The 72089-nt window shown below is 34.9% G+C and overlaps 2 protein-coding genes across 2 annotated transcripts; both read left to right on the top strand.

Moving 5' to 3' along the window:
- The first annotated feature begins 45231 nt into the window (after positions 1-45231).
- LOC138935789 (uncharacterized) lies at positions 45232-50153 on the top strand. The gene is made up of 7 exons (XM_070300621.1): positions 45232-45256; positions 45320-45556; positions 45827-45880; positions 45969-46227; positions 47265-49081; positions 49196-49324; positions 49405-50153. Exons 1-7 carry the CDS (start codon positions 45232-45234, stop codon positions 50151-50153), a joined length of 3270 nt encoding a protein of 1089 aa, XP_070156722.1.
- Positions 50154-60803: 10650 nt separating this feature from the next.
- Positions 60804-61715, top strand: LOC138935788 (uncharacterized). The gene has a single exon (XM_070300620.1). The coding sequence runs from the start codon at positions 60804-60806 to the stop codon at positions 61713-61715; it is 912 nt and encodes a 303-aa protein (XP_070156721.1).
- The last annotated feature ends 10374 nt before the right edge of the window (positions 61716-72089 follow it).

The raw sequence follows: 72089 nt of genomic DNA, 5'->3' as shown, positions 1-72089 counted from the left end.
ATAGCGAAGCGCGGTGGTATCTTACCAATTTTACCATTATTGGGAGTTCTCGGTTTGTTGGCTGGCGAAGCAGCGGGAATCGCGAAGGCGGTGAACGATAGCAAGGCGACGCAACATCAGCTCGAAGAAATGCAGCGTCATAATCGCGCCATGGAAAGTCACGGACTTTATCTCGCTCTATACAAGCGTGAACGAGGGTTCTCGACAGCAGCCAAGAAAAAAAAAATGTCAAAATAAAAATGCCTGCCGGTGTAACAACCAATGTACAATTGGAACAGCTTGCAAGACGTATGCGTATACAATTTTTTAGAGGTGTTTTCATGCGCAATAATTTACCGATAAACGGTGTACGACGAAATGAGAGCGGTATCGTCAATTTGGATGACGTCGATGGTTCCGGTACTCATTGGGTTGCGTATGCAAAGAGGGGAGTATAGTATATTTCGATAGTTTTGGAAATCTGCGACCGCCCAAGGAATTAGTGCGATATTTTGGACAGAATGTTGCAAATATAGAATACAATCACACGGCCTATCAAAATTATAATCAAAGTATTTGTGGACAATTGTGTCTTGGATTTCTTCAAACGGTCGATGATCGATATAAATTTAAAGCCTGACAATTCACCGCGACTCAGTATTCGTTTGACAGTTTTCCAGCATGTCACTTACACTTACGTTGACCGGCAAGAGTAGCGCGCTTGCTGTAAGTTACTTTCCGGCTATAGATTTAGATTAGACGATGGCGATTACGAGCTTGGTTTAACGGACTTTGAAACGTATCATACGATATCGAACGTGAATTCTTGGAATAATAAATTTTATCTTGATAACGACGATAAGGAAATTACGATTCCCGAGGGATCGTACGAATTACACGCTATAAACGAATATCTCCGACATGCAATTTTACGACATCGACGCGTAGTTGATTCCAACGATATTGTTGATGACGAAGAACACAATGAATATCCAATAACGCTTCGCGCTAATCATAATACGCTAAAAAGTGAAATCAAATGTGTCTATAGAATAAATTTTAGTAAACCGGGCAACGTTGGATCGTTGTTGGGATTCTCGTCGAATCGTATATTACAGCCTCGGAAATGGCACGAATCGGATGTACCAATAAATATTATTAGCGTAAATATTATTCGTATAGAATGCAGCGTAACCACTGGCTCGTACAGCAATGACAAGCGCGTACACACGATACATGAATTTTCACCGAGCGTGCCGTCAGGATATAAAATATCGGAAACGCCAGCACAGATCATTTATCTACCGACCGTCGCACGGAGCATTACTGATTTAACGATATGCATTGTTGATCAAGAAGGACATTTGCTCGATTTTCGAGGAGAGGAAATTACCGTAAGATTGCATATACGGCGGCGGCAAAAATAAAGCCTTTGACAAATGAAATGCTTGTGTTGAATGGAAGCACGGAGCACGCGAGAGACAATATCTTTGCGAGGGACAATATTTTTGCGAGAAGGCGAGTGACTGCTGTATCGTTTGACAATAATCAGATATCTGGTTACGCTAAAAAGAAGCTCAGCGCGTTGAATCGCGAGTTTTTAAAATCATTGGGATTCGTCGTACGAAATACATAACAATATGATTGACATCTTGAATATCGGAGATGAGCCGATCTTTGACGATCGTATTATCAAGATTGAGACTCATACATACAATCCATACGCCAACACAACGCTTGGATATAGCGACGAGATACGGATACCGATACAGCATCAAGATTTGTACACGTTACCATGTCAACGTTTTCTATACGTCGAAGAAAAGTTGATGGTGCGTAAAGTAGCTGAAGAGGGAAGAGTGGTATTGGGAAACAATTGTGTCGCGTTTATGTTTGATGAACTTCGATATGAACTCGACGGTGTGGAGATTGACCGCAGCAGAAACGTTGGAATAACTTCCACGATTAAAAACTATATCTCTCTAACAACCGAGAAAGGTAAAATCTTGGGGAATGCTGCGTGGAATATGTCACATAATGCTGTTGAATCTTATTTCAATTTTTGCGTGCCGCTAAATATACTATTGGGTTTTTGCGAAGATTATAAGCGAATTGTGATCAATGCTCGTCACGAATTAATTCTGATACGTTCGCGCAACGACAACAATTGCATATTTGGACATGCTTCGACTGAAGCTGATATCGAATTATTCAAGATACAATGGCGTATGCCACATGTAATATTGAGCGAGATCAATAAACTATCCTTGCTGCACGCGTTGGAAAGCGAGCGATACTTGAATATCAGTTTTCGCTCTTGGGATCTATACGAATTTCCTCTATTGCATAATACGACCAAGCATTCGTGGACCGTGAAAGCCGCCTCTCAGCTGGAGAAGCCGCGATACGTGATCTTTGCGCTGCAGACTGGTAGAAAAAATGCTGTGTCAAAAGATATTACTACATTCGACGACTGCAAATTGACCAACGTTAAACTCTATCTAAACTCGGAATTTTATCCCTACGATGATTTGAATTTTGATTTCGATAAAAATAGAGAGAGAGATTCGCCCTCTTGTTCGATATGTACTCTCGTTTTCGCAAATCTTATTACGGGTGTGATAATGATGATGTTCTATTAAACATTTCAAAATTTCTACATTGCGGTCCTCTCGCAGTTATCGATTGCTCGCGACAAAACGAGTCTGTCAAAAACTCCACCGTGGACGTGAGATTAGAGTTTGAGTGCAAGGAGGATATACCGACAAATACTACTGCCTATTGTCTCATCTTATACGATCGCGTTGTCGAATATTGCCCATTGACCAACGTAGTTCGTAAAATTACCTAAATCAGCAAATATCCCCTCCAATGTCAAAATATATAAAGATTGAGATTTTTTGGCGATCGGCAACAGTCGTACATCGTTCTTGCAATCGTACGGTAATATTATCAGCATGATCGCTCCAACGTTTGTGGATCTGCAGGGATTCATTATCGGGAGAAACTTTGTCGTGAAGGAAGTAGCGATATTGAGAAATGGATCTGTTCTCTCTCATTACTTTTTTGCAAGTCCCGTACCATGGCGTGCGCTTACAAAATCTGAGAGATGTCATGCTTCATGGCTAATCGGACATCACCATGGACTTCAATGGGAGGATGGAAACATTCCATACAGCTTCGCTAGGCGTTTGATTACGAGAGCTGTGATGGGTGCGACGGAAGAGGAAGATGGAGCATCTCCTATCGTGTACGTTAAAGGAAGCGAAAAACGAGAATGGCTGGTCGATATACTTGACGATGATGCGAGAAACGACGTTATTATTGAGACCTTGGATGCAGATTGTGAAGATATCACTTCGTTAAATAAGCTAGATGTTACTAATACTATGCGCTGTGAAAAACATTTGAAAAATTGCGCTTTACAAAATGTATTTAAAATATTCAATTGGTGGACGAATCATCATAAAGATTCACCCAAACATTATTTAAAATAAACTACTGTTAAAATATATTTTATTCTCTCTTATTCTTCCCTTTTCCTCTTTCATATCCCAGTATGCGAGTATTAAATTTCAATACGTGACGTTAGATAGCGGCGTCAGCCACCTTATCAGGCTACGGATGTTACATTTCAGTACATGCACATAGACTTTAAATATTTGAATGGTGTATAAATAATTATTTTGTCGTTTAATTGTCGTTCGTTAGCCGTTCAATAGTCGTTTATAGTCATTCGATTGCCGTTCGATAGCTGTTCGATAGCCGTTCAATAGTCGTTCAAAACCGTTCGATAGTCGTTCAAAGCCGTTCAAAGCCGTTCGATAGCCGTTCAAAGCCGTTCGATAGCCGTTCAATGACCATTCGATAGTTGTTCAAAGCCGTTCAAAAGCCGTTCAATGGTCGTTCAAAGCCATTCGATAGCCGTTCAATGGCCGTTCGATAGCCGTTCAATGGCCGTTCGATAGTCGTTCAAAGCCGTTCAAAAGCCGTTCAATGGTCGTTCGATAGTCGTTCAAAGCCGTTAAAAAGCCGTTCAATAGCTGTTCGATAGCCGTTCAATAGCCGTTCGATAGCCGTTCATAGCCGTTCGATTGCCGTTCGATAGTGGTTTACATATTATAATATATTATTCATATTTAAAAGGCTTTAGATATTTGCTCGTGAAAACATGCTAACTTTTGTTTTCTTATCAAGAGTTGAGAGTAAGCGTTCTTCGTAAGTGATACATCTCCTACTATAAAATGTTTGAGACAATGTCTATCCCGTTATGTTCGTCACAAAGTGTTTGACAGTCAGAAGTGAGTGACATTTAACTTAAAGAACGACGAATAAAAATGTTTCGTCTTAATCTGGTAAGTAGTGTTCAGTGTTTTGGCACGTGTATGCGACATTATGTGTGATTTGTATTAATTAATAATATATTTCAGTTCGTGCAAATTGATGTCATCCACCGCCGATACATGCGGTGGATGAGAGGAAATTTGCGTTGGGCGCACGCAAGCTTATGGGGTGACACTCGCGAAGCCCGCGAGTGTGCATGCGTGCACCCAACGCAATACGAGGACATTTTTTATTTACGGCCTCTTTTCGGCTTGGAGCCGTATGAAGAAGAGGAGAATTGGGAGCCGGAGGAAGAGGAAGAGGAAGAGGTGTCAGATGAGGAAGAAAATTTAGAGGAAGAGGTGGAGGAGGAGGATTGGGAGGAAGAGCTTGCGGCTCCAGGAGGATAATGTAAGTATCTATTTAAAAAAATATTATATTAATATAAATTTAATTTTTAATATTTAATATTTTTCTGTTTCAGAAGGAGCGCCGCCTATATATATATATATATATATATATATATATATATATATATATATATATATATGCATGCCTCGCGCTATCTCTCTTTCTCCCGCGAACGTCATCCTTTTCCAACACCAATACCACACCTACTCGCGGCATCGTACCTTCGCGTTCCCTCTTCCCCGCGGCCCCCGCACCTACCGTTCCGCCGCGGTCCCCCTTCCCCTCTCCGCGGCTCCCGCGCCTACCGTTCCGCCGCGGTCCCCCTTCCCCCTCTCCGCGGACCCCGCGCCAACCGTTCCGCCGCGGACCCCGCACCTACCGTTCCGCCGCGGTCCCCCTTCCCCTCTTCGCGGCCCCCGCACCTACCGTTCCGCCGCGATCCCCCTTCACCCCTCCGCGGACCACGCGGCTACCGTTCCGCCGCGGTCCCCTCCCCCTCTCCGCGGACCCCGCGCCTACCATTGCGCCGCGGTCACCCCCGCGTGACGTCATTCCTACCCCATGACGTCATTCCCACCCCCGTGATGTCATACCCCCGTGACGTCATACTCACCCCCATGACTTTATTCCCCCCCCCCCGCCGTCATTCCCACCCCGTGACGTCATACCCCCCCCGTGACGTCATTCCCACCCCGTGACGTAACCCCCCCGTGACGTCAACCCCCCCCCCCCCGCGGCGGTTTCCCCTCACCCCTCACTTCCCCTCAGAGGACCATGGCTTAGAACCGACCTAGATACACTACTCTTGTCGGACACCCTGTATAATATTATTTCCAAGTATTTTATTTTGTATATTTTCTATTAACAATTCGTACAACATACGATTAAATTGACTTTTTTCGATTACTTATTTTGGTAAAAATATATTTAATGATATAAAATATTAATCTTTATTAACAATACTTTAAATATCTAGTTTCTAAACATAAATAAAATTAACTTAAATAATATAAAAAATAATAATACAAAATTAATAAATGGATAAACAATATAAAATATTTAAAGTAATAGTACGTATTTAAAAAAGATATATGTATTTTTTTAAATGAATTTATTTTTCTAAATATATGTGAATTTAAATAATTTCATCTATCTATATTAAGATGTTAAAAATAATATAAATTAATTATTATTGTTATATATCAATTATTTATAAAATAATTAAAAGATGAAATAAGGCAAAATGAAAACAAAACATGATATTATTAATATAAATTTTAATAAAAAGTAGTTGTTTCTATTTTTTAATACATTTTTTTAGTTATTTATCATACATATTATTTACAGTTAGAATTAAAAAATATTATAATAAAATTGCCAAATGTATGGAGAATATATTATGCTGTAATTTGCGATTCATGACTACACCTACAAACATTTCGTATAAGTTTAATTGATTTCTTGAATCAATTTAACCATAGTTAACATTGGAATATATTTGTAGAGATAGTGCAATCGTTTCTTTTTTATATATATATTTTTTTGTATATATAAAGTTCTAATAATAAGTGTGCAGTTCACGCTCATTACGCGACTAACATTTGGAGGATATATTCATTTAATTATACAAAATAAAACATTGTAAACATATCAAAATATTAATTAAAATACTTATTTTTGAAAAAATAATGTAGCACGAAGTTACATTAAAACAAGAAAATAATATTGTGCTTTTTTTCTTTCAAATTGTAAAATTCAATAGAAGAGAATTTATCATTTCTATTACCATATCATAAATTTTTACATATTCCTCTGATTAAAAATGTCGTAGTAAATTATCTTTTATATAGTTTAATGAACATTATAATGTTTGATGAAAAATGTAAAAATATATATTTAAAATCGTAAATGCATATACGCACGAAAAACTATGTATCCTTCATTTGTTATCAATGCACATATAATTTTATTTAATAATTAATCATCTTATTTATATAATACGAAAAGTTCACGTATAGGCGCGACTTATATTTGAAGGGTATACTTTTAAAAACATAAATATTGCACACAGAGTTATGTTCTAATTAAAAAAAAAATATATATATATATTTTTATATAATATCTAATATTTTTGCAGAACCTTCTAATATAATCAATGCTTATTATGTAAATAATTTTGATAATAATTTAAACTGCATAATATGAATAAGGAAAAAGCAGTTCACGTCGTTATGCGCGACTAATATCTGAAAGGCAATTAGAAATTACTATTTCATAAATGTGTAAATTATTAAACAATAAATAAAATATAATTACTAATAAAATAATAAATTAAAAATTTTAATAAAAATTACTTGCAGATACTATCAATGCTTATTATATATGCAGTCTTCTCCATAACAATGTTTATAAATTTTTTTTTTACATTTGACTATATTTCTATAAAATTTCTATACAACGTATGTATATATACATATATAATTCCTTTTTAATAAATTATATTAATGTAGATATCTAAATATAAATATATATTAAATCTCTTTTTAACAATAAAATATATCATAAATATAATAATTTGAAAAAAAAATAGATATATATATATCGTATTTTATTTTACATATATCTATATTGAATATAAAATGAGGTGTGGACAAGCAACATATTTATCATTTAAAATAATTTCTGAGTCTTTGCAATCATCATACTGTACCCATTTCTTATTTTTTCTATAACATAGTGCAATATAATGCCCAATCTCCTCATTTGTATGTCTTGTATTTACAGGTGATTTATAATTTACTATGCCCACTAAAGAATGTTCTTCCGCCATAAAAGAGAACTTTATTTTTTTTTGGAATATCGTCCAATCTGACATTGAGTGACCCCTCATCTTTTGAGTAAATCTCGAATATAAGAAAGTATCCTAAAAATAACACAGTCATTAACAATTTTATTTTTTTTAATAATTATATATTTTATACAATTGCACAGAATAGTAAGTATGATCATTTTATATTTATTTAAAATAATATAAAATATTTTAAGCGTAATAGAGTATTGCATATAATAGAGTAGTGCATATTGAGAATAACAGCACATAACCTGTCTATGTTATGTCGTCGCGGACCCTATATGACTCGCTCTTATATTATATAAATTAACTAAAAGAATTTGTTGCTCGCATGTTTTTGGTATTAAAATAATCTGTGGACAATATACTATCGAAATATATGAGAAACTGAATTTGTTGCACGTCTTAAAGTATTAAAAATCGATACTTTGTCGTCGCGGACCCTATACGACCCGCTTTCCTAATATATAAATTAACTAAAAAAATTTGTTGCTCGTGTTCAAGAAAGTAAGCGTTTTATAAACTATATTATTAATTTTGTTTCTCGAACGTTCTAAAGCGAGACGTTACGTGCGAAGTCTTGTTTTCATTCCGTTTTTGCGGTTCTTCGTATCGTTCGATTCTGACAAACACCTCGTTGTCGATAGCCGATTGGCTCTCGGAATCGAACGATCGAAATTCCTCCCTTTTTGTAGTACCCGTATCAACCAGGAATATTGTACGTGGATCGCAGAGAAGGTTTTTCGTTAAGACACTTCGTCGCAAGCCTTCACCGGGAGCACACCGAACGCCTCACGCTCATAAAGTTATAATTAAACGATAATTCGCGTGTCCGCTCATATCTTGCTGTCGCGTGCGATTACCTAAGACGGTCCGGGAGTTGGTGTCGAAAGGAATAAATACTGTTCAACAAACTAAACCCGGACAAATCAATTACGTCCTATCTCTCCGATCGGCGAAACAAATAAATTCTGTTAATGTGGACGTGTAAATCGAAGGCGCGGCTACAGCTCGCATGTTTTTGGTACTAAAATAATCTGTGGACGATGTACTATCGAAATATATAAGAAACTGAATTTGTTGCTCGTCTTAAAGTATTAAAAATCAATACTTTGTCGCCGCGGACCCTATACGACCCGCTTTCCTAATATATAAATTAACTAAAAGAATTTGTTGCTCGCATGTTTTTGGTATTAAAATAATCTGTGGACAATATACTATCGAAATATATAAGAAACTGAATTTGTTGCTCGTCTTAAAGTATTGAAAATCGATACTTTGTCGTCGTGGTCCCTATATGACGCGCTCTTATATTATATAAATTAACTAAAAGAATTTGTTGCTCGCATGTTTTTGGTACTAAAATAATCTGTGGACGATGTACTATCGAAATATATAAGAAACTGAATTTGTTGCTCGTCTTAAAGTATTAAAAATCGATACTTTGTCGCCGCGGACCCTATACGACCCGCTTTCCTAATATATAAATTAACTAAAAGAATTTGTTGCTCGCATGTTTTTGATATTAAAATAATCTGTGGACGATGTACTATCGAGATATATAAGAGACTGAATTTGTTGCTCTTTGCAGGATATATATGATCATCTTTTATCGATTTATATCTCGAAATTTTATTTTTGTTAATTTCAAACAGTTTGCATATATGTATATATGTAAAAAGACATAGTAGTGTCTTACGCTAATATGTAGTATATATGTTTCTTAAAAAGAGAAGCCTTTTCATGTCATCGTGCCGAAATGTTCGGCAACGCTTTGTATCAGCCGATCAGTCTTCTCGCGATCGTAGCAGTGAAAACATCGTGATTTTCGAGTTTTCGTTGAATTAGTGACGCGCGAGAGTGATTTTTTTATTAGTTTTAGTTTAGTTAATAACTGTTTAGTTAATAACTATTTTATTAATAACTAGTTTAGTTAATATATCTATTAGTTTTAGTTTATTTAATATATAACTTTTTATTTTATAATATATGCGCAATACAAGTGCCGGGCAGTGTTCTCGCGATCGTAGCATTGAAATCATCGTGATTTTCGAGTTTTCGTTGAATTATTGACGCGCGAGAGTGATTTTTCTATTAGTTTTAGTTTAGTTAATATATAACTTTTTATTCGTTATTTATAATATTACATTTTGAAAATGCGTGGAAGACCGACAGTAATAAATAAAGATCTTTTAGTTGAGATCTTAATGAAATACAAAGACCAAATTGTGGAGGAAAATTAGAAGATTATTTCAAAACGCAATGCAATTTGGATAACAATAGCAAAAGAATTTGGAAATCGCTTAACACCAAATTCATTATATGCATTTGTAACGTGTAACAGATACAAAATAAGAGAAAAATTAACTGGACAGCCCGCTGTGTCTCCTCATTAACAAATGGTGGACATCGATTATGATATGCAACAACGAATTTCAAACGTATCAAGCATTGCTTTTGAAACAATAGGCGAATCAACATTAAACGAATCTAATGAGTCTTTAATTAATAAAGATATATCATGTTTCACAATTACAATGGCGAAAACGGATTTTACTTCCATGATTATTTATAAAACGTATAGACGAAAAGATAAGGATCGACCTGCTTCTACACGAGAATATACAGTATTGCAACCTGGAACATGGCAGCAGGTATTTAGTGAAAAAATTTGGGAAAGTACAAAGTTATCTTGCGGTTTTAATTTTAAACGAGTTAAACTAACACGCGATGGAGAATCGGGATATGCTTACGGTACATGTAAATGTGGATCGTTAATAAAGTGTGTTATAGATAATACAGATGAAATAACTACAAAATTAAAATGTAAGTTTATTAAAGGAGAAGGATGTTGCGGGAAATGATATTTAAGAAATCCCATTAGACAAACTATTGTTCAAAATTTACAAGGAGCTAGTGTAATGAAGTATAGAGCGGAAATGGCAGATAATTTAATGCAAAGTTGTGATAACATAGAGCCTCCGCATTTATTCAGTGCAAATGTTTTGCGAGTTGCTAAATATGACGTTACGCAGGCAAATTATTTTCATAAAGATCCAATAAAAGCATTAGAAATTATGCAATTAGGACCATTACAGAATATTATTCATAACGTAGGATTGAGTCCATTTTTTGTGCATTATTGGTCAAATTATCAGTTAGATGTATATAGAACATATACATCCAATGAAATAGCATGCATTTACATTGACGCAACTGGTAGTATTATTAAAAAAATTAAAAGACCTGACAAATCAAAGACGGACACATATTTTTATATAACTGTGTTGTTAATTCGGAAAAAAGTGGACTTTTTCCAGTATAACAGATGTTATCAGAAAGACATAATACAAATATTATTCAATATTGGTTAATGGAGTGGACACGATCTGGGGCACCACCACCACGTGAAGTTGTGTGCGATTTTTCACGCGCATTATTAACAGCAGCCGTGCGAAGTTTTACCAATTATTTTACGCTTGACGAATATGCGGATGCATGCAAAGAAAATAATTTACCTGCTTGCTATATACGTATCGATGTAGCACATTTTATTAAAAAATATGCAAATTTTTTGAAAGATTCGCGTCCTCGTATAAAACAATTTTATTTATCAATATTAGGACAATTTATTTTATGTCGAGATATAGATATTGCAGAAGATTTATTAAAAGGAATTTTAATTATTGCTCGGAGCGAAACAGAAGGTGAGACAAGGGAAAATAAAAAAACAATATGTGAAGAATATAAACTAAAAATGAAAGATTTTCTTACAAAAGATTTTCCTGAAGAGTTAAATACAGAAAGTTTAAAAGATTATAATGATGTGCAGGACAAAGAAGAAAATAATTTCAATAAATGGAGTCATTGGGCAAAAAACATCGACGATAAAGTTAAGATTTTATTAGTTGATAATGAAGGAGACAGGGAAAATGCACATTACATCCCTAAATTAGCTGATTATCTTATGAGAGATGTAAAATTATTGCCTTTATGGTCTTGCATATGCCGAGATTGATTTGGATTTGGTCGAGTACCAGCCAGCAGTGCAAGCGTAGAAAGCGATTTGAATATAATAAAAAACATTATGTTAAAAACTGAAAAAACTCCTATGCGTGCAGAATTTGTAATGAAGCACGAATTTCATGAGTGGTCGTATAAAAATGGTAAATGCAAATAGTCAACAGGTTATGTTACAAGGTACAGTAGAATTAGAAAAAGATATTCATTATAATAAAGAAGATAATGAGATCGTTGGGCAAAATAATGTAAGAAGCGAAAAAAAATGCCCAGCTTGTGAAAATGGACATGAACCGACCGGTGGACACACGTGTTATGTATGCAAAAAGTATGTACACGCTTTGGATGGATGTTCTATGCCGATAGGGGAAGAAGGATATGGACAACAGCGGATATGTAGTGATTGCCAACAAATTAATAATGTTCAAGATATAATTACAACGAAAGAAATTGAAAATTGGCGTGGCTTGGCAACAGCGGATATTAAATCTAAAGGGAGATATTTACAAAAGGAGAGTATACGAAATGAATTTTTATTAAAAACTAATATATGTAAGATACCAATAATGAAAAATGGTAATTATCTTTAAAATCAGTTCACATTGGAAAAAAAAAATATTCATTAACAAATACTTGTGCATTTGATAGCATTTTACAATTATTTATTGCTGCTTATTTTGACACAGAAAGCATTAAAGATTTTATATCCACTGAAACAGATTTTAAATTTTTTGAGTTAATTAAAGAAGTAATATCTTATGGTATTAAAAAATCATTTTATAGATTACGCGTGGAAATCTTAAGGCAAATATTTTCAGGTAATACTTTACCAAATAATTGTATTTTAATAGATTGTCAAGTAACTGTTGGTTTTTTGTGTAGAAAATTATTCACACAGTATCCAACATTCCGGGAAACATCAAAATGTTCGAATTGTTGCACAGAAAGATTGAAAGTGCTTCCATTGATCAATGTTGATTTCAATACATTAATACGCAAGGACTTTGTGCAATTAGAAAAGGATATTATTATATTGCCACAACGATGCAATCAAACAAACTGTGATGGTCTCGAAATTACATCCATTTCACATACAGGTATTAATTTTTATTTATTAATTTTATTATTATCATTAATTATATAATAATAATTATTTTGCATAATTTGTTAAAGTTTATGCACAATTACATATTTTGTTTCTTCAAAAATTATAGAAATATCATACTTACTATTCTGGCAATTGTACGCAAAATACATCTTTTCTTATGATTCCTATTAACTGTACATTTAACGTTCATTCTTCCGTATTTCATATTTGTTACATAATATTTATGATAATTACAAAAAAATAATATATATTGTGACATTTTTCACATAATGTGGTTCAGCCATGTACATACAAAACGAAATGATTCTTTTAAAAGATCAACCGAAATCTTCTTAGACAAAGCATCTCATGCAGTGTTGCCAGAGAAACGCAACGCGCCAAATTGTGATAGACGGGATAACGCACCAATCGAAAAATGGCGTACATATGAGCTCGGCGTTTCGGATAGCAGAAAAAGACAGATATATGGTTTTCTATCCCTTTCCTGCCAAGCTGGCAACAAAGATGATGGGCAACGATACTCGCTGCTTGATACGCGTGAAAGCTTTAAATGTTTTTTTACAGCCTTTTTATATTATATACTTATATCAAAGTTGTAAGAAAAAATGGATTGTTATATTAAAGCAATAGTTTTAAATAATTATAATATTAAATAATATTATATAAAATTATATTATTTTTATTTAAGTATACTGCAAAAATATTCGCATAAGATAATCGAAGAGTAAATATTTTATTAAACTAATTAATTTAATAACTCGATTTAATTAATTTTTTTTAAATATTTCATAATTCATATCAATATATTTTTTAAAATAAAAAATATTAAATATTTATCTATATAGCACTTTTTGATCATCTTAGCTTAATTATTTTTTCATACGCAGAATAAAAAAGAATTGTTTGAATTGAATGATATAGTATATTAAGAAATGATTTTCATATTTTTTAATTTTATAATAAGTTTTATGAATAAGAAGTTATTAATTTTTATAAAAAATTATGTTAATATTAAATCATGAGAGAGAGAGAGAGAAAAAAGAAAGGAATAATAGAAAATGTAATTAAAAATTAAATAAAATAAAACACTAAAATAATGAATAAGTTAATAAAATAATGAATGACAGAAGTTATAAATTAAAATTAAATTAATATTTAAAGTTAATAATTTAAAAAATTATTTTTTCATTGGTTATATGCATACAAAATTTTAAAAATACAAAATTATCTTTTATACCATATCGCTTCAAAAGATTCTTGTCATTCATTCTGTGTATGAAAAAATACTAAGCAAAGATTACTCAAAAACATTTACTATAGAGATAGATATTTAATATTTTATGTAAAAAAATATATAGGTATGAAATATAAAATTGATAATTATTCATAATCCCTGGTAATTAGGCACAATTATCGCAATTAGCCGTTACAGATATATATAATAAATACACGAAGAGAAATTTCTTAGGTTACCAAACATTAATTTTGACATTATTTATTTAACTAATTGTCTTCATATTATGCTTAGTTCTCAAAACATATTCACTGTCTCTGATTTTTCTGAAATCCTTAAAACTGCCACATACTATATAATGGCAGCTATCTCGGAACAATATTATTTTATATATTATGTATTTTATATATTATTATTCAATAGATTTAATATGAAATAACTGAATCTGTTGGAATGTAATTTTCGAAATTAAATAATAGCTATTATCATTATTAAAAAGGTTACAAATATTTCAACTGTAACAATAAATGTCAAAAATATTATTATGTCCTGAAAACCACGAATTTACGTAATAAATGGCACATTTCAGGACATCTTTGTATTTTTGCCTCTGATAAATATTAAACGCTACTGTTTACAATTAGAATTATTAATTTCTTTTTCCTAAACGTATTTCTATTAATGAGGAGCGATTTTGTACAATTGTAGTGTGATTTACACAAAATAAAAGAAAGTTCCTGAAAACCGCCCATTTATATAAAATCATATAGCTATAAAAGAGCATATTTCTGGACATCATTATATTTTTATCTTGAATAAATATTAAACGCTATTTCGTATAATTAAAATTGTTAAATTCTCTTTCCTAAATGTATTCCTATTAATGGGAAGCAATTTTGTACGATTATAGCGTAATATATACGAAATAAAGAAAGGTCCGGAAAACTGCCCATCCATACATAATTAAATTGGCTAAAGAAAATACGGCATATAAAAACAAAAGAAAGGTACCATTGGGTTTATATTAATGCTCTGCATAATATGAGATAATAAAATCAGATAGTATTAGGTGTACAACTTTGCTTCCGTCGTTTTTTTTTCGAAATCATTCCCATGTCTTTGAGGCGTTTTAAAATTGCTTGTTGAGTCACTCCCAATGATCGTGCCAATTCTTTTTGACTTTGATTCGAGTCTTCATTAAGTAATGCCTCCAATTCTGCATCTTCGAAAACCTTCTCTCTTCCACCGCTATGCCGGTCGTCTTCGACGTGAAAATCACCGTTCTTGAAGCGTTGGAACCGCTCACGACATGTTCTTTCACTAATAGCGGCTTCACCATAAGTATTTGAGAGCATTCGATGAGCCTCAGCCGCAGATTTCTTCATATTGAAGCAGAAAATTAAAACCTCCCGCAAATGACGAGAATTTGGCTCGTAAACTGACATTTTCAATCGAGAATAACTTTATGATGCAGACATAAATCGACTAATGTTTCTATGGGGTTATGTTGACAGATGTCCAAGTTTATTGCATGACGTCTATGATCTATTTATTTCGACCACTACTTACCGCTAAAGCCATCTGTAGGAAAATGGCGGAAGCAAAGCTGTACACCTAATATAAAAATGTCCCGAAAACTGCCTCTGGACATACACACACACACGCGCGCGCGCGCGCGCACACACGCACACGCACACACACACACACATGTAATCTTTATGACAATTTATTATTATTTATAGTTATATTTAGTAATTTATAAATGAGAAAAGAAAATTTGATATATTTTATCCTTTTATATTATCAAACATTTGCATATTTATATAAGCTTGCCTATATTTATAGAAAATAAACTTTTTCTAAAGCAAAAGTTTAGAAATTTAAGTTTTGTCGTAAAATATTATATTTATGAATAATGATTTTATGTATCGAATTAATTTTAATCAATATGAAAATAATTTTTTTATTCGGTTAGAGTATATGCGTTTATAAAGATGCGCATTTGTTTTTATTATTACGCGATATTTGTAGCATGCATGTATGTAAGTATATATGTATGTATCGGAGAATTAATCGACTATACCATGCACACATACATGTAGGCAGGCGATCATATCAGTGCGCGGCAGATACTCAATCGTGTTGTATATACGCGTAACAAGAGATTACCGCAAAAGTACGCTCAACTGTTATAACGCGTTGAATTAAAAAAACGAGTGTTATGTTTTTGTAGTGTGGTTTTAATAGTGTGTCCCTCCACATACTGGGACGAAAATATAATTTTCGAGAGACGCTTGTCCGCAGACTTTCTTTAAAAGAAATAAGGGTCAAAAAGTTATTTATACACCATAATTTTAGAAGGAATTCTTTTAATGTATACTATATACTAATATGTTGTAGATATTATTTAATTTTATTTCCGTGCAGTCTACACAAAAATATAAATATGATAATATATTATATAAAAATATAATATTCCAAATTTCTTTTTTTTAAATTATATCTTTAAAGCAATTCCTAAGTAGAAAACAACATAAAGACTTTGGTATAAAAAATTGATCTTCAAATTGAATTTAGAATGACTGTATACACATAAACATACACATTATATATATAAATAGCTGTAAAACGATATATCGATTGATAATTCACATCAGTCACTAAATATTAGTGAGCATAAAGTATTGCTATGGAGAAAGATATAACTATTTTTCTTACTTTGGCACGTGTACAGACACTTGCTTAGTTATACTCATATCTTTTTTCTCTCTTTGCTCATTCTTCTCTATCCATCTCTTTCTAATCCGAGCATACTATATGTATGTTATATATTATCTATATGTGTGTATATGTTTGTGTATATGTAATAGTAACTTAAAATTTATTAAAATATTATTAATTTTCTGCTTATTTGTATATTTCACTGAAAATTGATTATATTTATTTTGCAATAGTAGTTGTGTCACAGTAGTTAATTAGCCAAAGGTGATCAATTCGTGAGCTGGTTCTTGAAAGAAATATTTCCTATCAAATGCGTTTTGCATGTGCGCTTTGGTTGAAGAATATATCTCAGAAGCGATCAATTCGTGAACTGGTTGTCGAAAGAAATATTTCCCATCAAAAACGTTTTGCATGTGCGCTCTGCCTATTAAAAAAAAAATAATATTTTATTCCAGAGGCGATTTTTAATCGTGAACTGGTTGTTTTAAGAAATATTTCACACTAGATGCGATTTTAATATGTCCTCTAATTATTAAAAAAATAACATTTTATTCCAGAGGCGATTTTTAATGGTGAACTGGTTGTTTTAAGAAATATTTCACACTAGAAGCGATTTTAATGTGTCCTTTGATTATTAAAAAAATAACATTTTGTCCCAGAGGCGATTTTTATTCGTGTGTTGGTTGGTTTAAAAAATATTTTATTCCAGAAGCGGTTTGCATGTGCGCTCTGGTTATTAAAAATATATTTTATCCCAGAGACGATTTTTATTCGTGTGCTAGTTGATTTAAAAAAATATTTTATTCCAGAAGCGGTTTGCATGTGCGCTCTGGTTATTAAAAATATATTTTATCCCAGAGGCGATTTTTATTTGTATGCTGGTTGGTTTAAAAAATATTTCATATCATATGCGGTTTGTGCATGAATATTCTTGTTATTAAAAAATAGTTATTCCAGAAGAAATGTAAAGAAACTTCCGTTTTTGAAAGACTAAGAGTGCAATATCTGGTATTCCTTCATATGATTGCAACCAATCATATATAGTAATAAAAGCTTACAAATTATTGGAAGGAATTATTATTATAATTCCTAGCGATGTATTTTTTTCTTTTTTTAATGGCACCAAATTTCACGTATATAATAGTCTATCAGATTGTGTATATACACGTTAATAGCTAAAGAGAGAAAATATATACATCTTCGTTATTAGGAGGCAATCCTTATGAGAAAAAATATTCCAAGGATGTAAAGATCTTTACATGCTCGAGTATGAGGAAACGGTTTCGTAATATTATAGGAAGCAATAAAGTGCTGCCTTTTTCAAGATGATAAGAAATTATGATTAAAAAAATCTATCCTGATACTCGTAACAATATTGGTCAGAAAAAAAATTCCTCAATCTCGTTTGCAAATTATAATTGCAGATATAAAACTAATAAATAAAATATTTTAGTTGCATTCTCACAAAAATTGCCGATAAAGGAGCCCTTTCTATATTATAAATATCCAAAATATTGTAAAAATATATTATTCTGTTGCGATCGAGACAAACAATGTATTATAAATCTTTATTACAAATATATAAACAATTTATGTATACGAACAAACCACACAAGACATAATATAATATATATTTGTATAAATAATACATTATTGTTATTATATATCCATTGATTATATCGATTAAAAAAAATGAGCTGCATTGCATAGATCGCAACTTATAGAAAGTTACATGATAATATCCAGATTATATGTATATATATCATACACATACATCTGTATACGTCTATGTACATATTATACACACACACACACATATATATATATATATATATATATATATATATACATATATATATATACATATATGTATATATATATATATATACACAGCCAAATATTATTCCTCTTGGAAAATATATGGGAAGACACATATAAACAATATGACCCGTATGAACAATATGAAATTGTGTTCAAATATGTGATAAAGGCAGACACGTCTATATTATACTGTTATCTATACGCTTAGATACGCTTAGATACGCGTGTGAGGCGATAGAGCAGTAGAAATACACGATGTTGTCTATGGGTCGCTGGTGTGGTGCGCGGTTATATGCGTAGTTGATATGCTAGTTCGCAGTTCTTAACCCAAAGTTGTAGGTAGAAAAATGAATGTGTTGTTTATCATAAAAGTATAATTTTTTTTGTTTCTCCATTTACTTCTTACAATTATGATGATTCTCCTTATTGTAATTTCGATTGCACATTTGGTGGTTGTTATTTAGTAGCACCTTGCGTGCCCTTCCTTCTCGTCTCTTTGTTTGTGTCGCCGCGTCGATGCCGGTTTTGTGAGGGCTCGTCTGCGTGGCAATGCTCAATTTTATGGGTGTCCTTCGCAGGGGCAAAATAAGCGGTGGAGGGTACCACGGGATCGGAGGCGTGGTACACCGTGGTCGTCCAATATCTGGCGTGATCGGTCGGTCCCTCTTGATTCCCGAGCCGGAATGCCCGGTAATGGATTTCGGCGGGCTAGCGCCGAATAGCGCCTAAAGCCGGACCTTGGTCTTCTTCTGCTTCGGTAGCGGGTCTCCTGGAGCCGGTGGTTCGTCCCTGGCAGATGGTGGACTGGCGCCATGGGTCAGGTCTATTGTGCCCAGAGTATGCAGGGCTTGGTGGATCTGGCGATTGTATGCCGGTTGTTCTCGGCGACCGAGAGCCGGATGCTGGAGGCGACTGAGCGCCGGAGGCTGGAGGCGACCGAGCAACGGCTCTTCTCCGTTTAGTCGAAGTGAAGTGCAGCGGCGTTGGGCGAGTCTTGCGCCGGAGGACGATTTCGGCCAATGTGGGCAGCGTGCTGGCGCTCTCTATTCGTGGCGTCTTGACTGATGGTGCGGCGACTGGCGCTGTATTGTTGACTAACGTTTAAAGCGACTTGCGCTTAGAAAGTAGGCGACTGGCGCCAAGACTTTCTCTGTGTCCTTTCACCGCAGGGGGTCTGACCTATATTCTGGCCGGGCGGCTTTCCACTTCCAGGTTGGCCCGGGCGCCCTGTGCCGCCTAGCGGTGCCGCCCGTAACTACGCGCGGACGCGCTATATGCGCGCCGGACTGCTTTCCGCTTCCATGTTGGCCCGAGCGCCTTGCGCCGACTAGCGGCGTCTCCCGCACTACGCGCGGATGGGCGAGCGCTTGCGAGAAACGCTAATATTTCGCGAATATCGCACTGCCGTAATTTTGTGGTTGCCGTAGGCCGCCACATTGTCTAATTTCAACATATTGAATACAATGCGAAGTTGCTTTTAATAACACGCATAAATCATGCATAAATATTAGTATCAGTAACGGCAAAACCAAAATTGTCGGTATTATCGATAATTGTTTCGATAATACTGAGAATTTTAGTTTTGTTTAGATGAGGGCGCTAACCCGTCGGAGTTCGCTCGTCGCTTTTGGATTCCTTTAATGAGAAAACTCAGGATCGGGAACTGGTAACGCTCGCCGGATCGCCTTATATACCGGTGGCCGGCCTCCCACTCACGCGAGTCGGTGTGTGATAGAGTGGCCTCACGATGGGGCCGATAAACGGGTGTGAGAACTTAGGGGCGCCATAGGCGCCGAGCCTCCGAATGCGCGCGGTGGATCGGCCCGCGAGGCCGTTAGTAACGGTATCATTACAACTATTTATTTTCATGTGATCATATTCTCTATGCGAATTTCTTTCCATTGATGTAATACTTTTCTCACTTAATTTAGTTGGTGTATTAATTAATTATAAGTATTACTTTGTCCATTTTGCATTTTATTTGTTATTTCTTTATTTGCTTTATAGCCATGCTAAGGCATTAATAAATAAATCAATCAATCAATCTCTCTCTCTCTCTCTTTCTTACAACAATAAAACAAGAAGGAAAAATTGAAAAGGGAATGTGAAGGGAAAACTCTATATTATGCCCCAAGGATACGATGTTATATCTCTCGTTGTCTCGTTGCAGTAAAAGTAAAGATGATCCGGAACGATGTGCAAAAGTGGTCAACAACGGCATATTAAATTTGTAACGGCAGGGCCGTAACTATAGGCCGTGAAAATACAGAAGATATATATATACATATATATATATATATATATATATATATATATATATATGATTACTTTAATGGAATACTGTAAATAAAAATTTGTATGAAAATATTCATATTAAATATATATTTATCATTACTTTAACATTAAGGGGATGGTGATCTCGTTTTAGAAACAAAATCACAACATAATCTCAAAAATGTTGAGTTTAATTGAAATAAATAAAATAGTATATATTAAAATAATGAGGACTCCGTAGTTGCAAATTTAAATAATTATCTATAATAAATGCCAAGCAATAATTCCCCCCCCCTTTTTCTCTCTCTTTAAAAATATATTTTTTTTCTAATAATTAAACAAAATATGTAGTTATTTTGTTTATCACATTATTTTTTTTTAAATATACAGGTAAATCTTTTATCTGATTATATATTTAAATTTGCAACCACAAAGTTTTCATTATTTTAATATTAAAAATTTACCTTTTTATTTATTTTATATATATAACTAAAACTTACATTTTTGAGATTATGTTAGGATTTTTTTTTCTGAAACAAAATCTCATTCTCTTAATTATTTATTTTAATTTAATATTGGATAAACATATAACAGGATAACGTCTTGTTAATTGAATATACATTGCAGGATAACTTGTATGATGTCAAAATATTTTAAAAAACATATCTCGGATTTGGGTGATCGTCAGTTCCGCCGTCGTATAAAAAATGAAACGGAAAAAGTGCTGAGATATGTTTTTGAGGATATAAAAAATGATGATGATACGGATGAAGAAACAAGAAAAGGTATAATTTTTACAATATTATTATATTGAAAAATTATATGTATTATGAAACAATTTATTTCATCCTACAGAAGACGTGTTGTTTTAAAAAGAAAATTATATGAAAATTATTTGTATTATTAACTAAGAATCTGTAATTATCATTTTTGTTACTAAGTACAAATGTTTTATAATCATTTAATAGAAATAAATGTATTAATTATTTTATAATCGCTAAATTTAACATTTAAAAAAAATTGATTGTTAAATAAATAAATTTAAATTAATTGTAAAATCCAGATTAATTGAATATTATATTATCATGGCATACATATAATTTCATCTCTATAACATTCCCAATGAAAATGAACAAACATAAGAAGCATATAATAAGCAAATAATAAGAAGCACAGATTATTAGATATTTAAGTCATATGAATTAAATGTAAAATTTGATTTAAAATAAACAATTAATACATTTTCATTTTTCAATAAAAGAGTAACACGATTATTAATGTTTTTCTTCAATTATTTAAAACAGAATAAAAATTTATTCAAATAAATATTATTTTATACATTCATAATTATTGTAGCAGAAAATATTAATTCTAAATGTTATAAATAGGCAGACAATATATAAAACATTTTAATGTTTTATTACATAAGTATTATAGGTATCTTAAATATTCCGGGAAGTTCATATGTTTTCAATATTAAAAATATTTTTGTCAAAATATTGTAAATATCATATAATATATGTATCATTTTAGCACAATATTTTCATACAAGAAATATAATGTAGAGAAGCAATATTAATTTAAGTGTTTAATTTTAAAATACTTATAAAAAAATATTCCTATGATATATATAAATATATCCCAGCAAAAACAGAACATTGCAACAACATTATGGCAATGTTGCAACATTGTAGCAACATTGCAGCAATATTGCAACATTGCCACAATGTTGCTGCAATGTTCTGTGTTTGCTGGGATATAATGTTTGGAAATATTCCCACAATATCATGTATAATATTTATGTAATATTTTTTAAATATTGTAATTTGTACTACATTATGCGCTATTATGGATGCTAAGGAATTCATTAATTGTAATCCATTATTATATATTTTTAGAATTACTCGGTTTTGCCTCGTACGAAGAACAATATATTGTTACGACTGAATCATTACATAGATCATGCTCTTCCTCTAGAGAGAATCCACTTGATAGACGTTTACAGCATCAGAATCAATATGATAATGAATTTGAAGAAGTGCTAGATAAATTTGATGAAGAAAACTGTCATATTGATATAAATTGTCTGGATTCGGATAGTGATCCAATTGATTCAGATATTGAATGGTTTGACAATACAGATGATACAACAGTAGTGACATCATATCTTCCTAAATATGAAGGTGTGATGAATGATACGGAGTGTTCCATAGAAGAAAATGAAAATAAAGAAATCAATAATACTAAAGAATTTTTAAGAAATTGGAAATTGAGAAATAATATTTCTCATACAGCTGTGACTGAGTTGTTATGTCATTTAAAATTGCATTCTTGTTTTCAAACTTTACCAACACAATCAAAAACATTAATGAATACTCCTCGCAACAAAGTAAATGTTATACCCATGACACCAGGTGGATACATGCACATAGGTTTGCATAAAGGCATAACAGAAACAATTTTAAATCAAAACAAAGAATTATTTCTTAATGGGATCGATATATCAATTTTTATAGATGGTATTCCACTTTTCAAATCAGGTGTATCATTATGGCCTATTGTAGGTTCTGTAAAAAATACCCGTCATATTTTTCTTATTGGAGCTTATTACGGTCCTGAAAAGCCGTATGATAGTAATCTTTATCTAAGTGCTACTGTAAATGATATTAAAGATGTATGTCAAAATGGTATAATAATTGAAGGATTATATTATAACTGTCGAATTGATTCTGTTATAGCTGATGCACCAACAAAATCATATATTTTAAATGTCAAAGGTCACTGCGCATATTATAGTTGTACTAAATGTCATATAAAAGGCGAATATACTCATAGGCGCGTTTATATGTTAAATAGTCATGAACAATTACGAGAGAAATGATGTTGAATTTAAAAATAAAACTGATCCTAATTATCATTTAGGACATAGTATTTTAACAGACATTCCGAATTTTGATATTGTTAATCAAATTCTTTTAGAATACATGCACTTAATATGCGTCGGTGTTATGCGCAAACTTTTATATTTATGGTTAAGTAAATCAAAACAACCATATTCTTTAAATGCGCAAAGTATACAACGTTTATCCGTTTTGTTAGAAAACATTGCAGCGTTTGTCCCTAATGAATTTTCACGCAAAACTCGATCGTTACAATTAATTAAATATTTCAAAGCAACCGAATATAGATTATTGCTTTTATATACCGGTCCTGTTGTTTTAAAAAAAATTTTAGATAAAAATATATTTAACCATTTCTTGACTTTACACGTATCTATACGAATTCTATGTAGTAATGATTGTAATCAGTACATCGAATGCAGGTCAACTCTTAGAAAAATTTGTTGCTGCAATGCCACATTTGTATCATGAATGTTTTGTATCGCATAATATGCATGGATTGATACATGTTATACAAGATGTTAAAACATTTGGACCATTAGACAATTACAGTGCCTTTAAATATGAAAATTTTTTACAGCATCTAAAACGAATAGTCAAAAAGTATACGCAACCTTTACAACAATTGTATAATCGGTATCATGAAATGAAATCTGATATAAAAAGGACTGATTTTCGTACAACTGAACTTGTAATCGTTAGCGAATCGCAAATTGGTTATTGTATTTTGCCCAATGGAAAAAGAGGACCTTCGTATACAGAAGCTATTTCAAATAATTATCGTTTTCGAGTGCATACTATCAATGATAATTGCTGTTTATTGACAAATGAAGAAATTGTAAAAATAACAAAATTTTCTTACGACTTTAAGAAGGAAGAATCAATCATTTGTGGGAAAAGATACGAGCGAAAAGAAAATTTATTTACAATTCCATGTGAATCTTCTTTATTTCAAATTTATGTCGTTTCTCAGTTTTCGCAAGAAAAAATGTGGTCATTGGATAAAATTAAAAATAAAATGTTTGTATTGCCGTATGAAAACAAATTCGTTGTATTACCATTGCTGCATAATGAATATAATACAGACAAACTTATTTTGCAAGTTCGTTAATACAATATATATATGTGTGTGTGTGTGTGCGTGCGTGCGTGTGTAGTGTGGTGTGTGTGTGTTTATAAAATTTGTATATTAGTATTCAAATAAAAATATTGGAATATTTATTTAATAGCATATTATTATTTATTGTAATCTATACATTTGAAAAATATTAGGAGAAAATTTTAATAATATTATAGAATATTTTATAATGATATCTCAGGAACATTATATGAATCTCAAATTGTTGACCAGAATAATATTCTAAGAACATTTTCATAATATTCCACTGATATTAAAATAATATATGAAAGATATTATGTAAAGTAGACATATAACATCAACAGAATAATCTCATGATATTAAAAAATATTATATAATATTTTCGGAATATTATAATTATATTATTTTAATTTTTAATAATATTCATATAATATTCTAGGAATATTGTGTGCTTATAGGGATTGGACACGTTGCAATCGCACACTGTGATATTAGACACATAAAGTTGCGCACCGTTCGATTAGACACATTTCAATTGCGCACGGTTCGTTTAGACACATGTTATTTGCGCACCGTTCAATTGGACACGTTGCTTTTGGACACAACACATATTTTTGTATAATTTAAAATACATACACACGCATGTATGCATGTATAATTTTGAAATTTTTTGACATTTATTATTAATTTCATTTGGTAAATAAACGTTTGTTACTGTTCGTTTACACACAGTTCGTTTGCACACAGTTCTTTTGCGCATAGTTTTTTTGCACACATTTCTTTTACACACAGTTCTTTTACGCACAGTTCTTTCGCGCACATTTCTTTTGCGCACATTTCTTTCGGGCACAGTTCTTTCGCGCATAGTTCTTTCGCGCACAGTTCTTTCGCGCACAGTTCTTTCGCGCACAGTTCTTTCGCGCACATTTCTTTCGCCCACAGTTCTTTCGCGCACAGTTCTTTCGCGCATATTTCTTTCGCCCACAGTTCTTTCGCGCACATTTCTTTCGCGCACATTTCTTTTGCGCACAGTTCTTTCGCGCACATTTCTTTTGCGCACATTTCTTTTACGCACATTTCTTTTGCGCACATTTCTTTTACGCACATTTCTTTTGCGCACATTTCGATCAAGCGCGTGTGTATCGCATCTGAATATTCATACATTCTGACTGTTGATATATTTAAGAAAAGGACTTCCGTTGCGGCCTTGGTCGAGTACGGACGTGTTCACTTGACGCGTGTGTCCTTTGGACCTTATTTTTGAATTCTATTCGCCTCTTTTAAAGAGGAATTCCTTCTGTAGCATTCTATCAGTAACTCGCATCTAAATAAAATTTCTGATACCAACTCACAACTTGATCTCTACAACATTAGCAATATTTATATCGACTTGGCCGTGTGGGCCTGTGTATCTCAGGCCCAGTGCTATTCACAAGAAAAAGAAGAAGAACATAAACACCCATAGCTTTGAATAAGCATAACTAGTGATTGGCGTATAGATAATTCCTATGGAAGTCTGACAGCCAAAAGAGAAGAAGAAGAAGATTTAAGAAAAGGCTGTTACAACTGTGATTTCTTGCTGTCAGATTTGCTGTAATCGCTCATAATTAGAAAAAGAAGATGAAAAAGCCTATAATTATAAACATATTTCTACTTTTTATATGGTACGTGCTGTCCATAAATAATAATTAATAATTTTATTATACCATTTTGTATCTTTGCCTTGGACATAGTTATTTTGACAGATTTCCTAACCTCTCGTAATGACACAGCGTAATAATTAATTTTTTATTTTTAAAGAGTCAAACTTGACTGTAAATTCTCCAAATCTTTTTTTCCGGTCGGTGTCATTGCACACGTAACAGACACGACGTAATGTAATCAGGAAGTAAGAAAACATATCAGTTAAATATAAAGTTAAATTAATTGTAATTTTCATCTGAGATAAATTCTTCTTTGAGCTTCAATTAGATACATCACAATTTCAGTAAGTATTGTGTATTCAAATACTTCGAAATAAGACAAGAATGCAGTTTAATGATATTCCTAGCAATAGTCCAAGGAGTAATAGATCTTTCTTATTTTCGGTGATGAATCATATTTTTGTTATAGATAGCATATCATGGTATTTTGTGCAATATCTCCATCAGTTCCTTAAAAGAATTCTGTGTATGAAATTCTAATATATTATGCTATTTGTTAACATGTTTTAACGCCTATTTCAGATATAAGAGAACTGAGAGCCATGTATGCTATACATCCATAGTAATTTGCACAACAGATCTGTCATCGAGCACTAAAAAAGAATTCATTAACAAAATACGAGATTCTTTTAAGCGAGAGTTTATTAAAATTTTCTCCGCTATTAGAATCTTGTGAAATGTTATGAAAATATCGATATCTCCATCAGTGTTGTGAAAGAAGTCATTTACAATACAAGTTGCTGTTTCCGTAGCCTTAGGGTAATCTGCTATTTAATAAACTGTACGTACGTATACTATAATATAATATAATAATATAATATACTCATGAGATTTGATAATATTTCTGCTAAAGTTATTCTGTATATGAAATTCTAATATATTATGCTATTTATTAATATTTTTAAACGCCTATTTCAGATATAACAGAATTGAGAGCCACATATCCTACGCATATATAGTAATTTGCACAGCAGATCTGTCATGGAGCACTAGAAAAGAATTGATTAACAAAGCACAAGATTCTTTTAAGCGAGAGTTTACTATAATTTTCTCCGCTATTAGAATCCTGTGAAATGTTATGAAAATATCAACAATCATCTATTTACATTTTTGTGAAATTAATCTTATATTCTCAAAGCATGTTTGTACAATGACATTTATTGTCCATTATAAGCAATCAAAACAAAACTCTACAAAAAGCTACATCATACTGTATATATATATATATATATATATATATATATATATATATATATATATATATATATATAATATAGTAAAAGCGTAAATTTAGTAAGTGTATGTATTTACTAGCCAATGTATGCATTTACGATAGGATTTCAGCAAAAGTATCACCTAAATATAAAAATGTCTATTTCTGATAAATGTATTCATTTACTAGACAATGTATACATTTGCTACAATACATTATAGTAGAAAATGTATGCTTCTACTGGTAAAAGTTTAAATTCCGTTGCTTATGAATACATTTACTTTTATCAAATTAGTACACATGTATTGTAGCACACACACACACACACACACACACACACACACACACACACACACACACACACACACATATATATATATATATATATATATGAATATATACACATATATACACGACATGGGATTAAAAGTTTGCTCACAACAAAACACTAATAAATAAAATAAAAATACAAACGTTGTATATATAGAAATATACATGTTATATATGATTATTGTAAAATTAAAACACGTTTCTTGTTTGATTATAATTTGTATCTTTATTGAACATTATAACATTATGAAAATAAAATAACATTGCAGCGCATTATACGTTTATACACATATATATATATATATATATATGTGTGTGTGTATGTATGTCAAAGGGCTATTTTGACGAAATTTAAAAAATGAATATTTTATTGCATACATAAGAGTACATTTACTCTCTAACGCATACATTACTTTTATTTTTAACATAAAATATACTAGTACATATGTATGAGAAATAAATTACCAATTGGCTAGTACAACGACAGTACAAAACTATTTACAATAATATATCATATGATTAATATGACGACACTATTATTTTTTATGAAACGATTATTTTAACGACATTCTATATATCAACTATTTTAAAATACACAAGTAAATTTCAAACACAATAAACGAGTAAAAAAGAATTAATGAAAAAAATATAAAGAATTAACAAGACAAAATTACTTTTGATGAAAATTACTTTTAAGTCGATTTTAATTTTAATTATTATAAAACTATATTATAAAAAACGACATCCGACGATTGGAAAGAGATAAACTCTGAACTAGTAAAGCCATTTCAGTTATAAAGAATAAACTTCATTATTGCTTCAACAAATATTGAATAATATAAGTTCATAGATAAATGTTGATCATTCCATTATAGATTACAAAATTATATGTACAGAGACTTAAATATTTAACTCTAGTTTAAAAGATTTTTCGTGCTTTGTAATGGATTACTTATTTATGTGCAATAATATACATATATGAAAGAGAGATACACATATATAGTACATATAATAATATACAAAAACAACATGCTCTTTATAAAAGTGTGATATGTTAAAGCACTGTCTTCCATGATTTATTCAATAACTGAAAATCAATATACAAATGTCATTTCAATATTCTAATATCAATAATCAACAATACAAAGTTATTATAATTTCAACTATTAGTGACAATTAATGAATTAGCATTCCACTACATATAACAAAATTCTATTAGCGGAGACTATAATATTAAAGTCCCGTTCGAAAAATTCTCGTGCTTTGTAATGGATTTCTTCTTGGTATTTGACATACGCTAGATCTGTGCGTGCTTTGCCAATTAATATTCATTTATTACTGTTGCCTGTTGAAATCAAAATAAACATATATAATATTAATAGACAGCAAGACATTAAGATTTTCTTCTTTGTAAAGGAATCATACTTATATATGCAATTATCATCATCATGATTTTGTTTTTCCTTAAATTCAATTTAGTCTCTTCTTTTAAATTCAATAAGTAAAAACATACAAAACATACTTTTTCATAATGTAGTTACAAAATTATCTCAATAATATTCACTCCATAGACAAATTTATTATTTCCAATGTACAAATTTCACTATAAATAAAAAAGATCAAATATATAAGCAATATACAAATGTCATTTCAATCTTCTAATACTATCACCAATACAAAGTTCTTATTATTTCAATTATCAATATAAATGAGTGTTGATCACTCCACTACAGGTCACAAGATACTATTAGCGGAGATCATAATATTGAACTCTCGCTTAAAAGATTTTCATGCTTTATAACGGATTCCTTTTTAACATTCGGTGCACGCTGGATTTGTGTGTGGTTTGCAAATTAATATCCATTATAGTTACCTGCTAAAATCAAAATAAATGATAAGATATGATATTAATACATACGAATTTAAAACATTTTCCTTTGTATAATAATCTTACCTGTATAATTGTTATTACCACAATTCAATCCTTTTTCAATTTAATAGAAAACATACAATATTTATATTATTATTTCATAATGTAGTTGCACAATCCCAGTATCGCTGATGTACTTCATTATTGCTTCAACAGATATTGCAAGTTGATGAATAAGCGTTGATCATTCCATTACAGATCACAAGATTCTATTAGCGGAGACTATAATATTGAACTCTCGCTTAAAAGATTCTCGTGCTTTGTAATAGATTGCTTCTTGATATTCAATGCAAGCTGGATCTATGTGTGGTTTGCAAATTATTTTATACATTATTGTCGTCTGTTAAAATCAAAATAAACATGATGTAATATTAATAGATATGACTTTAAACCCAGACAGCACAAGGATGTCCTTAGGACGTCCAAAGGGCATCCAGGACATACATGTAGGATATCCTCAGGATATCCCATTGTAATCCTCGGATCTCCTCTGGATGTCCTGAGGAAGAGTAAATGATAGCCGTATATTAACCTCTGGAGAATCCAGGGAGATCCTGTGGAACATCCTAAGGATTTTTATAGGATATGTTAGGGATATTTTTCGTATGTTTCAAGGAGCAAATTTTAAAATTTAAATATAAATTAAAATTATGTTTTGTTGTTTACTGCCAATATTAAAAATCTAATATTAAAAATAGTTCACCGTTCTTTAATATTTGAGGCTTTCGTGCTGTACATGAATATTTTAGGTTTGGCTCCCGGGTTTGAGTTGTGTAATATTTTCTAAACAATCCAATATCTGAATTCCCTATGTTGGGATTGCATCAGAAATTGAACTGATAAAAAATAATTACATTTGTAATTTCCTGTCAGTTGCTCTTTGCAAGCTTTATATAATTCTCATGACCAAATCTCAAATACGAGTTCGCGTGTCGCATAGCGGTAAACCAACGAACTAGCGGTTGAATACTATTATTTGTAAAATTTTTGGAATATTGCGAACAGTAACATTTCTCATGAAATATTAAATAAATAATAATTTTCTATATATGAAAATGTGCGCATCAAATTCAATTATTAATATTAAACGAAATTAACGTTAACAATTAATTGCACATGTATATGCCCTCTGGAAATCCAAAAGACATCCAATATAATAGACAGGGCAGATATATCCTACAGACATCCAGGGGTTATCCAGTGGACATTTATAGGATATTAATACTTATTATAATACTTAAGATTTCTAAATTATATAAAATAGCCGACACAACTAAAAATAATTATATATGCATATTAAACTTTTATAAATATATTTATAATAATATCTTCAAACATCCTACAAATGTCCTGAACCGTCCTGGACATATTCAGGATGATCCTGAGGATGTTTTGTGCTGTCTGGGAATCATTTTCTTTTGTACAACAATCTTACTCATATAACTGTCATCATCACAATTCAGTCTTTTTTTCAATTTAATAGAAAACACAATACTTAAAAATATTATGTGAATTATGAAAATATAATAAAATTACTCACTTTTAATTATAATGTGCCTTGTTGTAAAATTTTTAGAATTTGTTGTACATTCCTATAATACCCAAAGGGAGTGGTGCACTTGGACACAGTACAATTGGACACGGTGCAAATGGACACGTTACAAATGGACACGAGATTGTGCACACGGTTCAATTGGACACAGTGCATTTGGACACAGTAATTTTGGATACAGTAGCTTTTGGACACATAAGAAAATACGCATCGTTTACTTGGACACCGCTCAATTGGACACTGTTCATTTGGACACCGTTCGTTTGGACACAGAAAGATGCGCACCGTTCATTTGGACACCGTTCGTTTGGACACCGTTATTTGCCCACCGTTCGTTTGGACACCGTTCATTTGCTCACCGTTCGTTTGGACACCGTTCATTTGCCCACTGTTCGTTTGGACACCGTTCATTTGCCCACCGTTCGTTTGGACACCGTTCATTTGCCCACCGTTCGTTTGGACACCGTTCGTTTGGACACCAAAATTTGATTTAAATTATACGACGTAATCCACACCAAATTTTTGTTTTAAATAAGAAATAGGTTTGGGTTAGGTTATATCTTCCGGAAGTGGAAGATGATGAATCTAAAAAGCTTACAGATATATATTTTGAAAAACTATCAAAAATGATAACTAGATATAAATATAATAATAGAAAGAAACACGCGAGGTTAAAATAACTGTCATGTTGTCATGTACCTTGTTGCAACATTTAAGAATTTGTTGTACATTCTTATGGTACCCAAACACTTTCACGCAAAAAATGCTTATTCAATGACACTTCAGTAAGATCAGAAAATCTAAAAAACTTACAAATATATATTTTGAAACTATAAATGCGATCACACAAAATATAAATATAGAGAGAAACACACGAGGTTAAGATAACTGTCATGTATGTAGTAGGTAAGTAGGTAATATAGGCTATGCTACGATTGGAAAAAAACTACAGATGTTCCGAAACACTGCATTAATCAATTATGACAAGGAAATTTTATAATTTTTTGATCTCATTGACCAACCACCAAAATATTATTCAGCATCTATATCGACTAATCTCTTATCGACTGCAGTCATAGAGAAAAGCATTATTAGGATATTTTTATTATTTATATATAGATTTATTTTTTGCATAAATTAAAATACGTTATTCAGAAAGAGCACCAGCGATAATAGATAACTTCGGTTTAAAACACGGCAACCACTAAAGAAACCAATGTCGTTCAATGACTGCATTTTTCCGTACTTTGTATTGTTGAAATTATGGCATTAAAGTGTTAAAAGTTGTATATTTATGATTCTTAAAACATGATAGCGCGACGAAATTTTTTACATTATCGCCAATATCTCTCGTGCAATATAAATTTTTCTCCTTGATTTCGACTACCGCCAAAGATATCGGTGTTAATAGAGAAAGACATTATTCTACATGATCTCCGCTAAAAGTATTGACGCATTAAATTTTAAAATTAATAAAGCTGCTACGATTATTAAAGCAACGGGCCAAAATCGCGTTACCTTTGCCTGGGTCCTTCGCGTCTAATGAATCTATCTCTTAAATCACAGCAATTTTTAAAGAAATTGACGCGTTGTTCAAGAACTACATTATTTTACTGTGTGCTATTGAAATTACGCCATTAATATTTTACGAATTGTATCTTTTTATAAGTTGTGTTCATTATAAAGGCGGAACAGCCTTATATAACATCGAGATTTCGGCCCGCTATATCGCTTTAATAATCGTAAGCTTATTAATTTTAAAATTTTAATGCGTCAATCCTTGTAGCGAAGATCATGTAAAATAATGTCTTTCTCCAATAACATCGATTTTTTTAACGGTAGTCGAGATTAAAGCGAATAATGTATCTGACGCGGACGATGTCGGCAAAGGTGTCACGATTTCGGCCCGTTGTATCGTTTTAATAATCGTAGGTTTATTAATTTTAAAAATCTAATGCGTCAATCCTTGTAACGGAGATCATGTAGAACAGTGTCTTTCTTGAATAATATCGATATCTTTAACGATGGACGAGATGTAAGCAAAAAATGTGTTAGACATGAAGAACCCAGGCAAAAGCGTCACGATTTCGACCCGTTATGTCGCTTTAATATAATCAAAGTTATATTTATTTCTCAAAATGCTAATGCGTTAATCCTTATAGTGAAGAGCACGAACAATAGTGTCTTTCACGAATAACATCTATATTTGGTGATAGCCGAGATCAAAGCGAAAAGTAAGTTTTTCCGAAGGAGCGATTGTGTTTGTAGATAACGACTTCAGTGTAAAGTGTAAAGCATGACAATCGCTAAAAAATCCATTGTCGTCCAATGGCTGCTTTTTTTCTCGTGTTCTGGATTATTGGAATTACGACATTAATGTCTTAATAGTTTCATATTTATGATTCTTTAAACATAACAGCGCGACCAGGTTTTACATTATCGCCAGTATCCTTCGCGTCAGATACATGTTTCGTTTTGATTTCGACTACCATTAAAGTATCGATGTTATTCGAAAAAGACATTATTCTACATGATCTCCGCTACAAGAGTTGACGCATTAGATTTTTAAGATTAATAAACCTACGATTATTAAAGCGATAAAGCGGGCCGAAATCGCGACGCTTTTGCCGAAATCATTTGCGTCAGATACATCGTTATCCATCGTTAAAGATATCGATATTATTCAAGAAAGACACTGTTCTACATGATCTCCGTTACAAGGATTGATGCATTAGATTTTTAAAATTAATAAACCTACGATTATTAAAACGATACAACGGGCCGAAATCGTGACACCTTTGCCAAGATCGTCCGCGTCAGATACATTATTCGCTTTAATCGCGACTACCGTTAAAGAAATCGATGTTATTGGAGAAAGACATTATTTTACATGAGTAGATATTGGGCACTATGGGGCGTCAAAACAAACCCCCACTCCTCGGCCACTGGCGCCGACCCCCTGCTGTGACGGCTGGGGCCCTCCCCCCTAAGGGTGTCTGTGGAAAAAAAGTGGAAGGGACTCGTGGATGTCTACGAGGCAATTTTCCCTTAAAATTTTTTTATTTTTTTTTATTTTTTCGGTCGCGTGAACATGCTCGGGCTCGAACCTGGGTACTCCGCCTCTCCAAACAGGGTCCTAGTATGCTAAGCTAGCTGAAAACTTATTAGAATAGAAGTTAAACGTAGTATTTGTGTAGAATAGTCCAGCGCTAAGATAGGGGTCCTGACGATCCGATTGGTTCTCCCCATAGTGCCCAGTCCTCCGATTGGTTCCGTCGGTTCCGTCGATTTAAAAAAGCGGGTTGGTAAAACGAGCCAAAAAATAGTGCGTGGGAGAAAGCGGGCAAGATGTCTGCTGGAAAGCAGACGTGACAACAACCGACAAAATGGCGACTGTCGAGACTGGAGATGCGTCTAGACATAAGGCACCCAGCCTCCCCTCCCCTTACGAAAAACCGAAAGATATCGTGCGGTATACAACATCGTCCCATCGCCCCCCTTAGAGGAAAACCAGGGGAGATGTACGCTATATGTCGCTCACCCTCTTCCACTCTTCCTGTTGAAAAGAGAAAGTTGGATAAGGTACCGCTAGAATAAACTAGATGCTATGACGTGGTAACGAATACGTGCGTGCATGTACGGGTACGATTGTCCGAGGGGGGTGAGCCCCACTGCACAGATAGACATACGGTAACAACATCGCTGGAGACGTTAGAAAGGATCTTGAAATATATACGAGTACCTGAGACTGTTTGACGCTGAGACTTAGGGCAGAGTTTATGACGTTACTGAGACGTCGGGAAGAAAGGAAGGGAAGAAAAAAATTAAACAATTTAAGTAAAAAAAAAAATCCTACATTTATTGTTATTAATTTTACATAAATCAATATTCTTATTGTATATAATTAAGATATTACATAGGAGTACAACGTCTATAACGTATTACAATTCGAATTACATGATTAAACACGGCAGCGCATAGCGTACAATGTTTCACTTGTTTCTTTTTTCGCGAAGAAAAATTTTACGAAATAAGTGTACGATTAAGCGATCGTTATGTTCACAATCTTCGATAAAAAGACTAAGAAACCGATTAAGATCATAACCGTTGCACATATAATATAAAAATACGCAACTATATTGTCCACATGTTTGAGAAAAAATTCCTTGTAATTGTTGAATATTCCAACGATGGATGACGGAGTTTCGACGAAGTCGGAGGAGAAATCCGGGGTGCAAGGATGGTATTCCGTAGCTGTCGAAGTATATGCCAGTACCATGCTCGTCGAGGAAGAAGGCGACCCAGTGTTCTCCAGGTCGATTGTGGTCATCCGTATTAGCGACGATGGCTGTCGACCTCGTCCACACCCTCGGAACTCTGTCGGCTGGATAAACTCCCGCATGCCTGGCATTGATGTGACGTAATGCTTGTAGAATTTCGCGAGAATTCATTATTTTGACAAGGAGGCGAACGAACAAGCGGTATTATATATTCAATAATTTCGGTATTTACCTCTTTCGGTATTGTGTTTTTGGCCGTGTTGGTCTGTAACGTTGAGATTTTATTGTCAGCTTGTACGGAATTAGTAGTTGCTTTAAACTCGTCACTATCCATCAACGCCGATAATTCAGATTTTTCAAATTTCTTTTCTTCTTCTTCTTCTTTTTCTATTGATCGCTCAAATTTTTGCATATTTTTTTTCTTTATTTCATTTCTTTCGCGGAAAATCTCATCCGCTCTACTGATTTCCTCGTTTTCGTTGTCCTCGTCGTCGTCGTCGTTGTCGCCGTCGTTGTCATTGGCGATATTATTTTGCTCGATCAACCAATATTTTAATTTATATACGTTGCGTAATGCGCAATGAAATATACCGAATTTTCGAAATCCGTGATAACCACAATATCGTCCACGCGCTTCCCCCTCCGATAGATTTTTGAATGCGGGGGAAATACCTTCCAAATTATATACATTTCTGGAGAGTAGATTTTCCAAGTAGTTTACTTTGTCGATACCTCTGACGTAAATGTAACGTGCTTGTCTTGTTATTTCACGTAATTGCGTTGTAAAATATTTCGGATTAGCTTCACCGTCGAACCATTCGATACCATGATAATTTCTCGTGAGCCAATTGTTTTCATGTCTTACTTTTCCTGGTAAATCGCCAAATGAATGCGGAGGCATTATAATCCAATGTCCGACGAATGGAGCGTCAAGCGCGATAACAGCAACTTCCTTAGGAATAAATTTCTCATTGGCATCGCGGAAACCCTGTATGTCGATGACGATATCCATTTTGCGAAGACTGGAGCGCTCACGATAGCGAGGTTTAAACTGCTCGCGAAGCGTCGATCGTGTCTCGAATGAAACTGAATCCTTTTTTTGTTACATTACACAATTTTTGATATTTTATGCTGCTGGCATTTTAATCGAATGTGGAGGGGAGAAAAAGGAGGGAAATTTTCCGAGTATTACGTTGTAACGGTTAAACACCTGAGCGCGATAAATATCTAACCGGCAAAATCGACGATGACTTGACGAGACGAATCGATTTCAATTACATTATCGAATTCGGCGTAAATAATACAATTAACGGTCTCAGTGAGAGCCTTCTCGAAGCGCACTTCTAATCGTAAACTGCCATGCCTCACGAGATTCCAATGCCCTGCGTAATTAGCAGACAGATCGGGTGTGAGATCAAAAGCGAATAACGTATATCCCTTGGAATAATCGTCTCTACTTATAGAATTTCCCTCGTTCAAAAAATGGATGCCCGTTCCCGCGAAGAGAGTTTGATAAGCTTCGACGTAAAGCGGTTCCTCCGGCGAGAAACCCGGTTGTAACGGTCTACTAGGAATTTGCATACCGTCGACGTATAGCGAGAAGAAATTTATTCCATAATTTTTGAAATTAAACGGATTTAATTTTCTATCCCCATTAAACGCTTTATTATTAACAAATCCGACTATTATCCTTTTCGGAAGTTGACCGAGTATTACATTATCTAGCGATTCACCCACAACACCACTATGAATCGTAAATGTTTTAACTTCGACTCTCGTGAGCGGATATTTGGCCGTAACTTTACTCAACATTCTAGCGTACGCTAGTAACAATCCTGCGCTTATTTTCGCCCTTCTCACGAGTAAACTCGCATCCTGTATATGAATTTTCGACGTTGAACCGTTACTGTTCATAAGACAGAACGAATCTTTCGAACGAACGAGTCTCAAGCGTACTTCTACGCCGTTAATTAAAAATTTGTCTTGATTGAAAACGTCGCAATGGAGATTTTTTTTCTCTTATTGTTCGCTGTTTTTGTATTTGTTCTTCTTTTCCCTTGAGTCTTGCACTTTGACGAATTTTTCTTACGATTCTGACGGCGTCTACGTAATGTCGCAGATTTAACGATGCGCGTGTTGAGCCCGCCGAAAGGAAACTGAGCTACATGTATTTTTGCATCCGACTTATAACCTGAGCCCTTCATCAGACTACTTATTTTTTCTTTAGCTTTTCTCTTAAGATTGTCGCGCGATTCTTCAAATCGGTGTTTAGCCGCTACTTTAAATGGCATATTGTTTTCAACATCTTCGATTATATTAACACCGGCCCGTAAAGCTTCTTTCCCCACAGCCCGTACCCCTCTGGTTAAATAAGGTAATACACGTCTGAACAGTCCTCCGAGAAAACTGCCAATACCGTGACCTCGTTGATAGGGAGATCCCACGAAAACTCGCGGAATTCCACCACCGCGACTGCTGCCGTTTTGTAACTCGTCGCAATACGTCGAATAATAATCCATTAATGATTAATTTTTTATTGCGCTCTCTAATTATTGTTATTGTTATTGTTATTGTTATTGTTATTGTTATTGTTATTGTTATTGTTATTGTTATTGTTATTGTTATTGTTATTGTTATTGTTATTGTTATTGTTATTGTTATTGTTATTGTCATTGTCATTGTCATTGTCATTGTCATTGTCATTGTCATTGTCATTGTCATTGTCATTGTCATTGTCATTGTCATTGTCATTGTCATTGTCATTGTCATTGTTATTGTTATTGTTATTGTTATTGTTATTGTTGTTGTTGTTGTTGTTGTTATTGTTATTGTTATTGTTATTGTTATTGTTATTGTTATTGTTATTGTTATTGTGTTATCTACTCGATACGTTTAAAGTGTAATGTCACTGTCAGCGTTCCAAATTCGAATGGTATACTCTGTCCTAGTTGATCTCTTATATCTATCTCGATTGTGCGAAAAGACGTTTGACGCAGGGCAATGTATTGAGTGTGTGAGAAATGCTTTATTTGAGTAGACGCGAACGCGTAATCGTTTCCAACATCAAGTGCGACTATTCGCAAAAGAGGAGATTGCACATCGTCGGTAATATAGGGTTCGCAAATATCGCAATAGACAAAGAGCTTGTCGGGAATACCTCGCAACAAACTAGCTGGTTCGGCGGCTATTATTACTCGTTCGCGCGGAAATACGTAAAATGGTGATGTATAAATTTCAACATCGTCATAAATCCAGGCAGGTAAAACGCCCGATGTACCGGTATTATTTTCAATTTTATCATGTTTCTCATCGCCATTCTGTATATCGAAGTCGGTTTCGCTAAAAAGCCATAACGGTAAACGATCCAGAGCATTAACATTGAGCTTATTGTGCGTATCGAAGTCGAGTATTCGACAAAGTTTTTCGGAAAAGTTTACATAATGAATCATATCGCATTTCGCAATATCGCAGGAAAGTTTCATAATAATTTTGCGTCCGATAATAGCGCTAAATTGCCAAAGGATATGCGAACCCGCGAATTTTGCTCAATAATTCACAGCTTCTATAAGATCGGGTATATTCAAGTAAATGCCCGATGGTATTTCAGATTTCCTAGCGTTGATTTTCTTTTTTTGGGAACCTATCGTGTATTCTTGAATATTTATAAATCTTATGATTCCTTCTCCAGGGCGTATATGAAGAAAGCTAGTTGAAAATTGAATCTCCGTGAGCGCTACTTCCCAACGTCCTTGCAAGTCTATACGTTGAGGCAATTCAATAGTGAAACATGTGGTTTTATTCTCCGGAAAAAAACGCATACTGCTATTACTAGGGAGAATCATATAAAATCCTTCCTCCCTCATTTTTGATTCAAAGATTTTAAACTCGAAGCGGGTATCCAAGAATCGAATTTTGAAGGATATCCTTGCCAATTAACTAATAATTGTTTATTGTTACCACGCCCCTACTTTTTATCACACGTTCGACGATAAATTCTTCTTCTCGCAAGTTTTTAACAACAGATGCTAATTCTTGTTCATAAAAAATTCCGTCTATAACTTCGCCCGCTAAATCGCTTAATTCGTATACGTGCGGTTTTCTCCATTCGAGAACACGGTGAATTCGAAATATTTCTTCGCTCCACTTTGCCTCGTATCCTTTCTCAAAGGCTACTTTTGCTCTACTGACACGCACGAAATCGCCCACGTTATATTTAGCCTTTTGCCCGCGATTCTTTTTCTTCGCCCCATCGCCGTTGTCGTTCCAGCGACGATTCATATTTTCACGCGCGCTTCGCGTATTTTCCCTCGTAACGACTGCAGGTTGCATTTTGATGGTGGAATGTCGAGTATGATTGTAAGCGCGAACGATATCCTGCAAAACATCGATGTAGCGTCGCATATTTTTGTGCGTAAAATATCGCCACACCGTTCCTTGAGCGTTCTATTAAAGCGTTCCACTATAGCTGCTTTAATATCAGGATTACGTGCTACGCGAAAACGAATATCTTTTTCTTTTAAGAAATTTTGTACTTTTTTGCCGAGCAATAAATTTTTTACCTTTGTCGGTCTGCAGATATACGGGTAGGCGCTCTTTGTTTCTCGAGAATATGCGTTTAAAGGCTTTTACCACGCAGGCACCTGTTTTGTCGCGTAAAGGCTCTATCCAAACGAATTTACTAAGCACATCGATAACCGTTAATAGATATGAATAACCGTCATTATAACTCTTGAGATTACGAATATCGATCAAATCAGCTTCCTATAAGTCATCGATATTTGTCACGTTATAATGTAAGCGTGGAAATTTTTGACGTACCGGACGATGTAATGTGTATGCGTTTTGCGATTTAAGCCAATCGATGACCTCGTTACGTGTGAAATTCGGTTTAGCGGCTCGCTATAAATTGGCCGTCGCCGAATAGCCGGCATAGTGCGAGGGACTGTAATACAATTTTTCGAGTTCCATCATTTGAGTTTGCTCCAGTCGAGCAATCCTTTTCTTTTCTTTGTCGGAGAATCTGCGTAGCTCGTTAATGTTTTGTCGCCTTCGTCCTCGTCGGCGGATACAAATAGCGTATCTCCTTCGGTTTCGCTCGTTTCGTCTACCTTACAGCTGTACGACTTTGAACGCTCGGTCGAAGTTTTCGGAATGGAACTTCCGCGCGGAACCACGTTTTTAATACGATGAGATCGGGCGAACGTATATAATAATTCATTATTTCCTATGAGATTGGAAGGAGTGCCTATGTCGTGCAGTAATCGAGCAAACTGAATTCTTCCGGTTGCTTTAAATGTTTTTCTCTCGCGTATCGCGTCGTTTATAAGTTCCGCGATATTCGAACCCGTTATGGCGGCGCCGTCTATAGTTACGAGTCCTCGTCTATCCCAGCTAATCTTAGATGTCGGAATATCGATCAAGTATTTTAATATCGCACGCGCTTTGTCACGATAAGATTTCGGTACACTACCGAGTATTTTTTTGATCATTTCAGCCGATTGCGCGCGTTTTTTCCCGAAACTACTACTACTACTACTAGCGCTGCCGTCACCGCGATCGCTGCTAATTAAAGCTGACGTTTCCATAAATTTGTTATCATCGACATCCAAATTCGTGTCTTCGTTCTGCTCGTCATTAATGTCCTCGTCGTTATCCTGCGCATCCTCGTGTAAGCGTTTTTAGCTTCCCGAGCAAAGTGAAGATAGCGTTGGAGTACTTCCTTATACAATTTCCATCTTTTGTCCTCGTCGACAGGAGTCGTGAGGTTGAGAATACGCCACATCTTCGCATCGAGTCGCGATAAAGCTGTTCCCGGTGTTCGTACTGAATTATTATTATTATTTACATTTTCCGCATTTGATATTCCCGTATTTTTCTTCGGCGAGTTATCAGTCGCAATAGATGTCATTTCCGGTTGCTGTTGCATTCGCTGCATTCTCTCAAGATTTTCGGTAGATATCAAAACCATTTTCTTAGCTCTCTCCATTGTTCAAAATACAGTTGATAACACTTTCCTTTTTTATTATCTTTCCTAGAATGTACGGGCTGTATAGGATTGTATTTTTCTTTTTCATTCACTGATAATCCGAGATAATATAGCCCCTAGTATAGGTCCGATAAGATAGAGTAAAAATCCACCTCGCTGTACTAACAATTTTCTTTTAGTCTTCCAATTACCTTGTTTTGCCGCAACACGCTGTAGAGCCGTTTTATGTTTGGCTAATCGCTTTTTATCGCTACGACGAAGCGGTACGTTACCTTTTAACGTATTGAAAATGCACTCTTGAATGCACTTTATGAGTTTATTGTCAGCGGCACGTAAGAATGCTGTTCTTTGATTTTTTTTCAAATGACACAAAGTTTTTAAAAGACATATGTTTCTCTCTCCGATAGACCGTCTAGCATGCTTTATTGCACTATTCGTCAGCTTTTTATCGGGATCTTCTTTTTTCACCATTACGCTGTAATTACACGACTGACAAGCTGCGAACAGGAATTTTCCCCATTATATGCCCCCACTTCTATTGTTCGATCTGTGCGGAATGTAAGCGTAATGCAGCGTATCGTCGGGAAAGATACACGTACGAAAGCGATATTCGTCTGGAGTCGATTGTTTCAAATCGAGCAATAAATACCCGTGAGGTCTCGATGTAGCGTCATAGTAGGCTTCTTCCATAAATTTTGAATCGTCGGGATATACCTGGCGCGCTAGATGACGTATTTAAGCGCGATCGCGTGGATTTTTGAAAACTACTATGTAATTCGCGTTGAGAGATACGTCACGCTGTCCGCGACCTTGATGAAAGAGATTTTGCGAGATGAGTATAACACAGAGATTTTTATGATGACTTCCTTTGGTAAACAGATCTACGATAGCGTCGCACGACGAAGATTCCCTCATAAGATCGTCGATTATTATTAATTTTGGCGAAAGCGCATCGTTGGAATAATCTTCCGGACGCGGTAACCCCTCGCGAAATTCGATGATATTTTTCTTCGATTTTATCATAGCATTATTATCGTAACCGGTTTATTGTGTTCTTTTCTCTTCTTCTTCTTTTTCACTCGCGTCGCATTGTAAACGTTGATACGCATCTTGCCACTCGGCGTAATAAAATAAAATTCTCTCGAATCGAATATCCAACATGACGGATAAATGACGAAGAAACGTTTTCACGAAAATTGTTTTTCCACATCCCGTAGGCCCGCAGACGATCGACGTCCAAGGATGTTTCCACCGTACATCCATTTTGCGAAATGAACGATTTGGCGTTTACGCGCGCTCTCATAAATAAAAAAGTAATCAAGAATATTTAATAACAATAACAAAAATACGTGCATCGAATATGTTTAATATGTAGATATATGTTGAGAGTAATAAGCTTATCCGCGCTTCGGAAGGCCCACCGCGGCGGCCGCATGCTCGCGCTAGCGTTTTCCCGAGAGCGTATAAGCGAAAAGCACCGCGGGCGATTAGCTGATAAGTAGCCGCGGGAACGATGCTAATAAGCGTATTCGCGGGGACGCGCTCGCATCAGCGTTTTTTGAGCACCGTTGCTTACGAGCTTATAAGCGGTGCTCTGTGGACGCTTATGTTAGAAATAAGTTGCTCGTTTAGCGTTCAACTAACATTTGATATTATTTTTGATAGAATGTTCTATGCGCAAAGTAAAGAAGTAAAGGAAATATTAGAGAGGGGTAAAGGAAAAATATAGTCTGTGATTTTTAAGGTGGGAAAAATTTCATATTTATTGATAATAATTTTTTATTTTTTATTTTTTATTTTTATAAAATTAACAATTACGATTTAAAATTATACGTACAATTTCATTAAAGCCGAGCGAAAGTAATTCTTCAAATACAATATTGAAATATACATCTAAAAAGGTTAAATCTCTTATTTGCGTTTGTACATTGCGTTCAATTTCTTGAAAACTAGCACTAACTATGAGTTTTATAATTTCACGATTTATGTAAGCCGATGGGAGTTTTAATTCTATCTCGTTCATTAAGTAATTGGCGCAGGTGTTGACGGCGTCGGTGATAGAAACTAGCTGTGACAATCGAGCATTCACACATCTTGTAATATTTTCCATGCCGAGAAAAGTTGCTTTCTGCATCACAATAGCGACACTGTGCGTTTTTCGTTTCTTCAAAGGTGGCTGCGCTTGCTCCTCCGTCTCTCCATTACTCGCGGATTGTTCCACATTTTCCTTGTAAGTCACTATCACAGCCCTCGTCCCGTAAGCGGTAGTGAAGCCGATGGAAATATTGTTGATGATAATCGGACTTGGTTTGGTTTTTTGATTCTCACTCAAGTACAGTCCTATCTGTTCCATGTTGAGTTGAAATTGTTGCCAGGTGACGGTATCGAGACAAATTCCGTCCGCATAGTTATCCGTTAATTTAACAATTGGTGCGAAATAACCTTCGTTTGTTGCTTGTAATCCCACATGTAGCTTCTTAGTACACGATGAATTAAGGGCATACGTTGTCGATAGTAATAAGTATCGCTGTTCATTTCTTCTATCGTTGTCGAACTTGTTGTCCGATTTGCTAATATCACAAACGTGTGTAGATTTAACAAAATCGGTTAGATTTTTTTGATCACGAAAGCGTGACAGCCATTGTTATTACTTTTTGAATAAAACTGAGAGAACACCAGGCACAACAATGCCGAATTCTTGTATCGCAGCCGAAATGAAGACTTCGTACGGGCAAACTCGAATGAAAGATTTACATCTTCTCGCGCTGCTTATATATCGAAATATAAAGAAAAGTGGGGGGAAAAGTTTGTATAGACAATTAAATAACAGGAAAAATCGTGATTTTTCATGTTCAATCTTGTTCAACTGGCTAAAAAAAAATTACGCGAAAAAACATCTAGAATCATCTAGAAATTAGATTCGTTACAAGAGAAAAATTTTTCTCTAAACTTTTTTTTCTCTAAATACATTTACAATATGTTATAAAGCGTAAATAAATGTTTATCGCCTGTGTAATAAATTTTTATAGATTGTATTGTATAAGAGATTATATTGTAAAAAATTTTATAAAGGAGTAATTTTCTAATTGACATAATCCCGTCTCTTCTACGAAAATTTTTAAAAACGTTTATCGCAACAAAGCTGTTACTTTAGGATCGCTATAACAAAAGTAATAAAAGTAAGTAAATAAGGTAGTAACGTGATAAAAAATAAAATAATTTTTTTGTCTACTTTATCGTCTTTTTGGAAAACAGGAATTCTTTTTGTCGACGTTCTTTTGTTTTCTTCGATCTAATCTAATCTAACTACCTAGAAAGGAAAAATTTTAAATCTTTAAAAGACTTTTCCTTTTTGGAAAAAAGTGGGGATATGCGTTTAAATAAATTCTCCGTGCCGAAGTAAAAAAGGTAATTTCGAGTTCGACATCATCCGAAGTAACGCGAGTCGTTCCGTGGAAAGTAGAGATATCGTGTATTTCGCGAGTAAGTGACAAAAATGGCTGGACTTAAAGAGGTATTAGGTAAGTGCATAATTATAGGCTCGAATTTGTCGTCTACGTTAAATAGTGAACGCTATTTATCAGTGCTATCGGATGAATCGTCGGAAATAAATTACTTAGTTTTTCGGGCATTTGCATGTGCTAGTTCGAATACTATACTCGCTATGCTATATAGACTAGGCTATTTTGGCAATTATGCCGAGTTGTTGCATATCGCGGGTGAGATAATAGAAATGCGCGAGGCATTTGACCACGAGGAGGAGGATGCAGACGGCCTTATAGCCTTCCTGCTATCAAACCATCGAGGAAACCGCTTAAACGGTAAGCAAAATGTTTTTATTTATATTGTACAATTGTATTGTAATCGAATACGATAGACAGTGATTAATCAAAATTTTCAAAATCATAATTTGTAGATTGAAACACGTCTGCGACTGATGGGCGAGGGACTCCCTCTCAGCTTCGAAAACGTCCGGCTGAAGAAGAGCTCGAAACAAGAACTTCGAGTAAGTTTCGCATAAAAATAAAATAAAAATATTAATCTTTATATACTGATTCTATATTCAATATTGATAAAATATTAAATTTTAGGAAGAGCACGTTCCGCCGAAAACGACAGCGAAGCTGATATCACGGCATCACCAGGTGAGATACAAAATTTTGAAAAGAATAAATATAACGTAGATGTAATTTTTATTTTATTTATAATTAAATTTTTCTTTTGTTTCGACAGTGCAGAGAGGCGGTGGTGGACAAAATGAAGAAGCGACTCCTGAAGAACGAACAGCGCAGCTCTGCAATAACGAGGAAGTAACTGACATGGATGAGAATGAAGAGGAAGTCGTCGGTGAAGAACGCTGTAATCCCTCGTCGGAGACAGAAGATGGTGAAGAGGAGCCGGAAGTGGAAGAGGAGCAACAACGTCATGAGGTCGGCGATATTAATTTTAATTACGTAGATTTATTGACGGAAAATAGGCGACAATTTAGGAGGTTCGGCATAATCGAAAGAGAAGCGAGTTTCGCGATTCGACCGTTGCTTGAAGGCGGAGATATTTATCATTTGCTAGAAAACGCGTTCCGTCTTTTCATTCTGCGGATTTAATTCATGGCCCTGCCAGATTATCTTTTCGTCCTGCGCGTGACTTGATGCATGAAGATATTTGGGGAATTGTGAGTTCGGTAGCGCAGAGCGCGAGAGGTCTCGATATTGCGGAACGCTTCGATATTCGAGTTTTTAACGTTACGGTTCCTTCAGGGCGGGGACGTGTGAAATTAACACGCGAAGATATTGCGAAGCGTTCGATACTAACAATAAAAAATTCCGATAATTTATGTTTTCCCCGGGCTCTTGTTGTAGCGAAAATTTATTGCGAACGCGGTAATTTACGTACGGGAGAATTGCATGAAAAATGGAATACTGTAAGATGTACGCGATCCCCTCTTCAACGGGAACTCGCGTTACAATTAGCACGGGATGTCGGTGTTACGATACCTGAAGAGGGTTGCGGAATTCGGGAAATCGAACGCTTCCAACGTTATTTCGCCGCTGACAATATCGCGATAGTTGTATATAATTTTAGTACTTTCGGTCTCGGAGAAAAACCTATGTACGACCGAACCGCAATACTCGCTTCTCTCGAACGGGAATCGTCGCACCGATTAAATATAATGTATTACGAGAGCTCGCGACATTACAATCCTATTTTAAATTTAAAAGCAGCCGCTGGTTCTCGTAATTATTATACGTCGTGTAATGTAAGTTTTCGGGACGAGATAGGTCATCGGTGCTTGAATAAATGTCCGCGCTGTTTCGCAGAGTCGGCATGCGTCGATTCCGTTGCGCCTGTGAAATGCGATTCATGTAATCGAACATTTTACGGTGCAAAATGTTTCGATCATCATCGTAGTAAAAAATCGTATAACGGTAGATCGCTCGCGAGTGTTTGTAATGTCGTGAGATTTTGCAATGAATGCGGATGTGCGGTTAAATCGAATGTGAAACACGAATACGGCATTTCTTACTGCAGGCTATGTCGGACGCCGCAATCTCGAAATCATTTATGTCATATGCAACCTCTTCGCAAAACGGTTAGTTCCTCTACCGAACCGTCCTCGTCAACGGCGATGACTACGTTGATATCGGATACGCGAGGAACAACAAAGAGTAAAGAAGCTGCTGGCGAAGAGGTAAACGAGAGCAAAAAGGACCTCGTGGCATTTATATTTTATGATTTCGAAACACGGCAAGACGAGACGCTCGAAAGTACGATGAACGTGAAAAAACATGTACCTACCCTCTGCATAGCGCAACAGATTTGCGAAGGGGATGCGTGCAGGAAAATGCGATGCCGTTGGTGCAGGATACGCGAATTCATATTTAGACATGATCCAGTGAAACAATTTGTCGAATTCGCAACGCGAAGGACGAAACGTTTTAACCAGATCATATGCATAGCACATAATGCGAAAGCGTTCGACGCGCAGTTTATTCTTCAATACATCGTAGAAAATCGGAATTATTTAAAGCCGAAAATAATTTTGAGCGGTACAAAAATTGTAATGTTATTAGCAGGAAATACAAAATTCATCGACAGTGCTAATTATATGCCAATGCGATTATCTGAATTACCGAAAGCTTTTGGCCTAGGGGACTCTGTGGATAAAGGCACTTTTCCGCATTTATTTAACACTGTCGAAAATCAAACGTATGTCAGACCGTTACCAGACGCGAAATATTATTCTCCTGAAAACATGAAGACATCGGAACGCGAACGCTTTCTCGCATGGCATACGGACATGACGCGAAAAAACATCGTAATCGACTTTCAACAAGAAATTGTTCGCTATTGTCGTACCGATGTAGACATTCTTCGACGCGCTTGCATAGCATTCAAAAAAATTTTTATAAACCGTGGTAACGTATGCCCGTTCGAGGAATGCACCACTATTGCCTCGACGTGTATGATCGTTTTCCGTAAAAACTTTTTGTGCAAAAAGGAAATAGGTATTATTCCTTCCGGTGGTTATAGAAAAGCGAGCAATTATTCGCGTAAAGCTCTACAATGGCTGATATGGATGGAGCGCGAAATTGGGCATCCTATAAAGCATGCGGGGCGTGCGCGTGAATATCGTACGACTGATGGTACGCTCGTCAACGGATATTATGAAACGACCGCTGTTGAGACGACACAGCGTCACATTTTACAATTTCACGGATGCTTTTGGCACGGGTGTCCGACTTGCTTTCCTTCGAATCGCGATAAAGCGCTTTCTTCGACTTCGGATCATGGAGATACGATTGCTTCGCGATACGAGCAAACTCTCGCGATCTCGTGGCGCCTTCGACAACGGGGATATATGGTGACGGAAAAATGGGAGTGCGTTTTTGATCGGGATATGCTCGAGAATCGTGAAATGCGAGAATATCTCGAAAACCATCTGTTGGTGGAAACACCACCGCTCGACCCTCGCGATGCGTTTTTCGGCGGCCGTATGGGAAATATCGTAACTCGATACGAAGTTACGGGTGCAGAGAAAATACGTTACGTAAACGTATGCTCTTTATACCCGTATGTATTGAAGACAGGCGCTTTCCCGATCGGAAATCCAGATATTTATGTTGGCAAAGAATGCGCCACTTTAATCGGAATAGCTCCAAATTACAATTTTGATTCGCTCGAAGGTCTTATACGCTGTACTGTGCTTCCACCACGCAATCTCTTTCATCCTGTACTCCCGTATCGCGTACGCGGAAAATTACTTTTCGCCTTATGTCGTAGTTGTTGCGAAACATTTGCGCAGACATTTTGCACGCACGACAGCATTAATGAACGGGAATTCGAGGGTACGTGGGTGTCGTGCGAATTAAGAAAAGCAGTCGAAAAGGGTTATCTCGTGACGGCAGTAAGCGAGATTTGGTAATATAAAGTTAGTCAATTCGATCGCGCATCTCGACAAGGCGGTTTGTTCGCCGAATATATAAACTCATTCTTACAATTAAAACAAGAAGCAAGCGGATGGCCGGGGGAATGCGGAGACGACGATGACGCTAAAGAACGGTATCTACGGGAGTACGAAAAAACCGAAGGTATTGTTCTCGATAAGTGTAACGTCGCGCTGAACCCTGGTTTACGTTCAGTTGCAAAACTCTGTTTAAATTCATTTTAGGGAAAATTCGGCCAGCGGCCAATTTGCCGAATACTGAGGTTGTGAGAACACTGCAACGTTTTCTGACATTACTGACGAGTAGCGAGCATGAGATAACCGATATATTACCCGTGAACGACGATGTAATATATGTTTCGTGGCGATTGCGACAAGAGGCCGTCATGCCCTCACCTATAACTAATGTTGCGATAGCGGCGTATACGACGGCTCAAGCGCGCTTAAAATTATATGAATATTTAGAACGTTTAGATCGACGCGTGTTATATTATGTTACTGATTCGTATATATACGTAAGCACAGGTAAACCGAATGAATATGAACCGCATACGGGGAATTTTTTGGGTGACATGACGGACGAGCTCGAAAGCTACGGTCGTGGTAGTTATATCGAGGCGTTCGTGTCCGGTGGCCCAAAATTTTATGCTTATGTTGTTCGTATGGCGGACGGGCGTACGCGTGAATGCTGTAAAGTAAAGGGCATAACTCTAAACTATGAAAACTCTCGGTTGGTTAATTTTAACAGCATTAAGAATTTATTGTTAAATAAAGAGGGAGCACAAGAAAATGAAAAGAACGGCGAAGAATTGCCGAAAACTTCGATAAATCTATGCTTTAGAGCAATTCGTCGTACCACGTTTCACGAGATCGTAACACGGGACGAAACTAAAGTATGCGCGCCCGTATTACTAAAACGTAGATTTATCGATAGTCGAAATTCGCTACCGTATGGTTATGTATCTCAACAATGATTTTTCTATTTTTTCTCGACACTCTCTCTTTTATTGCTATATTATGTAATATACTTTTGTGTACTTTTCGCAGCGGTGCAAAATAATCTTTTTGTAAATAAATATTAAATTATATGTAAAAATTTTTCATTGTACAATGTTCCATATTCCGCATAATATAAATAATGATGTTTTTTATTTTAAAGCAACCATGTGAAAATATTTTTCTTCCCTTCCTTTCTTCCCGACGTCTCAGTGACGTCATAGACTCTGCCCTAAGTCTCAGCGTCAAACAGTCTCAGGTACCCGTATATATTTCAAGATCCTTTCTAACGTCTCCAGCGATGTTGTTACCGTATGTCTATCTGTGCAGTGGGGCTCACCCCCTTCGGACAATCGTACCCGTACATGCACGCACGTGTTCGTTACCACGTCATAACATCTAGTTTATTCTAGCGGTACCTTATCCAACTTTCTCTTTTCAACAGGAAGGGGGGGAAGAGGGTGGGCGACATATAGCGTACATCTCCCTTGGTTTTCCTCTAAGGGGAGCGATGGGATGATGTTGTATACCGCACGATATCTTTCGGTTTTCCGTAAGGGGAGGGGAGGCTGGGTGCCTTATGTCTAGACGCATCTCCAGTCTCGACAGTCGCCATTTTGTCGGTTGTTGTCACGTCTGCTTTCCGGCAGACATCTTGCCCGCTTTCTCCCACGCACTATTTTTTGGCTAGTTTTTCCAACCCGCTTTTTTAAATCGACGGAACCGACGGAACCAATCGGAGGACTGGGCACTATGGGGAGAACCAATCGGATCGTCAGGACCCCTATCTTAGCGCTGGACTATTCTACACAAATACTACGTTTAACTTCTATTCTAATAAGTTTTCAGCTAGCTTAGCATACTAGGACCCTGTTTGAAGAGGCGGAGGACCCAGGTTCGAGCCCGAGCATGTTCACGCGACCGAAAAAATAAAGAAAAATAAAAAAAAAATAAAAAATAAAAAAATTTTAAGGGAAAATTGCCTCGTGGACGTCCACGAGTCTTAGATTAAAATTCTAAAATTAATAAGCTTATGATTATTGAAGCGATATAGCGGGCCGAAATCTCGATGTTATATAAGGCTGTTCCGCCTTTATAATGAACACAACTTATAAAAAGATACAATTCGTAAAATATTAATGGCGTAATTTCAATAGCACACAGTAAAATAATGTAGTTCTTGAACAACGCGTCAATTTTTTTAAAAATTGCTGTGATTTAAGAGATAGATTCATTAGACGCGAAGGACCCAGGCAAAGGTAACGCGATTTTGACCCGTTGCTTTAATAATCGTAGCAGCTTTATTAATTTTAAAATTTAATGCGTCAATACTTTTAGCGGAGATCATGTAGAATAATGTCTTTCTCTATTAACACCGATATCTTTGGCGGTAGTCGAAATCAAGGAGAAAAATTTATATTGCACGAGAGATATTGGCGATAATGTAAAAAATTTCGTCGCGCTATCATGTTTTAAGAATCATAAATATACAACTTTTAACACTTTAATGCCATAATTTCAACAATACAAAGTACGGAAAAATGCAGTCATTGAACGACATCGGTTTCTTTAGTGGTTGCCGTGTTTTAAACCGAAGTTATCTATTATCGCTGGTGCTCTTTCTGAATAACGTATTTTAATTTATGCAAAAAATAAATCTATATATAAATAATAAAAATATCCTAATAATGCTTTTCTCTATGACTGCAGTCGATAAGAAATTAGTCGATATAGATGCTGAATAATATTTTGGTGGTTGGTCAATGAGATCAAAAAATTATAAAATTTCCTTGTCATAATTGATTAATGCAGTGTTTCGGAACATCTGTAGTTTTTTTCCAATCGTAGCATAGCCTATATTACCTACTTACCTACTACATACATGACAGTTATCTTAACCTCGTGTGTTTCTCTCTATATTTATATTTTGTGTGATCGCGTTTCAAAATATATATTTGTAAGTTTTTTAGATTTTCTGATCTTACTGAAGTGTCATTGAATAAGCATTTTTTGCGTGAAAGTGTTTGGGTACCATAAGAATGTACAACAAATTCTTAAATGTTGCAACAAGGTACATGACAACATGACAGTTATTTTAACCTCGCGTGTTTCTTTCTATTATTATATTTATATCTAGTTATCATTTTTGATAGTTTTTCAAAATATATATCTGTAAGCTTTTTAGATTTTCTAATCTTACTGAAGTGTCATTGAATAAACATTTTGTTCGTGAAAGTGTTTGGGTATTATAGGAATGTACAACAAATTCTAAAAATTTTACAACAAGGCACATTATAATTAAAAGTGAGTAATTTTATTATATTTTCATAATTCACATAATATTTTTAAGTATTGTGTTTTCTATTAAATTGAAAAAAAGACTGAATTGTGATGATGACAGTTATATGAGTAAGATTGTTGTACAAAAGAAAATGATTTAAAGTCATATCTATTAATATTACATCATGTTTATTTTGATTTTAACAGACGACAATAATGTATAAAATAATTTGCAAACCACACATAGATCCAGCTTGCATTGAATATCAAGAAGCAATCTATTACAAAGCACGAGAATCTTTTAAGCGAGAGTTCAATATTATAGTCTCCGCTAATAGAATCTTGTGATCTGTAATGGTATGATCAACGCTTATTCATCAACTTGCAATATCTGTTGAAGCAATAATGAAGTACATCAGCGATACTGGGATTGTGCAACTACATTATGAAATAATAATATAAATATTGTATGTTTTCTATTAAATTGAAAAAGGATTGAATTGTGGTAATAACAATTATACAGGTAAGATTATTATACAAAGGAAAATGTTTTAAATTCGTATGTATTAATATCATATCTTATCATTTATTTTGATTTTAGCAGGTAACTATAATGGATATTAATTTGCAAACCACACACAAATCCAGCGTGCACCGAATGTTAAAAAGGAATCCGTTATAAAGCATGAAAATCTTTTAAGCGAGAGTTCAATATTATGATCTCCGCTAATAGTATCTTGTGACCTGTAGTGGAGTGATCAACACTCATTTATATTGATAATTGAAATAATAAGAACTTTGTATTGGTGATAGTATTAGAAGATTGAAATGACATTTGTATATTGCTTATATATTTGATCTTTTTTATTTATAGTGAAATTTGTACATTGGAAATAATAAATTTGTCTATGGAGTGAATATTATTGAGATAATTTTGTAACTACATTATGAAAAGTATGTTTTGTATGTTTTTACTTATTGAATTTAAAAGAAGAGACTAAATTGAATTTAAGGAAAAACAAAATCATGATGATGATAATTGCATATATAAGTATGATTCCTTTACAAAGAAGAAAATCTTAATGTCTTGCTGTCTATTAATATTATATATGTTTATTTTGATTTCAACAGGCAACAGTAATAAATGAATATTAATTGGCAAAGCACGCACAGATCTAGCATATGTCAAATACCAAGAAGAAATCCATTACAAAGCACGAGAATTTTTCGAACGGGACTTTAATATTATAGTCTCCGCTAATAGAATTTTGTTATATGTAGTGGAATGCTAATTCATTAATTGTCACTAATAGTTGAAATTATAATAACTTTGTATTGTTGATTATTGATATTAGAATATTGAAATGACATTTGTATATTGATTTTCAGTTATTGAATAAATCATGGAAGACAGTGCTTTAACATATCACACTTTTATAAAGAGCATGTTGTTTTTGTATATTATTATATGTACTATATATGTGTATCTCTCTTTCATATATGTATATTATTGCACATAAATAAGTAATCCATTACAAAGCACGAAAAATCTTTTAAACTAGAGTTAAATATTTAAGTCTCTGTACATATAATTTTGTAATCGATAATGGAATGATCAACATTTATCTATGAACTTATATTATTCAATATTTGTTGAAGCAATAATGAAGTTTATTCTTTATAACTGAAATGGCTTTACTAGTTCAGAGTTTATCTCTTTCCAATCGTCGGATGTCGTTTTTTATAATATAGTTTTGTAATAATTAAAATTAAAATCGACTTAAAAGTAATTTTCATCAAAAGTAATTTTGTGTTGTTAATTCTTTATATTTTTTTCATTAATTCTTTTTTACTCGTTTATTGTGTTTGAAATTTACTTGTGTATTTTAAAATAGTTGATATATAGAATGTCGTTAAAATAATCGTTTCATAAAAAATAATAGTGTCGTCATATTAATCATATGATATATTATTGTAAATAGTTTTGTACTGTCGTTGTACTAGCCAATTGGTAATTTATTTCTCATACATATGTACTAGTATATTTTATGTTAAAAATAAAAGTAATGTATGCGTTAGAGAGTAAATGTACTCTTATGTATGCAATAAAATATTCATTTTTTAAATTTCGTCAAAATAGCCCTTTGACATACACACACACACATATATATATATATATATATATGTGTATAAACGTATAATGCGCTGCAATGTTATTTTATTTTCATAATGTTATAATGTTCAATAAAGATACAAATTATAATCAAACAAGAAACGTGTTTTAATTTTACAATAATCATATATAACATGTATATTTCTATATATACAACGTTTGTATTTTTATTTTATTTATTAGTGTTTTGTTGTGAGCAAACTTTTAATCCCATGTCGTGTATATATGTGTATATATTCATATATATATATATATATATATATATAATGTGTGTGTGTGTGTGTGTGTGTGTGTGTGTGTGTGTGTGTGTGTGTGTGTGTGTGTGTGTGCTACAATACATGTGTACTAATTTGATAAAAGTAAATGTATTCATAAGCAACGGAATTTAAACTTTTACCAGTAGAAGCATACATTTTCTACTATAATGTATTGTAGCAAATGTATACATTGTCTAGTAAATGAATACATTTATCAGAAATAGACATTTTTATATTTAGGTGATACTTTTGCTGAAATCCTATCGTAAATGCATACATTGGCTAGTAAATACATACACTTACTAAATTTACGCTTTTACTATATTATATATGTATATATATATATATATATATATATATATATATATATATATATATATACAGTATGATGTAGCTTTTTGTAGAGTTTTGTTTTGATTGCTTATAATGGACAATAAATGTCATTGTACAAACATGCTTTGAGAATATAAGATTAATTTCACAAAAATGTAAATAGATGATTGTTGATATTTTCATAACATTTCACAGGATTCTAATAGCGGAGAAAATTATAGTAAACTCTAGCTTAAAAGAATCTTGTGCTTTGTTAATCAATTCTTTTCTAGTGCTCCATGACAGATCTGCTGTGCAAATTACTATATATGCGTAGGATATGTGGCTCTCAATTCTGTTATATCTGAAATAGGCGTTTAAAAATATTAATAAATAGCATAATATATTAGAATTTCATATACAGAATAACTTTAGCAGAAATATTATCAAATCTCATGAGTATATTATATTATTATATTATATTATAGTATACGTACGTACAGTTTATTAAATAGCAGATTACCCTAAGGCTACGGAAACAGCAACTTGTATTGTAAATGACTTCTTTCACAACACTGATGGAGATATCGATATTTTCATAACATTTCACAAGATTCTAATAGCGGAGAAAATTTTAATAAACTCTCGCTTAAAAGAATCTCGTATTTTGTTAATGAATTCTTTTTTAGTGCTCGATGACAGATCTGTTGTGCAAATTACTATGGATGTATAGCATACATGGCTCTCAGTTCTCTTATATCTGAAATAGGCGTTAAAACATGTTAACAAATAGCATAATATATTAGAATTTCATACACAGAATTCTTTTAAGGAACTGATGGAGATATTGCACAAAATACCATGATATGCTATCTATAACAAAAATATGATTCATCACTGAAAATAAGAAAGATCTATTACTCCTTGGACTATTGCTAGGAATATCATTAAACTGCATTCTTGTCTTATTTCGAAGTATTTGAATACACAATACTTACTGAAATTGTGATGTATCTAATTGAAGCTCAAAGAAGAATTTATCTCAGATGAAAATTACAATTAATTTAACTTTATATTTAACTGATATGTTTTCTTACTTCCTGATTACATTACGTCGTGTCTGTTACGTGTGCAATGACACCGACCGGAAAAAAAGATTTGGAGAATTTACAGTCAAGTTTGACTCTTTAAAAATAAAAAATTAATTATTACGCTGTGTCATTACGAGAGGTTAGGAAATCTGTCAAAATAACTGTCCAAGGCAAAGATACAAAATGGTATAATAAAATTATTAATTATTATTTATGGACAGCACGTACCATATAAAAAGTAGAAATATGTTTATAATTATAGGCTTTTTCATCTTCTTTTTCTAATTATGAGCGATTACAGCAAATCTGACAGCAAGAAATCACAGTTGTAACAGCCTTTTCTTAAATCTTCTTCTTCTTCTCTTTTGGCTGTCAGACTTCCGTAGGAATTATCTATACGCCAATCACTAGTTATGCTTATTCAAAGCTATGGGTGTTTATGTTCTTCTTCTTTTTCTTGTGAATAGCACTGGGCCTGAGATACACAGGCCCACACGGCCAAGTCGATATAAATATTGCTAATGTTGTAGAGATCAAGTTGTGAGTTGGTATCAGAAATTTTATTTAGATGCGAGTTACTGATAGAATGCTACAGAAGGAATTCCTCTTTAAAAGAGGCGAATAGAATTCAAAAATAAGGTCCAAAGGACACACGCGTTAAGTGAACACGTCCGTACTCGACCAAGGCCGCAACGGAAGTCCTTTTCTTAAATATATCAACAGTCAGAATGTATGAATATTCAGATGCGATACACACGCGCTTGATCGAAATGTGCGCAAAAGAAATGTGCGTAAAAGAAATGTGCGCAAAAGAAATGTGCGGAAGAAGATTTGGAGAATTTACAGTCAAGTTTGACTCTTTAAAAATAAAAAATTAATTATTACGCTGTGTCATTACGAGAGGTTAGGAAATCTGTCAAAATAACTATGTCCAAGGCAAAGATACAAAATGGTATAATAAAATTATTAATTATTATTTATGGACAGCACGTACCATATAAAAAGTAGAAATATGTTTATAATTATAAGCTTTTTTATCTTCTTTTTCTAATTATAAGCGATTACAGCAAATCTGATAGCAAGAAATCACAGTTGTAACAGCCTTTTCTTAAATATAACAACAGTCAGAATGTATGAATATTCAGATGCGATACGCTTAATCGAAATTTGCGCAAAAGAAATGTGCGCGAAAGAAACGTGCGCGAAAGAAATGTGCGCGAAAGAACTGTGCGCGAAAGAAACGTGTGTAAACGAACAGTAACAAATGTTTATTTACCAAATGAAATTAATAATAAATGTCAAAAAATTTCAAAATTATACATGCATACATGCGTGTGTATGTATTTTAAATTATACAAAAATATGTGTTGTGTCCAAAAGCAACGTGTCCAATTGAACGGTGCGCAAATAAAATGTGTCTAATCGAACCGTGCGCAATTGAAATGTGTCCAATCGAACGATGCGCAACTTTATGTGTCTATTATCACAGTGTGCGATTGCAACGTGTCTAATTGTATTGTGCGCAAGTGAGCCTCTCCCGCCGCATACTACCAGACGCGCGGCTTACCGACGTGCGCCCGGCTAAAGGTCAGAGCTGATTAGCCAAACTTTACTTAATAATTATTCTTTTATTAAGCGTTATAAAAAAAATGGTTCAGAACTTTTTGACTCACAAGGGGAAGGCATGGGTTGGGAAATTCAGTTTGGGATCAGCCTTCGTGTGGTGGTAGTATACCCTTAGGGTGTAAACCCAGACAGCACAAAACATCCTCAGGATCATCCTGAATATGTCCAGGACGGTTCAGAACATTTGTAGGATGTTTTAAGATATATTATTATAAATATATTTATAAAAATTTAATATGCATACATAATTATTTTTAGTTGTGTCGGCTATTTAATATAATTTAGAAATCTTAAGTATTATAATAAGTATTAATGTCCTATAAATGTCCACTGGATAACCCCTGGATGTCTGTAGGATATATCTGCCCTGTCTATTATATTGGATGTCTTTTGGATTTCCAGAGGACATATACATGTGCAATTAATTGTTAACATTAATTTCGTTTAATATTAATAATTGAATTTGATGCGCACATTTTCATATATCCAAAATTATTATTTATTTAATATTTTATGAGAAATGTTACTGTTCGCAACATTCCAATAACTTTACAAACAATAGTATTCAATCGCTAGTTTGTTTGTTTACCGCTATGCGACACGCAAACTCGTATTTGAGATTTGGTCATGAGAATTATATAAAGCTTGCAAAGAGCAACTGACAGGAAATTACAAATGTAATTATTTTCTATCAGCTCAATTTCTGATGCAATTCCAACATAGGGAATTCAGATATTGGATTGTTTAGAAAATATTACACAACTCAAACCCGGGAGCCAAACCTAAAATATTCATGTACAGCACGAAAGCCTCAAATATTAAAGAACGGTGAACTATTTTTAATATTAGATTTTTAATATTGGCAGTAAATAACAAAACATAATTTTAATTTATATCCTATAAAAATCCTTAGGATATTCCACAGGATCTCCCTGGATTTTCCAAAGGTTAATATACGGCTATCATTTACTCTTCCTCAGAACATCCAGAGGAGATCTGAGGATTACAATGGGATATCCTGAGGATATCCTACATGTATGTCCTGGATGCCCTTTGGACGTCCTAAGGACATCCTTGTGCTGTCTGGGAATATATTAAAGTCATAGGGCGCACTATCCAGCCAATTCCGAGAAAAAGCGTCTTAAAGTTTTTCAAGTTGCTTATACATAAGAAAGTCTTCTCACCTGTCAAGCGGCCGTCTGGCTGAGGCGGTAGCGTGTCCGACTCGCATGCCCGTAGTCGCAGGTTCGATCTTTATAACTTAATTTTTTTTTCTTTTTTTTCGTCCGAATAATCATCCAATAAATATTTTTTTACTTCTAATTAAAAATTTATTCATTTACAAGTTATTTTATTGAAAAAAATAGAAATTTTTAACATTTGTCTTTAAACACTCTTTTTAATTTTCTTTTTATTTATCCACAAAATTTTTACAAATTTTTACATTACTTTTCTGACATATTTTTATTTGTAAATATTTATACGATTTTTCAATATAAAAGATATACCTAATACAAAAGATATACTCAGCGAACAGGGTATGTGTGTACAAGAAAGTGTAGGTAAGAAATATTCGTTTCAAAACACCCTGTTCTTGTGAAAATTCTTGTAAAATTCTTGTAAAAAATCTTCTTTTATTTGTTGCGCGAGTTGTCGAGATATTTTCTGTTTTTCATGTTTCTATGATAATTATCATTCTGGTTTCTGTAAACCATCAAAATTTGAATAAAACTAACAGCATTGAAAGCACTTTTAATTGTGTATATCTTTTGTATTAGGTATATCTTTTATATTGAAAAATCGTATAAATATTTACAAATAAAAATATGTCAGAAAAGTAATGTAAAAATTGTAAAAATTTTGTGGATAAATAAAAAGAAAATTAAAAAGAGTGTTTAAAGACAAATGTTAAAAATTTCTATTTTTTCAATTAAATAACTTGTAAATGAATAAATTTTTAATTAGAAGTAAAAAAATATTTATTGGATGATTATTCGGACGAAAAAAAAGAAAAAAAAATTATGTTATAAGGATCGAACCTGCGACTACGGGCATGCGAGTCGGACACGCTACCGCCTCAGCCAGACGGCCGCTTGACAGGTGAGAAAACTTTCTTATGTATAAGCAACTTGGAAAACTTTAAGACGCTTTTTCTCGGAATTGGCTGGATAGTGCGCCCTATGACTTTAATATATTTACACCCTAAGGGTACACTACCACCACACGAAGGCTGATCCCAAACTTAATTTCCCAACCCGTGCCTTCCCCTTGTCAGTTTGACCCAATCTACCTCCACCTTTCGTTTGGTCACTGGTCGGACACCCTGTATATATATATATATGTATATAGGCAATGTAGAAAGCATAAACATATAGAATGGACTAAAGTTATATAAAAGAAGGTTAAGTCAGGAGCATCCCGAAACTCATAATGCATTGCAAAGAATCGACGTGTGCGCAATCGCTATTGAAAAGAGATTCCAAATAAGGTAGATTTGTTCTTGACTCTCGCGGCCTTTTGCAATGCATTGTGGCGAGACGTTATGGCCCCTAGGGATAATCACTAGCGCCACATGGAGGCGACACCTCCGCCCGATTCCGGAGAGAACGCGAGAGACGACTCTAGGGAGCTTCTCTTCTTTTCTCTTCCTCTCCTAGACAGGGTACACGACGGATAACCACGTTTTCTTGTCCGGCGTAGTATCGCATAAATGCCAAAGAATATATCCTACTTCGATTCGTGTATTAAAGTACAAAATAAAGTATTGTTACTGTTATACGCAACGTGTGTAAATCGATAACCACTACACTAACTGGTGACCCCGACGTGATGCGGCGAGCCGAGGTTAGCCTGAACACGTGGAAAGGAAAAAAATAAAATTTCACAATCATGTCGTTGCCACTCCCGCCCGACGGACCTGTCGACGCTGCGGATGCAACGACGTCCCACCAACCAACAGGGGACGACCAGCCTAACACGATAGATCCGCACAAGGCAAGGGCGACGGAAACATACGCCGCTGAATTCAGAAGCGTCCGACTACCCACATTCTGGAAGAATAGACCGGGGCTTTGGTTTATACATCTAGAGAGTGAATTCAACGCGTATAGAGTGCGGTCCGACGACGCACGATACAACGCGATCGTCCGGCATCTTGACGAAGAGGTTATGATCGCAGTAGCCGACATACTTGAAGCACCGCCGGTCACAGGTAAATACGATTCCCTTAAAAAGCACCTGATTAAACGATTCACAGACTCTCAAGAGAAACAACTAAGGACTCTGCTACGAGGCATAGAGTTAGGAGATAAAAAACCCTCTCAGCTCCTAAGAAAGATGAAGACTTTGGCAGGCACGGAGGCGACCGAAGGGCTATTGCGTACATTATGGCTTCAACGGCTGCCAGCACGTATCCAACAATTCCTACTTATTATCGAAGGCACAACAATAAGTAAATTAGCGGAATGCGCTGATAAGTTATGGGAACACCCCATTACGCAAGAAATACAGGCAGTCACGGTCTCGCAAACTAGTCAGGAAGACCATGTTAGCCAACTTGCCAAACAGGTGAGTGAACTTACCCTACGCATAGATGAAATGAGTCGAAACGGTTCCAGAAACCACAGAAGCCGTAGCAGACCCCGAACCAGACCCGGCTACAGGTCGCGCTCAAGAACTCCGTCAAATCCAAGTATGTACTATTACCACAGACGATTCGCCGATAAAGCACGCAAATGCACCACCCCATGTTCCTATCGACCAACTGAAGAGTCGGAAAACAAGCAAGACCGGCGCCAGTAGAAGCCCTGTCCGCCGGACGTCATACATCATCCAGGCTTCATGTCACCGACCGCACTACCGGATGGACATTCTTAATTGACACAGGCGCCGACATATCCATCCTACCAGCCAAATACCTTCCCAAGCTGCCAACACCTACGCAGATGCTCCTTTTTGGGGCAAACGGAGAACGCATCAAGACCTATGACGAGAAACAACTGACACTAAATCTAGGCTTGCGCCGTCCAATTAAGTGGTTTTTTACACTAGCAGACGTGACGCGACCTGTCATCGGAGCAGATCTCATAAAACACCAAGGACTTATTGTTGACTTACCAGGCACCCCGGCAGACAAACTTAGAATAGCGAAGGCTGAATTCGCGCAATTGGTGGAAGCCGGAGTTTGCCGACCATCTAGTAGTCCATGGGCATCAGCTTTACATATGGCACTCAAAAAGCAACCTGGAATTTGGAGACCGTGCGGCGATTATCGCGGTTTAAATGCTATGACGGTCCCAGACCGGTACCCATTGCCGCACATACACGATTTCGCCACCAATCTCCATGGAACTAACATTTTCAGTACGATAGATCTAACAAAAGCTTATTATCAGATACCCGTCCACGAACCAGATATCCCAAAAACTGCCGTTACCACGCCGTTTGGGTTATTCGAATTTATAGCAATGCCTTTCGGACTGAGAAATGCCGCCCAGACTTTTCAACGCCTGATGAACAGCATCCTAAAAGACCTTGAATTCTGTTTTTGCTATATAGACGATATATTGGTCGCTTCAACGTCAAAGGAGGAACATCTACAACACCTCCGAAACGTTTTTAAACGCCTACAAGAAGCTAGAATAACAGTCAATCCAGCGAAATGCGTTTTTGGCAAGGAACGGATAGAATTTTTAAGTCATGAGATCACCGGAGACGGCATCAGGCCATCATCCAAACGGGTAAGCACGATTTCAAATTACCAAAAACCTGAAACGATAATCCAACTCCGCAGATTCCTAGGAGTAATCAATTACTACCGCCGCCACCTCAAAAATGCAGCCAAACACCAGGCACCGCTCAATGAATTTTTAAAAGATAGCAAGAAGAACGATAAGCGAGCAGTCCCATGGACACCTGAGGCTATAACTGCTTTTGAACAATGCAAGGAAGAACTTGCACAGGCTACACTTTTAGCACATCCTTCTGAACTTACACCATTTATACTGAAGACCGACGCTTCGGATACAGCTTTAGGAGCAGTTTTGGAACAAGTTAACACCCACCAAAACCGACCCGTAGCATTCTTCTCTAAGAAACTGAGTCCCGCGCAAAAGAAATATAGTGCTTACGATAGAGAGCTTTTAGCAATTTATGAAGCTATTAAATACTTCAAGGATGTAATACAAGGTTACGAAATATTAGTAGAAACTGATCACAAACCTTTAACCTATGCGTTCCAACAACGTCCCGAGAAAGCTTCACCACGACAAGCGAGACAGCTAGACTTGATTGCACAGTTTACAACCAACATTAAACATGTCCCAGGTGAGAAAAACACAGTCGCGGACACATTATCTCGTATAGACGCAATTGAAACGCCGGTCATCGTGACGACAGAAGAATTAGCCACCGAACAGAGCAACGACGACGAACTCCGCACCATATTAGAAGGAAACACAACATTGCAGCTACAAGAGTTAAACTTACCTGGATCTACGTCACCCCTGTTCTGCGATTGTTCTAGAGGCACCATCCGCCCTTACGTCCCCAAAACTCTAAGGAGAAGAATTTTCGACGTCGTACACGGTTTATCACACCCAAGTGCAAGATCGACAAGCCACCAAATTAGGCAAAAGTTCGTGTGGCCCGGGATCAACAAAGACATAACACACTGGACTCGAACCTGCCTCCCGTGCCAGCGTACTAAAATTCAGCGCCACACAAGAAACATACCCAAGAAAATTCCTACACCAGATCAACGTTTTTACCAGATACACCTAGACATTGTCGGACCCCTACCAGAGGTAAGAGGTTATAAATACTGCCTCACTATGATCGACAGGTTTTCCAGATGGCCCGAAGCTATTCCTTTAAAGGAAATCACAGCAGACACCGTCGCTAAAGCTTTTCACAATAACTGGGTAGCACGCTACGGAACACCGGCCATTATAACCACAGATCAGGGCCGATAATTTGAATCCGCCATTTTCCAGGCCCTTACTAAATACTTAGGAGCAAACAAAACGCGAACATCTCCTTACCACCCCGCATCAAACGGGCTGGTAGAGAGATGGCACAGATCCTTGAAGACTGCAATCACCTGCAAGGAACACAGCCACAGATGGGTGGACCTACTACCAGACGTCCTTCTCGGCCTCCGCACATGCTACAAGGAGGACCTTATTAAATGTTCAACAGCCGAACTGGTCTACGGCACTCCATTAAGACTTCCCGGTGAGTTTTTCGAAAACGGAACCTTTACACAAGAACCAGATATTTTTGTACAGGAACTCCGTAACCGCATGTGTCTAATCAGGCCACAACCCACGGCCCACCATGGGAAACGCACATCCTTCATGCACCGCCAACTGATGGAATCATCCCACGTTTTCGTCCGAGATGACACTGTAAAAAAGCCGCTACAGCCTGCATACTCAGGACCACACGAGGTGATCAAAAAAATCGACGACAGAGTATTCACCGTACGGATCAACGGCAGAGACGTCAACATATCCACTGAAAGATTAAAACCGGCACACCTACCTCCAGAAGGCTCTCCATTACCTACCACAGAAGACATATCACTCGAAGAACCCGTCCACTCCGGTAAACCGGAAAAACACGTGCAATTTACTCACGTGCAGCAAAACACTCGGGGGGGAGTGATGTGGCGAGACGTTATGGCCCCTAGGGATAATCACTAGCGCCACATGGAGGCGACACCTCCGCCCGATTCTGGAGAGAACGCGAGAGACGACTCTAGGGAGCTTCTCTTCTTTTCTCTTCCTCTCCTAGACAGGGTACACGACGGATAACCACGTTTTCTTGTCCGGCGTAGTATCGCATAAATGCCAAAGAATATATCCTACTTCGATTCGTGTATTAAAGTACAAAATAAAGTATTGTTACTGTTATACGCAACGTGTGTAAATCGATAACCACTACAGCATCAAGAGGTTTTGGATGACATACACAGTTTCAACAATATGACATAGGCCGCTATTCATAGTCAGTTCTTATTTCAAGACCGTCTTAAGTAATGTCTTAAGATGCTAATATGGCTCTGTAATTGGTTTAGAATATTTTGTCCCTCTCCATATAGAAAATCACCAATGAGATGCTAGGAAAAAAGTCAAACATGGGCCTCTCATTTAGTACCTCTCTTTCTACAGCAGGTGCATGTTTGTCTATCTCGCAATGCTCGATCCAATCTATATATCTATGGTAGAAAACTATTAGAATATCCTTATTATTTATATACAGATTTTTTGTTGAATACTTATGTTTTTCATGCTGTCCGTAAACAATTAATAATTGTACTGTATTCTTTCGTATTTAAAATTTCACGTATATGTCACGGCATTGTCATACAAAATACTTCAAACGACTCCCCCCTCTTGCCATTCCATTAGAGTGCATTAATTTTTTTCTTTTTTCAAGGCAAATACCCAGACAACACAAGGATGTCCTTAGGACGCCCAAAGGGCATCCAGGACATACATGTAGGATATCCTCAGGATATCCCATTGTAATCCTCAGATCTCCTCTGGATGTCCTGAGGAAGAGTAAATGATAGCCGTATATTAACCTCTGGAGACTCCAGGGAGATCCTGTGGAACATCCTAAGGATTTTTCAGGGTTGGGAAAGTTACTTTATAAAAGTAACTCGTTACCGTTACCGTTATTTTTTCTAAAAAGTAACTCGTTACCGTTACTCGTTACCAATTTTAAAAAGTAACGCGTTACCGTTACAGTTACTAAAAAGTAACGAGTCGTTACAATTTCCGTTACTTTTTTACAATACAAACTAATAAATTATTTTGCATAAAAAAAACTTTTAAAAAATTGTAAGCAAGATTTCATTCAAGGTTTATTACAAAATAAATGATTAAATTTTATCGAAATTCTTTATTAATTTTTAATAAAATTTGTTGCTCCATAATATCATCATTTAAATGTCCTCTTTGTGGTGTTAATACAGAGCCACTGATGCTAAACATTCTTTCTACAGATGCACTGCTTGGTAGAGCTGTATTATATTTAATAAAAAGTTTTTTAAGTTTTGGATAGTCGTTTAACATTTTTATATTACAATTATTTGATTTTAAAAACCGTTGCAGTTCTTCTTGTTCAGATTCATTTTGCACCGTTTTTTGCTTAAAAATGAAAAAATCATCGTGATCGTCAGATTTTCCAGCTTTTGAAGAATTTTCAATTGATCGGATTCCCAATAAATCCTCCAAGTAATTTTCAGCACGTTTTCTTTTTTCTCTGGTTAACCAGTTTAACTTAAATTTTGGATGTAAACATGCTGCTATTATTAATTCTTTTGTTTCAAATATTGTAAGAAATCTAAAATCAATATAGTAAATTAAGCGACATTGTTTGTTTTATTGAAATTAATACTTTTGAATCAATAGTTTAAAATAAAATAATATTTTTCAATTAAATCCTTATTTAAAATTAAATAACATATTAATCGTTATAAAACGTTATAACGTTATAAAAAATAACGTATTAATCAAATTAATAAGTTACCTTTTATTTAAACCTTGCTGAATATAGCTTCAACTAATGAATGGCAATCTATAAGGTCAGATTTATATTGAGATTTTCTAATTTTCGTTGCAAGGTACTTAGAACTGGTAGTAAATGAGAGCTCTGCTTTTCCGAAAAGATAAAGCTCTCATTGGATATCGCGCGTCGCGTTATCGCACTGGTCTGCAAGAGCCATAAGTTGATCAATCACATTCAAGCATTTTTACAACATAATAAGAATGCTAATTGGTCGATTTGCTTACGGCTTTACGGTTAAGATAAAAATTTTATCACGCACAATAGCAAGAATAATATCTTAAATAAATCAAAAAATTTGAAAAAAGTAACGATAAAAGTAACTGTTAAATTCGTTACTCGTTACCGAAAAATGTAACGAAGTTACTTTTTCCGTTACAAATAAAATTTGTAACGCCATTACCGTTACAGTTACCGAAAAAAAGTAACTGTAACGGTAACGGCGTTACAAGTAACGCGTTACTTCCCAACTCTGGGATTTTTATAGGATATGTTAGGGATATTTTTCGTATGTTTCAAGGAGCAAATTTTAAAATTTAAATATAAATTAAAATTATGTTTTGTTATTTACTGCCAATATTAAAAATCTAATATTAAAAATAGTTCACCGTTCTTTAATATTTGAGGCTTTCGTGCTGTACATGAATATTTTAGGTTTGGCTCCCGGGTTTGAGTTGTGTAATATTTTCTAAACAATCCAATATCTGAATTCCCTATGTTGGAATTGCATCAGAAATTGAGCTGATAGAAAATAATTACATTTGTAATTTCCTGTCAGTTGCTCTTTGCAAGCTTTATATAATTCTCATGACCAAATCTCAAATACGAGTTTGCGTGTCGCATAGCGGTAAACAAACAAACTAGCGATTGAATACTATTGTTTGTAAAGTTATTGGAATGTTGCGAACAGTAACATTTCTCATAAAATATTAAATAAATAATAATTTTGGATATATGAAAATGTGCGCATCAAATTCAATTATTAATATTAAACGAAATTAATGTTAACAATTAATTGCACATGTATATGTCCTCTGGAAATTCAAAAGACATCCAATATAATAGACAGGGCAGATATATCCTACAGACATCCAGGGGTTATCCAGTGGACATTTATAGGACATTAATACTTATTATAATACTTAAGATTTCTAAATTATATTAAATAGCCGACACAACTAAAAATAATTATGTATGCATATTAAATTTTTATAAATATATTTATAATAATATATCTTAAAACATCCTACAAATGTTCTGAACCGTCCTGGACATATTCAGGATGATCCTAAGGATGTTTTGTGCTGTCTGGGTATGAGCCAACAAACGTTTTAATTAGTTTTTCCGTGACCAACAAACGATTACGCATCGATTGAACTAACTCTGAAACAAAAATAATATCTTTCCGGTTAACTTCACACAAAATTTAATTTTCGTATTTTCAAAAAAAAATATTAACCAACAAACGTTGTAATTAGGCCAACAATTACCAACAAACGATTCGTAAAAAAAAATTATAGAAGTGAATGTTGACCGGCTAACTTTATGGAGCTTATATGGTATATAGAGATCAATGCACGAATGATTGGTTTTCCTTAATCTTTATTTTCTGTTGGCCACCCTGCTAATTTTAATCATTGGTTCATTTCATAGACATAGTATATCTAGACCGAGTGTTGAGGAGTGAGGGCCAAAGTGCACATAGAAAAGGACATACTCTGTTTCGTGCCCCTTGCGTTCTCTCTCGCTCGCACATAGCATGACGAAAGAGAGCGCTATGCTATGTGCGAGTGAGAAAGAATGCAAGGGACAAGAAACAGAATATGTCCTTTTCTACATGCATCTTTACTCCCTTAAATAAAGGCAAACGCTCGATCTAGGTATACTCCGTATACTATGTCTATGCGTACCACCGTTTGCGATAAGCATAGACATAATATATCTAGACCGAGTGTTGAGGAGTAGGATTTGAGGTGCACGTAGAAAAGGACATACTCTGTTCCGTGCCCCTTGCGCTTTCTCTCTCACTTGCATGTAGCATAACGAAAGAGTACGCTATGCTACGTGCGAGCGAGAGAGAATGCAAGGAGCACGAAACAGTATGTCTTTTTTTACGTGCATCTTTACCTCCATTCCTTAAATAAAGGCAAACGCTCGGTCTAGATATACTATATCTATAGTTCATCTAATCGGACTTGGTAAAATTGGCCCTTAGGCCGGTATTCATAGTCCGTTCTTATATTTAAGATCGTCTTAAGATACGATCTTAAAATGTTATGCGGCCATTTCACTGGTTGAATGAAATCTTAAGATGACACAAGACCTTAATAGCTTTCCCACACTGGACGCGATGAGCGATGAGCGATGGGCGACATCCAATGAGAGCTCTGCATTTTCGGAAAACCAGGGCTCTTATTGGATATTGCCCATCGCTCATCGCTTATTGGCTTATTGCGTCCAATGTGTGAGGGCCATAAGACGATCTTGGATATGAGAACGGATTATGAATATCGGTCTTAGGCCGGTATTCATAGTTAGTTAAGACCATCTTAAGCACAATCTTAAGATATCCTAAATCAATCACAGAGCCGTATTAACATCTTAGGACATTGCTTAAGACGGTCTTGAAATAAGAACTGACTATGAATACCGGTCTTAGACTGATTGATCAATCAGGACAAAAAGAGTAAAGATTTTTCTATTCTGATTGGTTACTGCAATGCTTTGAAGCATCTCTAGCATCTTCTCGACAGCAGTCTAAGAGCTATTAATGACGTCATTACATCGTCTCTGCCAATAAAAGATTTGAATTTATAGTAAAATATACTGATTAATTGATCCGGGTTGGATTAACCCGTCTATTTGAAAACGCTACCCATACAGCACCGAAAGATTGCAAAAACGTTGCATAGATCTTACATTGAAACATTGTAATATTGCATAGAAGTTGCGAAATGTTTTTGCAATGTTACTGCAAGCCTGCGGCAACGTTGAAATGTCCGCCCTCAGAAATATGTTATGCCTCGGGTGAGGCACGGTAATTTTCGGGATCGTTGCCGGATTTAGATTTAGGAATCTGGGATACGTCTGGCGGGTTACCCGAAATTCTGGACACTTTTTATATTCAATAAAACTTTTATTCACTACAAATGGTCTTAATTATAATTCGTCCTCGTGTCTATCATCTACTCGTGTCGCGTATCGCGTTATCTGACACTCGCGGACGCGTGTTTGGAGTCGGGTTTACGTCGCGAGACTCGCTTCTCGATCTTCACGATTTTTACTAAGTGTGACTACTCGCGACTATTAGCGTTACGGCCCGCGTAATATTAATTGATGGTAAAGACTGCCCGCGTAATATTAATGGTAAAGACTGCCCGCCGCTCGTTAGCGATGGGTCTTTTTATTGTCTCCCCTTGGTTTCCCAGGAGGGGATCGTTTAGCGACAGGACCATGTGTCGTGTCGCTCGATTTTGCGGCAAGATCCGGATGCAAGCTAAGGAGTTCTAAGTAGGACTTCTTTGCTTGCATTTTCGCAATTTCCTTTCTGCTTTTCGGTAGGACTTCTACGTTGCATTTTTGCAACATCCTTATTCCGCGTGCCTTGGTTTCCGCGTTTTCGTAATGGGTGATTGCGCGGTCGCTCGGGCTTCGCGCGTGGCTCGCGTTGTCAGCGCTTCGTTCGGTCAACGTTCGTAACGTGATCTGTATTCGCGTTACACGTCGAGCAATATCTTATTGTATAAAATAATATCTCTCTAAAATAATATGTATCTAATAATTCGTATATAGCCTTCTCGGGCTATAACATCCCTCCCCCGTAAAAAAAAGAAAAACGGAGGTGTAAAAGTGACGTTTTTCGCAAAACAAACTTATTTTAAAAATTATTTTTCTTATTCTAATGTACAACATTTTTCCCGTATACAATATGAGATATAATCGTTTCTTATTATTCCTATACTTATCTAAAATCGTGTACTTAGACTTCGTTTTAGTATGGGTTTTGGGAATCTGTAGGACATACGTGGTTCGTCTTTTTCGTATATCCTGACTGACGGTCGTTTTGTATATTTCTTTTTATTTTTTACAATTATATAAATTATTAATATTATTATAATTATTGTGGTTATTCCACTCGTCGCCATAGGATATACGAATTGTTTTTTCGTAAAGAATTTGTCATTATTGTCCTGTAAATCATTGTTTATATCTTTCAATTTATTTCTTAATTCTGTTAATTCTGAATGCTGTACGATATTCTGTTGTTTCGTGTCTAGTATGTCTGTATTGTCTCGTATAAATGTAATATTAATTTCCGGTAAATACGTTTCTATTTCGTTACCTTGTATGACTTCTTTTGATTGGATCGTCATTTCTGTTGTTATTAATTTACATTTATTTTGGAGGGTAATTTGCCCTGTTTCTTTAATTACTTTTCTAATCTCGTTATAATTTTCGCATTGGATTATTATTGATTGTTCGCGTACAGTTGAGTATAGCCAAATAAGTGGCTGTTGCAACGATATCCATATCGTTTCTGTCGCAATTACATGTTTACTTTTGCAAGCCTCGTTTTGGTTTTGTGGTTGCAAGTACATTTGTATTTCGCACGGCGCGTTTGGATTAATATGGTGTATTGGTTGTGTTTTCTCAGATATGTATCTGGAATTTATTTGGATACACTTTTTTAAGTCGTCCTCCGTTATTATGATATACGTCAATCCTTCTCTATTAATTACGATTATTTCGTGATTTATTTCCGCGTGCGTAAATATATTTTTATGATCGTAAGTAGGTAATGGGGTTACTTTTATTACATCATATACTGGTTGTGAGATTAGTGGGAATCGCAATACAGTAAATATGATTGATCCTTCACGGTATGCAGTTATTTTAATATATTCTTCTAGTGCTAGCCATTCGTCGTTTCGAATTTCGAAAGGGAAATATAAACCGTGAGGTAATTGGATAGCTGCTTCTTTTAAATGTGTTATAATGTCGCTAATAGGTGTTAGTACGGGATGCATAATGCCCTTGCGTACATGCGTAAGATATTCTATTACATCTTTCGCATCCCGAATTAAATCTGTTATCATCGCGATGATTACCGTAAAATGTTCGGTTATTTCTTCGCGGTTACTATATTCTCGAACATAATGATTTAATAATTTACCGTTATGGTCTAATATATTTTCTAGTTTATCTAGGTGTACTATCGTACTATTTAAGATTTTTATTTGATTTTTCGCGACGTGTTGAATGGTTTGCTGGTTATTTTGTAGGAGATTTAATTGTTCGTTTATTAATTCTCTATCATTCGCGTCCATTGTACCGAACAATGTTTTCGCTATTCCGCCTATTCCGTCGATGAGACCTCTACGTCCGTTCGTCCGTGTCTTATATAGCGTATTTATTAGAGTGATCAATTTCGTTAATTGTTTCGACTCGTTTGTTACGATTTCCTTTAAATTATCACAAGTGCGTTTATGGTGGAATTCCGACTTTATTTGTTCGCACATCTCGTTGGTTTGTTGGATGTATTGATTTATTTGCCATACTTTGTCGTTTAATGTTGTTATATCTAATTTAATGACTAATTTC

The sequence above is a fragment of the Polyergus mexicanus genome, unplaced genomic scaffold (genome assembly GCF_030449975.1).
Source record: "Polyergus mexicanus isolate NDT 795.1 unplaced genomic scaffold, iyPolMexi1.0 SCAF_8, whole genome shotgun sequence".
NCBI lineage: Eukaryota > Metazoa > Arthropoda > Insecta > Hymenoptera > Formicidae > Polyergus > Polyergus mexicanus.
This window is presented reverse-complemented; position numbering and strand designations above follow the sequence as displayed.

Bases quoted from the DNA above. Each gene is read 5' to 3' on its own strand.
- LOC138935789 (XM_070300621.1), top strand. From the start codon at position 45,232: ATGGCTGGACTTAAAGAGGTATTAG. The intron at 49,082-49,195 runs GTACGTGGGTGT...CATCTCGACAAG, and splicing joins TAATGAACGGGAATTCGAGG to GCGGTTTGTTCGCCGAATAT. The intron at 49,325-49,404 runs GTATTGTTCTCG...AATTCATTTTAG, and splicing joins GGAGTACGAAAAAACCGAAG to GGAAAATTCGGCCAGCGGCC.
- LOC138935788 (XM_070300620.1), top strand. From the start codon at position 60,804: ATGTCGTTGCCACTCCCGCCCGACGGACCTGTCGACGCTGCGGATGCA.